We start from the raw sequence: 71,713 nt of genomic DNA on the forward strand, positions 1-71,713 counted from the left end.
TGAGCAAACAGTCATCCCCTCTCGGTAAATCCGCCTGTTACACAAGCGCCAGCTCTGGGACACTGTCAGTATATGCAGCCAACCCCCTGATGTGCTGGGCAGCCGCGCCACATACCCTTTACCTCCTTCATGACACTGTTGGAGCTGGAGATGCTGGAGGTAAGCCAGGCTGGGTTCTTTTTTCTCCCTTTGTTAACAGATGGGGAAACTGAGGCCCAGAGCAGTGGTTAAAGTAATGCAGAGCTAGGAATGAAACCTGAGACTTGGGGAAGGGTGGGTGATGTGTTCAAGGCGCTTTCCTTCCTTCCTCCCTCCCTCCCTCCCTCCCTCCCTCCCTCCCACTTTCCTTTCTTTTTTTTCTTTTTTTAAAATTTTTTTGGTTGCATCGTGTCTTTGTCGCTGTGTGCGGGCTTTCTCTAGTTGTGGCAAGTGGGGGCTACTCTTCATTGCAGTGTGCGGGCTTCTCATTGCGGTGGCTTCTCTTGTGGTGGAACATGGGCCATAGAGCGTGTGGGCTTCAGTAGTTGCGGCTCACGGGCTCTAAAGCACAGGCTCAGTAGTTGTGGTGCACAGGCCCTAGAGCATGGGCTTCAGCAGTTGCAGCACATGGGCTCAGTTGTTGTAACACACAGGCTCTAGGGTGCGTGGACTTCAGTAGTTGTGGTATGCGGGCTCTAGAGCACAGGCACAGTACTCATGGCACACGGGCTTAGTTGCTCCGCAGGCATGTGGGATCTTCCGGGACCAGGGATTGAACCCGTGTCCCCTACATTGGCAGGTGGATTCTTAACCACTGCGCCACCAGGGAAGTCCCCCTCCTTCCTTCCTTTTACCAAACATCATTCATTCAGTGTCTATTTGAAGAATTTTGTAGAGGAAAAGTATCACCTGGCCAAACAGCAGAGTGTACAGGCAAGGTGAGGCTAGCTGGCCTGCCTCCATCCTCAAAGCTTCTCAAGAATCCATTTCCTGGTTCTCCAACTTGTAAGCTTCAGAAACTTGTCTGGATCTCTGTCCCAGGGCTAGATGGATCAAAGAATGCTTATTCATTCAGTCAATGCTCACAAGAGACGGATGTAAAGACTGGAAGGGAGAGGCACATGTTCTGGCCATCCAGCATCTGAATTTGGAGAATTCCCTTCCTTAAGAGGTAGAGCTCACTCTGCAGAGTTAAAACTCTGAGTTAAATCCCATAACCTGATTTTTGAGCCTTCTTTGCAACCAGGGCTTGGGCACATGATCTGGGCTCTGCTGATCAGATGTTCCCACCCAGATTTTGGATCGGAAGCTAGTGATGGGACACAAAAATTCTACCTATCAATGGGTGGCGGCAGTGGTGGGAGTGGCAATTACATCATTTCCAGAGGCGGCGGCAGCAACGTGCATTGCCTACATCTGTGGTGATGTCATGGCATCTTCCCTGGACCAGTTCTACAGTACGATTTTTAAGCCTTGTTCCTGGTAGCACAGCCAACTGGTCAAGTTCTCTAGCCATCCTGCTGATTCCATGGGCTCCCCAATATTTTAAAAATAAATTCCATCTTTCTTAAATCATCCAGAGTCATTTTTGATTGCTTGCAACTGAAAATCTAGACTAATATGTGGCCTGGAAGACAACGTTTGAGGTCCCCTGGGAGGTGAGGTAGACATTCCTCGCAGGGAGGCATCCTCTTCCTCTGGTAACCTGTGTGGAAATGGTGGGAGTCTCTTCGCCAACAGGCACAGACTCCTGTGCTGGGAGTTTCAGGCATTATGGCGGCTGGCGAGACAGACATCCGGGACCTAAATGTAAGGCAGGTTCAGAATGGACTCAGTGATTGGACACGAGATATGAAATGATCAGTTAACAATTTACACTTTCATGGAATTCCTTTTCCCTGAAGGGAGATTTGAAAACTTTAATCCTCAGATAAGAGGTCCAGAGCCCCAGAAGTGAAGGCAGCCATAGCAAGGTGTTGAGAATTTACCCTCCTCTGCTCTCATCCGACTTGCTTGCCAAGCTCTTCTAACAGAAAGAGAGAAAAGGGCCCAAGGTTGGCAAAGAGATAAATCCTGTGAACAGGGCAACTGTTCTCACATGCATTCACTACCTCATTTGATCATCACACACCTCCACGAAGCAGGGAGGCTAGTTATCATTCCCATTTGTCGATCAGGGAGCTGAGACTCAGAGGGGCTAAGCCATTTGACAGGGATACCAGCCATCTGACTAAACCCTACATCCTTTCTCAAGTGACACTGTTAGGGTGGTGGGCAGGAAGGGTGTCTAGAGATACTACCTCAGAGGGGTGAGGTCAGCCCTGCTCATCTTTGGCATCCTCGTTTCTCTGGCAGTGCCACCATCACCCCCTTCCCCTTTCTGGTCCCCCATCTTGCTTCATGCTGCCTCCGTGCCCCAGTGCTTCCACTGCCATGCCGTGCTTGAGCCTGCTGCCAGAGCTGTGCCCAAAGATGCAGCCCTCTCCCTCCTCCCATAAAACTCACACCTTCTTACTCCAAACCTAGCTCTCATTCTGCAACACCCAAGAAAAATATTGGTCTAAAGAAGCCTGAAAAGAGACAGGTGTTTGCTGGCGAGAGTTCTAGGTGGGAAGTGGAAAGCTGAGTCATGCCTTGGCCCCCCCAGAGACTTGTGAGGATGTAGGAAATGCCACTGTTTTAAAACAGGTCTGCCGGTGCTGTGGTGCTCCTTAGTTTCTTGATCGTGTGCTAGTGACAAGTTTGTTCAGTTTGTGAAAATTTATTGAGCTGTGGTCTGATGATCTGTGTACTTCTCTATATGTCAATAAACATCAATAAAAACTTAAAAATCATTTTAAGACAAGATATTTAGATAAGGGTATTTTAATAAATGCTTACCAAGGTGATCCACCTTGGGATAAAGTAATACAAATACTTAAGACTTAAGAAAACTGATAAATGAGGATAACTGGGCACTATACAAAAGGTATTTCTTGCCTTAAAAATGAGGATTAACGATAGAATTTCCTAAGTATTTAAATTAAATCCTATTGAGACATAAAACGCCTTCAGTGTCATGGTGACAGTTGAGTCATGCCTGCATTTTAAAGACTATTTACTCCCTCTTCATTTGTTTTCTCAGCTTTCCTACGTACAGATCAGTGAATCAAAGCAAAGGTCTTTAAATCATTTTGAATTGGCAAGGAGGCTCCAGTAGTCTCGGAAAGGCAGTTTCAATATTTGGTCCATGACCCATGGGCAGTACCTGATGACTTCTTGAGTCTCCTTCCAGTTCCAGGAGGCCACATGGGGTAGAAAGAACTGTGTATTTTAAAAAACAAAACAAAACAAACAAAAAAATGGAAATAAAATTCTATAAAAGTCAAGTAATGCCCCAGGAATAAAAAGGGGCTCAAAGAAAAATATATACACACATACGAATAAGGAATTTCTCTTCTGGCTCTTGGCTTTCCCCTCCTTCCTACCACAAAATTGCCTAAGGGTCAGGACGCTGAACAAAATTTGACCTAAGCAAAGGCGGAACTAAATCAGGCTAGATCAAATTCTAGGTAAGAATTTCTGACCCGTGTTCTACCCTGAGGCTGCTTGCGCTAATGGTATCCATGACATACTGAAAAAGTAGAAATGGTCTTAGGGCCAATGTAATGTAATAATTTGTATTTGTCTTATTGTGATCATGTACCCTGGATTTTTCTGGACAATCTGGATTTTAAGTAACTGGTCACTTTGTTTTCTTAACCGGATTTTTCATTTAATAAATATCCATTCATTCATTCAACAAAACTACTTGCCAATGGTGCTGAGCTAATTGGATATCTGTATGGGAAAAAATAAATCTTGACCCCAGACTGCACAAAAAATTAATTTGAGATGAATCATAGACCTAAATGTGAAAGTTAAGGCAACCAAGTTCCTAGAAGGAAATGAAGGAGAGGACCTCTATGGCCTTAGGCTGGGCAAAGATTTCTTAAATAGGACATTAAAAGCACTAGTCATAAAAGATAAGATTAATAAATCAGATGTCATTAAAATTAAGAATTTCTGTTTATCAAAAGATAACATCAAGAGAATGAAAAGAAAACCACAGACTGGGAGAAGGTATTTGTAATATGTATATTGGACAAAGGACTCATCCATTATGTGTAAAGAATTCTCACAGATCATTAAGACAGAAAACCCCCGAGACATAGGCAAAAGACTTGAACATGTATTTCACTAAAAGGGTATCAAAATGGCCAAAAAGCATATGAAAAGTTGCTCGACATCATTATCAGAGAAATGTAAATATAAATCACAATGAAATATACAACCCCATTTTTAAATTGAAAAGACTGACAATATCAACCCTGGCAAACATGTGAAGCAACCAGAAATCTCACGTCACTGGAATATAAATTGTTATGCCACTTTGGAAAAATGTTTCGCACTATACTTAAAGCTTAATATGTGTGTACTCTATGAGCCAGCGATTCCAATCCTTGGGTATAAACACAACATAAATGGATGTATTTCCACCAAAAGACATATATAAGAATGTTTGTAGGTCAGAGGGTAAAAAGGTTCAGAATAAGCTCTGGGGATCTAATGTACAGCATGGTGACTATAGTTAATAATACTGTATTATATACTTGAGATTTGATCTTAATCATTCTCACCGTACCCCACCCCCATCCCCAAACACACACACACACAAAAGTTAATTATGTAAGGTGATGGATATGTTAATTAGCTTGGCTGTTAATTAGCTTCACAAGGTACATGTATATCAAAACAACATGTAGTACACTTTAAATATATACAATTTTTGTTAAGTATACCTCAATAAAGCTGGTAAAAAGGATTGTTTGTAGCAGCTTCATTCATGATAGGCAAAAACCTGATGCAACTCAAACATCCACCAGTGGAATGAGTACACAAACTATTGAATATTTACATAATGAAATAATACACAGCAATGGAAAAGAATGAACCATGTTATATGCAACAACATGGATGAATTTCATAGACACACTGTTGAGTGAAAGAAGCTAGACACAAAAATGCACATACTATGTAATTCATCCACAATGAGTTCAAACATTGGTGATAGAGGTGAGAAGAGTGGTTACCTTTGTGGGACACTGGATGGGAAAGGGCATGAGGAAGCTGGAGATGTTCTATGTCTTGATCTGGGTGGCAGCTACATGGGGATACACATACGTAGGAATTCATTGTTCTGTACACAAAGCACTTTACCGAATTTGTACCTCAAAACCAAAAAGTTTAAAAAGAAATTAGACCATCTATCCTGATCCCTACAAGCATTCACACTGATATCCTATCTCATTAATATTCCAGGGGACCTCCCTCTCCCCAGGGAAGGCACGTACTTGAGAACGCTATCCTGGCAGACATTGAGAACTACATTTATTTCAGGCAGAGATGGAAGGGGCTGGGTAGAGAAATACTTCATCTAGGAAGTAATCTTTCCTCCCACACCTAACAGAAGATCACTACAAGCTCAATAAACGTTTATTGATAAATAATAACTACAATTTGATATAAATAACAGTCACCACACACTTTATATCAGGCACTGCACTAATAGCTTTCCATTTTCTTATTTATTACTTATATAACCCTACAAAGCTGTTCCATTTTTAGTCCCACCGTACAGGTGAGGAAACAGAGACTTATGGAGGGTTGGTTAAGTTACTTGCCCAGGGCCTTACAGATAGTTAGGTGGTGAATGTAGATTCCAACCCAGGTTAATCTGAATTTAGAACCAGGGCTCGAAACCATTTGCTATGGAGTGACTGGACGGTGTCCAAGCCCCGCCTGCATGTTGTATAACAAACACAACTGAGCTCTGTGACATTCCGAGTCGGGCTGAAGCTGTCACGGTTGCCAGGCTTGGCGATGGATTCCTCACAGCTCTTAGTCCCACTAACTGCACACAGGTGGTAACTACGCCGGAGAACCAACTGTGCGTGCCCTTTCCCCAATGACCTCCAGCCAATTTGCTTGGGGAATCAGGAAGGCTCGACCAGCTCAGAAACCAAAAGTTCTTTCCGACTTCAAAACACACGTCGGAGGTGGGCTTGGAGGTTTTACTCCCCACTCCTGGAGAGAGAACTAAAGCGAAAATCCCCAGAGAAGCAAAAGAAAAACAGGCCTGCGCGGGAGCGGAATAGAGACGGGAAAAACTTGGGTAGGGTGTGGGGGGTGGTGAAGTTATGTGATAAGAATGGCAGAAAAGAGCGTAGTGGAAAGCAGAAAGGAAGGGAGTCCCAGCAGCTCCAAAGTTAAGGGGGTGTCGACGCAGCCCCTCTCTATTGCGCCTGCGTAGTGCTACTCCCTTTGGCACCCCGGCCCCTTCTAGCCGCCGAAGATTTACTCGTCTCTCGGCAACCATTCACCCGAGGAGCCAATCAGAGGGCACCTTTCGCCCTGCCCTCGCCGTCAGCGCCCAGGCGGAAGGATCCCTTGGGCGACGGCTCCGCCCCGCCCCGCCCCGCCCCTCGCTCCCCCGGGAGGGCAGGCTAAGGGGCGGGGGTTGGGGCGGTTGTGGCGGGCGGGGGCGTGGTCAGGCCGTTTAAGAACGGAGGGGGCGGCGGCAGGACGGTTCACTCTGTGCCGCTGCCTGGGGGCTGTAGTGACCGCGCCGCTCCTGTTGGGGGCTGCCCACGCCAAGGACCTGCCTCTGTGGTCTCCTCCGCCGCCGCCCGGGTGAGTCCACGGCCCCCTCCTCTAAAGGTGCGAGGATGCGCGGTTCCGGAGAGCCGCGAGTTCTGCCCTCGGGGTGGGGGGGGAGGGTTGGGAAATCTGCCCCGGCCGAGAGGAGCTCCAGTCTTCTCCAAGCCTGGTGGGGGCACGGCGGCCAGAGGGGAGGTGCGGACAGGTGCCGGGCCCCTGTGCTCCCTTCCCCTCCAGACCCCACGACGTCACCCCAGCCCCCTAAACAGCCCGCCCCCGAGGGCCAGGCGAGACGCTCCGAGAGGGAGCTACAACTTTCCAGAGACTTCGGCCGGGGCTGGCAAACTTCAGCGAGTTCCTGCTCCGCGCATCGCGCAGGCTGCGCTTTGGCCGGGCGCGGGCCGGGCGGCCGAAGAGTGTGTGATGAGGGCCTTCAGCACCTTCCCCGGGTCCGACGGCGCCCGCCCCACCCCTGCCTTGCTTGCGGTCTCTCGGGCTCGCCCCGGCGCTCTCGCGGGCGCGCACACCTCGGCCGGTCGGCCGGGCGCGAATTCGACGGCGGCGGTTTCGGAAGGCGCAGTTGGAGACGCAGCGGTCAGGGGCTGCATCTGGCAGGGGAGGGGAGGGTTGGTCCCCAGGCTCGGAACCTGGGCCGGTGTTTTAAGGAGAGGGCGGAGATCCCTAACTTTTCCTGCACTCGCCCTAGACTGGGGACCCCGAGAGCCGCAAACTGATCCAAGCGAGTGACTCGTGCGCTGCGCTCCTCTCGGAAACTTCTCGGGAATTCTGCGTCTGTGACCCGGTTCCTCCCCTCTGAGGAGTGAAACTTGCTTAACCTGTAGTCTGAAAGCCACGGCCGTTAAGTGGACTCGGCTAGCGGGGCCGCGGGCGGCTTAGAGGCACGGTGCCCGGGAGGTGTCGCAGTCCAGATCGCGGCGGTGGGAGGGAGTCGGAGGAGTGGGACGAACCCGACGACTACAGGTTGGTAGCCTGTACACCTAAACGCAGAACGCCTGCCGGAGAAAACAAAACGACGCTACCTTGAGGGAAGGGAGGACTTCCGGGGAAATGCCTGGCGAGTTTCTCTGGAGAACGCGAGTTGAGCCGGGCTCACTAGAACCGACTGTTAGGGCTGGACCCCGCGGGAAGGATCAGCTCGGTCCGCTTCCGCTCCCCCACCTCCCCCAGCCTTTTTTTTTTTTTTTTTTTTTTTTTTGGTCCGGAGGAAGACTTCTGCAGGGCTGACTAAATCTTTGTCTTAAGTAGGGACCTGCTGCCTTTTAACGTTTGTTTATCTGTTATGGAGTTATAACATGCAAACCGTGGACTATCCAAGTGCACTTATTACAGTAAGCGTTTATAAAGACTTCGTAATCATTTGTATTGTGACAGTTGGTATTCAGGATATTTGGTAGGTGGGTTGGGAGCCTGAACCTCCCCAGGAAATAAAGTGAAGATTATTAAATCCTCCTGAAGTAGACTTCTGGCTTGGCCCAGCTGCCCTGCAGGGGGGATGTGAGTGGCCATTGTTGGCTACACTAACCTTTCAACATGAGTAACTTGGCAGGGAAGCAAGCCAGGCAGCAAGCCAGGCAGCCGTCAGGGTGGTAGGAGCGCTTACCAGGAACTGTGCCTTCTTAAACCCCCAGAGGTGTTTTTGAGGGAGTGAGACCCGAACTGGAGACCCTGAGACCCTGCTATCAAAGGGGTTGGGGTGGGGACTAGAGAACGCTGACTTTTCTCTTCCCTTTCAAGGAAGCTCTGAGCTGGACCAGCAGGGGTTCTGCCCTTTGACATTCTTGTTTGCGAAGGTGGAGAGCTTAGTATCTCTGGAGTCAAGCTTTTACTTGAGATAACTGAAACCCTGTGTCTTAAGGTATACCCACATCTTTAGAGTCCATTTATTCTCAGTAAAGAGTTTTTAGAAAGCAGATTTTGGTATATTATATATAATTTTTCAGGTAGCTCTGGGTGAATTTAACCTCAAAGTTAAAAAAAAAACTCTTTTCTCTGCCAGAAGGCCTCTAAATTGTTACCCCAAACAAAGGTCTCTAATTTCATAAGTTAGTGTGTGTCCATAGAGCGAACAGCAGCATTTTTTATGTTGAATTTCTTCCACAATACCCGCCTTGTATCCAGAGATTAAGTTGGGGTAACTGAAGGAAAGGACTGGCGTTTGGCCTGTTTGTCAGAATGACCGTGATTTGGTTGAGCACCTATGGCTCTGCCTACTAATGTGCTCAGCTTGCCTGTGCGTACAAGTAGCCACCGAAATCACATCCTGAGTTGCAGAACCTCCCCTGCCCCACCTCTCAGTGCCGCACTGAGCCTGCGTTCCCCAGTGTTCAAGGCCAGGCCAGATTGTGCACGTCATGCACTGCCCATCAGAAAAGAGAAGTCCTCACACTTCTGAGAGTCCAAGGAACTGCCCAGCAGTAAAGATAACTTAGAGTGGACTGTAGCGTCCTTGTTCTCCCAGTGCCAGAAACTGGGCACATTCGATACAAAATTAGAAAATGCCATTATTTTTTCAACTGCTCAACTAAGTAGTACCCTGTCTTCATTTTCATCTTTGATATGTTGTGTGCATGGTGTCAGTCACTAAAGAATGATAAGCCAAGAGCAGCGAACGGACGTGGTAAACCCTTTTTGTGTTGCCGAGCAAACATCTTATGGATGCCGGGGACTAGTTTCATGAGTTAAGTTAAACTTGTGATGTTGTGTTTGGGTTTCTCCGTCTCACACGGGGCTCTGGGGTGTATCTGTTGTTGTTGTTATTGCGGGGGCGACGGGGCGGGGTTTAAGGGGAAGCAATGCAAAGTCTGAGGTGTTACTTGGGATAAAACATTACTCTGGTTAGATAAGGTCCATTGCTTTTATGTGTTGTCACTGAGGTAAACAAGGCAATATAGAAAAATGCTTTCTGCCATCTTGGTGTTTTGACTGTAACATGTTAAATAAATGGGCATAAGCAGTATTATGATGAAGCAGACACCTCTATGTTTAAAGAAATATTCATGTGTTTAAAGCCACTTGGGTACAGCAGTAGTGCTGATCTCTTGTGATGCTTCTGGAACTTCTGGTTTCAAACGTTTTTATCCTTTCACTACGTGCATTAATAAGGAAGCTTAGGGCCTCCCTGGTGGCGCAGTGGTGGAGAGCCCGCCTGCCGATGCAGGGGACGCGGGTTCGCGCCCCGGTCTGGGAGGATCCCACATGCCGCGGAGCGACTGGGCCCGTGAGCCATGGCCGCTGAGCCTGCGCGTCCGGAGCCTGTGCTCCACAGTGGGAGAGGCCACAACAGTGAGAGGCCCGCGTACCGCAAAAAAAAAAAAAAAAAAAAGGAAGCTTATGTTTGGAATTTAAATGGTTTAGAGGAAGCATCTTTGTGTAGCCCAACTGTGTAAGGAAGCCTTATGAATTGTTTAGAATTAATAGATTTTGTACAGCTGGGCCCTGTAGCCTGTTCTAGAACTGTTTGCAGAACCTCTTGGAACAATAGGGAAAAACTAATGTGAAGAAATAATTGCTGATGTTAAGCAACTCTCTGTGTAGGATGTTGTTTAGTCTCAGAGCCTTTGGGAGTCTTGGTCACCCAGCTGTGTAAAGTGTTTATTTCTTGGATAACAGTGACTGAGTCCGTAAGTGGTTAAGTGCTTCCTAGGTAGTAGTTTGTGCCAGGTGCCAAGCAGGCCAAGGGAATGGTATGTGAAAAGCCCTGTGGAAATGCTCTGGATGCAAGAGGAGCTGGGTCCACCTCAGAATGTCCTTGAGGCACTTGGGTTTTGCCGGTTTGTTTCAGCCACTGGCATGTGAGCCCCAGGAAGGCAGGGGTCTATGCTCATTGCTGAATGCTCAGTGCAGGACCTGGCACTCAGAAGGTGTGCCTGTTAACTGGATCCAGTGCTCTGCTGGCATCCGACTGCCATTCCTCTCAGAGAGGGAAGCACACTTCAGGAGATGGCGTCCTGATGGGCCAAGGTGCTGGCACACATTTTGGGATCGCAAGCTCCGGGCCCAGAATGCTGAGTGGCTTCGGGGCCTTTTTAAAAAACGGAGGCCTTGGGTGTAGGTTTGGAGCGAGGAGCAGTGAGGACTAATTGGCCGACAGCTGAAACCCCTCAGGCTGAGCTCCAGACCCGCCCCCTTCAAGCCCTTCCCCCTGCCCATCCACCCCAGCACAGCCTCGCAGCGCGCACTCAGCCTCTCTCTCTCCACATTCACTTGGGTGCTCGTTCTGCTGAGTCTTTCTCTTTTTAACTTTTTTTTCTCGCTGCCATCGCTGACCTGGTTTAGGGCTGCAGACAGCAGCTCCATGAGAGTGCTAGCCCAGCGCCTCTCCCTGCCTCTGGCCAGCTCTCCGTCCCGGCACCTCCAACAAACACCTTAAGAACTCATGGGAACTGCCCCTCCCTCTAGAAGATGCGCTCCTTTGAGGACGTGTACCTTTCTGACCTTCTGTTCTTTCCTGACCTCCCTTCCTAATTGACCTGCCTTGCCTCATGGAATACACACTCAAATATTTGAGCAAGTGAATGCTCCTTCTTCCTCACCAAACTTTATTTTAATCCAGCTTTAGACCCTTCTCAGAGGCGTCTGATCTTACCCCATCTGGGGATCCCCTTATCCCACACCTCTTCTCATCAGTACTTCTTTACAGTTCTACCTTGTACCTTATTTTCTAGTTTTTTTCAAACCTTATCTTAAATTGGATGAGCATAAAAAGTTCCATATCTGTCTCTCTATTTGCTCCCTGTAAACACATTTTGAGACGAAAATTATCCATGAATCTTGAACTCTCTCACCCTCTCATGTTGTCATAAGCTCCTCCCACCTTGCATAGCCCTTACTAGGATGGGAGAAGGGGTAAGCCTCTACTTCACCTGGCTGGCTACCCCTTATCCTCCAGACACACCCTGTTTATCCCTGACCTGTGATGGCTGAGGAGGTGGGCATCAGGACCACCGCAGCTGGCTGACTCTGTGTGGGCTTGGCCAGTCCTGGGAAGGTTGCTGACCCACATGCAGAGATGAAGTGGGCGTGAACTGGGCACCTGCTGTGTGTCCAGGTGCCGGCCCTGGGGGTGTTGGGTGGGGCACTGGCGCTGCTGCTATCTCCTTTGCCCAGACCCTTTGTTGTGTTCATCCTTACCCCCTCCCTGCTTCTGAGGCTGCTTTAGTTGTGAGGACACCTGGGTTCTGGCCCTGGAAGCGCCACTGCCTCTTTAGGTTCTACCTCTTCAGTGTCTTCACTGTAAGAAGGACAGTACAAATATGAGTCCCAATTAAGTTTCTAGTAGTCACATTAAAAAGTAAAAATAAGCTGGTGAACGTAATTCTGTTTAACCCATCATGTCAAATACTATCTTTTCAATTTGTAATCAATATAAAAATATTAATGAGTTATTTTACATTTTTTCCCCTCGTACGGAATCCTCAAAATCCAGTGTGTATTTTACGTTCACAGCACATCTCAATTTGGACTTGTCCCATTTCAAGCGCCCAACAACTTGTGGATACATTATTGGGTGGCACAGATCTAGACCATCTGCAAAAATGTTTCACTGTCAAATCCTGATTCTCCTCACGTGGGAGGCAAGAGTTAATAACATGAGGTTTTGGAGGAAGAGTGTGAGCTAGGATCTATAGGATCTAAGCTCTGCAGGGGCAGAGATCTTGGTCTCTTGCTTCCCGATAGACCGTAAGCTCCTAGAACAGTGCTTGGAATGTTGTAGGTACTCAGATATCTGAAAGAACGAAAGGAAGCTCAATCATTGTGGCCCACTTGCTGATAGTCATTCACTGTGTGAGTCAGACCTGACACTGAAACACAGGATTTTGAGTCCTAGTCCAGTGCTTGTTCTCTTGTTTTTCTATATAGTTTCTTAGAGAATAATCATAAGGTAATAATAGAATTTTGAAGAACTGAAGATAAAATCTTCTGAGATTGGCAGGGGACCAGGACTCTAACAGTTTATCAACAATTAAGATTTGAAAATGGTAGAGAAAATAACTTTCATGTAAAAGGTGCCTACAAGATGCCTGATAACAGCAGCACGTGACTCGGTAAATGCTAATTTGATGATAAGCATCCCAGTGAGCCACATGCATGGCTTGTATGGCTCACACAGGTGAAGACACCAAAGACAAGGTGGTTGGGCCGCCTCTTGTGCAGTTGGTGCAGAAATAGCTACCACTCCATGGTCTTGCTCCTTCACTTTAATCCTACCCCTCCACTCCTTCCCCCCCTCCCCTGCCCTCCTACCCAAATTTCCGTTCTTAGCAGTATTTATGATGATGTCAGAAGGACCACTGAGCCTGGTGATGCTCACTTGGGCTGCCACCGTGCTCAGTACCTGGAGGTCAGGTACCTGCTATGCGAAAGTTAACTCTGCAGGGAAGGATCTGTGCAAAACTAAAACTGGGGTGGATCTGTATGTGTAATTAGCATCCTCATTGAAATGGAGGCAGCTCATGCTTAGGTATCGGTAAAGGGGGGGTATATGTCCAACGTAAGAGAAATGCTACATTGGAGCAACTGAGAGTGCTTGTCCCTTTCCTGATAAGGCCCACGGGATGCTGCTGGTGATGAGATGGGGCTTTTAGCTGACTGAGGTCCTCATTTTGGACAACTAGCAACAGTTCAAAGCTCTGAACTAGAAAGTTAGATGGTAAATTAGTTTGTGGACACAGCCCTTGATAAAACCTGGGGGCTGTCAGTCCTTAAACCCTATGGATTGTATGTAAACTTGTTCATCTTTACAGTAAAGTCTCCTAGGAATTGTCCTATTTTTCTCAGCCTAGTCAGTCTCTAAAACTGTAGGGCCGGCTCTGGGGATCTCTTTAAATGAGTTCAGACTAGTAACATCTCTGCTTTAGAAAGAGGCATTTGGTAGGAGGGAGGGAGGTACCCAGGAGCAACAAGGATTATTTCCAGTTCAAGTTGAGTACGTAGCACTCAATCATGCTGACACCTTGGAAAAATCAAGGCTTCTGTGCCTCTCTCCCATCCAGAGATATCTGTGTTCTGACCTTGTTAATACTTACATTTGCAACGATTCAGGGTATTCCTTTAAGCACTTGAACTTCTGTGGTGTCCCTGTTACAACATCCGGGACAGTGTTTTTATTCTGTCTCATGCTGTTTTGCTGCCACAGCATGAGTTCTTCCAGCGTTATCTCTCCAGCCACACTTACTTAAGCGTCCTATTTTGAAAGACAGGAAAGAGCTTTCTGTTTGGAGTTGTCTCAGGGCGGGTGTCTGTGGACGGGGCCCAGGCATTGATAACCGTGAAGACTGTATGTTGGCATCAGTGGGGAGGGAGCGCTGTGAGGGCCCTCCCACTGGGAAAGCCTGGGCAGAGCAAGGGGGCACTGGCCTCTCTTCCCGCTTCTGCTTCCGTCCGGGACACACTTTGCCTTTGGCTCAGGCAGCATCCCTATTGCCGTGGGAATTGAACCAAATTTTTAGACTCTAGTACACATCAGCGCTGAATGGCTAGGAGGATGCTGATAACCCTGAGAAAATAGGTTGAGGCCTCTGGCTGAATGTGCTGGAGCTGAGTGAGAAAAGACCACGTGCGGGGTTTGTTGTGTCACTGACGGAGAGCAGTTTTCCCCAGGTGCAGCTTTGTGGCGTGGGGCACTTATATCTTTGGACTGAGGTAGAGTGTGTTTGTGGGTGTTTGAGTGAGCAGCTGTAAGCATAACTTCTTGTAAAAAGTTAACAAAGAATACATTTTCTTGTCCTTTTAATAAGCAAGGCATTACTTTATCTGGTTCTGTTGCTTTGGGCTGTCTACTAATCGAAATTCTTATTCAGGTACATGAACCACAGGTGTGCGTCTCAGTTATCTGTGACTTTGCAGCGTGTTTGGGGGCAGTGGGAGAGTCTCCAGAATGTGGCCTCCTCCCGGGTGGTGGGCCGGGGGCCCTGCCGAGGGGCTGGCAGCTGGCAGACAAAAGGCTTCCTCAGGCTTCCCTCTGGTCCTAGATGACTTTGACCTTCACCTCCCTAGGAATTCAAGGAGTAAGGGAGGATTTCTCTGCAGAAGGCTGAATCCCTGTTGACCCTGGGTTTTCTCCTTTTTGCCCCCTTATCTGCTGCTGCATATATCAAGTCCATGGTCATCCCAAGTCCCTGGCTCTCTCTCGAGGGTGAAAGGATCTCAAGGGTCAGACTGCACACAGGTGGGAAAAGGGGCAGGTGTCCAGTCTTAGGTTCAACGTGCAGGCCTTCGTCAGTCTGTTCCAGGCTGTTTCTGTTTCAAGTCAGTTCCAACTCTTCTTCCTGTGCCAGCCCTTGGGGTCCTGATCACTTCTTGCCAATCTACCTACCTTGTCTCTGCAGCTCCAGTTGGGTTATTTGTTCTTGGATCTGATAAAGTTACCCTCTTGTCTGCAGGGAGTGTCTTGTTCTGTTGCTTCATCCGCAGATTCACAATCCTGATCTTCCAGTCACCAGAGTGACTCCCAGCAGCTGTTCCTTTATTCTGTGAGCAGGGCATGTGCCTTAGTTGCAGATCCAGACCAGGATCAGCCCATTCCTAAAAGCTCTCTCCTGTGCTATTATTTTTTCCTCTTAATGCTTGCCCAGTAAACTGACTGTCCCAGCTCCTTCCACTCCTGGCTTCTCTTTCCCTTCAGGGCTTGCTTTCTCTGAAATCACCACTGCCTCCCAACCTGGCTGGTATCCTGGAGCTTCCTCAGAAATGAGGACCCTAGGCCTTCATCTTTCAGCCATTGTTCCTTTACAACAAACATTCACATGACTATACTTAATTATGTTCATTCTGGTGGCTCCCATCAGGCTGGATACACCCCCAAATCCATGATGGTTTTGAGGGAGAGAGTTTCTGTACTGACAGTTGTTAGTTACTTTCATTCTAAATGCTTCTGCCTTGCTTTCGGCACTTGCCGTCTGGCCTTACTCCATGCAGGGGGCCTTAACACTTCTAGCCAACTTCTTTCCCACCCTCTGATAACAAAGCTTCATACCTTTCTTCTCTTTTTCCTTCTTATTGCTATCTCCTTCCTACAACTACCTGAACAACCAGCTTACCTTCAAAGCCCTGCCCTCACCCCAACACGGATACCAAAGCTGTCTGCCACCTAGGAAGCCTCCTAAGTCCCATTTCGGCCACTTCCCAGCAGTGCGTCCTTGGACAGTTAACAGTGTGTGTATCCTCTTTGTTCTCCAGTTTCCCCACCTATGAAAGTAGGGAAATGGTATCTCCCTTCCAGGATTGTTGTAGGAATCGGATGGGTTGATCCTGCTGAACTTACAGCGCTGTTTCACTGCCCGTTTGGGACACTGTCAAATAGTTTGGTGGCTCATAGGGCAACTGGCCGAACATCTAGTCATATTTGCTGTCCTCTGGCTGTGGCCGCCTCTACAGGAGGAGCCTGCACTCAAGCAGGCAGTAAAGGCTGGTTGACTGAAGCTTTGCTGTCTTCAGCGTGTACAGTGGGGATAAGGGCCGATGGGAAGATAAGGCATCGCAGTTGTGTAGTTGGCAGAAGGTAGCTCCTGTTTTTGGATAAGACCGGTACAGTTTCTGTTTTAGAAAAGATCACTTTGGTAGCAGTAAGCCCTGGTCATCCCAGTGTACGTGTGGGTTTGTAGCTTAAGAGCTTATTGCCTTCTCCCCACCTGCCGCCCACCAGTGGCAGAACTTGACCTTGGTGGAAGTTGTTTCCAGTTCCAAGAGTCAGAACATTAGGTCCAGAGCTGAGGATCTGGGGTCAATTTGCTTAATCTTTCCTGATCCTTATTCTTCGTGTAAAAGGGACAGAGTGCGTGTGGGGATGACTGGGAGTGGACGTGACGTGGCTTGTGCTCAGTACTCTTTTGTCCGCTTGCCCACACACCTCTACACCTTCATTGTATAGGAGAAAGAGAAACAGGCCCAGAGCTGTGGTTTCCATTCCCTCAGCTAGATGAGGGAAGAGGTGGGATGGGATGTTACGACGAGTGTTGCCATCTGCTTTCACTTCTGCTTAAATTCTCTAAGCTTTTATAGGCAAGGAAGTAGTTTCTTTTTGCTTAAAGTGCCCTCAGTTGTACACGGAGGAGAAGAGTTTGTGTGGAAGATCGCAGCCACGGGCACATGGGTCCCCCCTGGGCCAGGAGCCAGGGACGGCAGGGGTCTTTGTGCCCCATACACACCTCCCTTGGAGTCTGTCACCAGTCTTAGTCCACCGCGCATGGCTGGGTCTCTGACCCCGAGCTGGAAAGGGTCACTAGGAAGATCCAGGCCGTTGGGGTAACATCCGGTTAACAGCACGTTGTCATCAAAGGAATGCTGTAACGTGTTTGTGTTCTTAAGCCCACAGCAGGGTCAGGGGAAGAGGGTGCTGCTCAGTTGTCTGTGGGCTAGATGGGCTGCCATAGCTGAGAGCGCCTCTTTCACACTGCAGCATTTCCATGAAACCTTCTGGAGCTTCCATGTCAGATGTCACAGACCTAAGCTTAAATATATACTGTCTTTAACTTCACGGATGTACATCTCCATACATGCCAAGGAGAGTCTGGGCATTTCTATAACTAAGGCCAGGCACAAACAAATCAGTGCTGATTTGACCCAAGCCCTCGACCATAAGGCCTAGACGTATTACAAGTGTGCTTAGCGTTCATCTCCAACCTGTCCATCTGCCTGTCCTCTTGCCTACCCGGAGTTCCCTCATGCTTTCGTAGCCTCTGTCACTCTTGTTTCTGGGATCTAGATATGGCAGGGAGCAGGACTAGAAATAACTTTTTTTTTTTTTTTTCTTTTCAATGAGGGCTCAAACTGGTATTCAGATCAACCTGCCTTGAGTGTGCCAGGCAGTGGGAAACAAAGGTAAGTTAGTGTGCTCAGGGAGCTTGGTTTACTCTTTGGGCTTAGTTTGTCTTGCCTTTCACCTTTTGCTGCCATCTCTACAAACTTGTTTTCCACTAATGTGTGTATTTTATCCTTCTGCTGCAGCCAGATGCTAAAAGAAAAGGGAATTCAAGGGAGCCTAAGATAGTCATTCATCACAAGTCAAACTTTTTAGAAGATTAAGTAGCTTAAACTGAGCAGGCAGTTGGTCATCCTCACTTGTAAAAAGGTGTCTGAATTTTCAAATCAGTGAGAAATCATGGTTCCCACCTTTCCCGGTTTCTAGTGCAAAATACAATGCATCTGCTTCTCAGACAAGTAAAGGGAAATCAAACACTTTACTTTGAATTTACCAGGCTGCAAATTAATTTTTTTCTAGTTACTATTTCGTTAATTCTGCTAATTAGAATTTGCCTTTAACCAGGGCCTTTCATGAATTGAGACTGTGTGTTTCACGTGATTCTTTTTTTTTTTTTTTTTTTTTTTTTTTTTGCTGTATGCGGACCTCTCACTGTTGTGGCCTCTCCCGTTGCGGAGCACAGGCTCCGGACACGCAGGCTCAGCGGCCATGGCTCACAGGCCCAGCCGCTCCGCAGCATGTGGGATCTTCCCGGACCGGGGCACGAACCCGTGTTCCCTGCATCGGCAGGCGAACTCTCAATCACTACGCCACCAGGGAAGCCCTCACATGGTTCTTTTATACAGGGATTATATCAATGTTGATCTCAAGTGGTTAATTAAAACTAAAACCGTTACACTAAGCTCTGGTGTGTTATCTAAGCACTAAGGGCCTATGACTTGGACTTATTCTGGTAATACCACGTTTGTCTGAGTAACCTGTAAATGTACTTTTGATATTTGAAATTGTTTGGATGGGTGAGGAAAAACAAAGGATTCATTTCTAATAGGCATCGATAACTTATTTTGGGCTCTTCTAATAAGCTAAACAACAAATATAACTCAGCCTAAATTTGAGCCTTCAGTAGCTTCAAGAGCTGCTCCAGATTTAAGTCACAGTAAATTGGGAGAATTAAAAACTATATCATGGACTTGGCACATGTTCTGCACTGTGCTTTTATATAGACTACTTTTTTCTAAGAGTTAACTCCATTATTCATATATGTGTCAGAAGTTGTTGACATGGAAGATGCCAACTATAGGCATCTTAGGTTCCTGAGAAAGTGTTTACTGCATTTATTAAGGTTCTTGCAACTGTAGCCAGTAACCAACAGCACCGTGAGGATAGCTGTAATATGTCTGAAATGAGAAATAGTAATTCTTGTAAAACTACAGAAAACATTTTTGGATACTAAACATAGAATGACACTAGATGAGATGACATCCATTGTTTTGAAAGTTTTGGGGTTTTTTTGGATAAACAATGGACATCATCTTTTAAACACCGCAGAAGTAGAAAATTGACTAAAAGCCATTCCAGATAAACACTGTCCTTCCTCCTCTGCCTGCCCCTCTAGAGATCAGTTTTTAGGCTTGGAGGGGAAGCTCCTAAGTGTATTCGGTTTGGGCACATGGATACAGGGATGGTGGGGAGGGCTAGGAGGAAAGGAATTGAAGGAATTAAACAAGGTAGCAGATTAGAAGGCTCAAAGGGGAGAGATTTTGGAATATGGCTCATAAGATTTTAACTTTTTTCAACTAATACATATGTAGGTTCCAAATTCAAAAGAGATAAAATAAGTTTTCTTTGTACCCTGTACCCCAGCCTAGAAGTGGTATTTGGTGTAAGCTGAACTACTTGTATATCCTTCCAGAGATTTTTGATTGTGTAAGCATAGACTTGTGCTTTTACACATACAGTTTCACACTTGCTTTTTTATTAATCAATCTTGATAAGCATTTCATATTCATACAGATAGAGCAGCCACCATTCTTTTGGACAACTGCAGGCATTTGTATCCTGTTGTATACATGCATCAAGTCATTTAACTTTCTTTACCAATCACTATTTGTAGCTTTATAAATAATTCTTCAATGAATATCCTTGCGCATACTTGCATGTATACTCACAGGATAAAATCCAAAGTGGACTTCCTAGAAGTAGAATTGCTATGCCAAAGAGTATGTCCACTTAAAATTGACAGTCCCATGTTGTTCTTCAGAGGGAACCCACGGGCAGTGTACCAGAAGTGTCTGCTTCTTGGTCTTTGCCAATCTGATAGGTAAAAATGACACATTGAAGTCTAAATTTGCCCATCCCTTAAGGTAAGTTTGAATATGTTAAGTGTCTGAGCCACTGTTCATGTCCTTTGCCCCTTCTTTTATGTTGGGGTTCTAGTATTTCTGATGTGTAGGAGCTCCTTATTCATTAAGGAAATGACTGCTTTGTCTAATGTTACAAGTATCTTCCTGGTTTTGTCTTCTCACGTCTTTATGGTGTTTTCACCAGGTAGATGTTTTAATTTTTATATAGGCAAATGTATCAATTTTTTGTGACTTCTATGTGATTTTAGAAAGGAATACCTCTTCTATATAAATTTACATAAGTTTCATGTTTTTCTGGTATTGTTAGGGTTTCATCCTTTTACACTTAAGTCTTTGATTCATCCGTCTAGATCTTAGATTGGCACAAGCTAAGGAGCCATCCTTGCTTATTTTAAAAATCTAGATAACTATCCAGGTGTCTCAAAAATTCCCCTTTACTATTTTGAATGCCTCCTTTTTATACACTAAATCCCCTTATGTACTAGATTTTCATTCTAGATTTTAAAAATTCTGTTTCATCTATTTGTCTGCCTTTTTCTGCCAATATCATTGCTGTTATCAGTTATTGTAGCTTCATAATATCTCTTACCAGGCTAGTAGACATCATTCCAATTTTTAATAACTTTTCTGGCTATTCCTGCCCCTCTTCCCATTAGAACCTTACAAATTTTCAGTCTACAATAGATTCTAACTTTGAATCTACTACAATTTCAGAGATTTTAAAATATGTGAAAATTTTCATGCATATGTACTACACCTCCCACCCTCCACCCCCGCCCCAAGAATGAGTGATAGCTTTCCTCAGATTCTCTCTGGTCGTAGATGTCCCGCTTCTAGTGTTAAGAGCCACTGTTCTAGAGGTGGGAGTAGTCCTGACTTTGGATGACTTCTTTTTTTAACAAGTCCTTAAAAAAAGGCACGAGTCAAAAGTGATTCCTACATCTATTCTCCTCTACAACATTATTGAGTTTCTTCCTAGAGATTTTCTTAAAATTAATTGTTCCCTTCTTTTCCAAGTACTGATTGAATTGCAGCTCCTCTATTGCTGTGACTTCTTATGCCCATATCAGAAACCCGAGCCTTGGAAGCACACTAACAGCTGATGCACAGGGTAAAGCAAGTTGTATTTTTATAGGTAAATCAACACAGCTGGCAGAAATCTATGTCACTGAATCATAGTTTAGCGGTGTTTCCAACCAAAGCTGGAGCCATACCTTTCTGCACTCATTTGCACTTAACTGTGTGATGCCCTACACAGTTGGCACAAGTGTAGTGTGTGCTACGCTCATCATTAAAGGGGCCACAAAGAACCAAGTGTACATAGAGCACATTAAAATGAGGTCTCTACGGTCCCAAATCTGACTTGAAACCAAAGGCCAGCCACAGTAAACATCAAATATTTCATCACAAGTTTTGCTTGGTATCCTTAACTTAGAAGTGCTTTGGTAGGATCATCTAGATAGCCTAGGGCTTTCTAACGCTGTCCAAACAGGTTTGAAGAAAAACGTTTACCTTCCCTTTGGCAAGTATTCTTCAGTAGCAAGCAGAAGAGTGCCCATCCCCCACTGGCCTTCCTGGAGCCTGCTTTAATCATGTGATCTACTTTCCCATGGCCAACTAAGCAAATTCAGTCCCTTAACCTACATACTAAAGGGAGCCTGTGATCTGGCTTGAGAAGAGGCACATGATGGCCAGACTGGACAACTTGTCAGGTCTCGGCTGCCTTCTGCCCCTCAAACCCAGCTGAGAGCTCTTGTTGCCTTTCTGTCAGCTGTGTCCCCGCCCCATAAATGAACTCCTCTGTGGCCTTCCTGTTCGCCCCAATCAACTGACACGTCTTCTACCTTCATATTACATTTTCTTTCACTGACACACTGCCTCATATTGAGACATTGTGTTCTCACCCTCCTCCTTGATGGCCAGCTCCTGGAAAGCTCGTCTTGGTGTGTCCAATGGTGCCCCCAGCATGGATCAACAACCATCCCATTGGTCTGAGCTCTATAGATAAGGTGAGGGTCCCTGGCACCAGTGCAAGACTAAAAACCCAAGTTGGAACCCCAGGACTATGCATGCTGGACGTGCTTTTAAAGGCAGCCGCTTCCAAACAATGAAACTGCAGGTCATTGGGATGGATTCTGTGTGTCTAGCAAGTCAGAAAAGTGAAGGGTGTGGCAAAACTTTCTGTTTGCAGTGAAGTCTGAGGGCAGCACCTCAGCCTTTTACATTCATCTAGCTAATAATATGTGACCCATGTGGATCCACAGCACCTGGACTTTCTAATGTATCCGTTTTTGTTATTACATATTAGCATTTCTAGGGAATCTGTTGTTTCATTTTCTGAACAATATAACTTAGTTGAAAATTACTTTGGTACCCTTGTGGTTCTAGCCGGTGATGTGCTGAGAAGCATGTTTTTCTCCTAGTACTGAGTGCTAACTTTGTTCTCCTTGGGTAGACTGAAGGGATTCGTTTTCAAAATACAGTTGAAAAATCACACTGCCCTGAGGAGGTTTTCCACATCCTGTGTGGGGCCGCCTTGCTGGGCAGAGCGATTCCACTGCTTGGCTGACCTAACCCTTTGTTACTCAGGAATTTTGTCATTCAGACACCTCCTTGGTCCTACCCTGGATAACAGGATTGTTTGTTACGGGGCAGACAGCTCCCGTAAGTGAAAAGGATATCGGCGTATTTGATTCTAGCAGGACTAAGCCCAGGGTTGAGAATCCACCTATTCACGAAGAGAAGGAAGCTTCTCTTGTGGATCCTGTGTCCTGTGTGGGCATTGTCCCGAGGTATCAACCAGCTCAGGATGTAGTTAGGGAGCCCAAAGCAGGAGGTGATTTCCATGGAAAACAAGGAAAATTAGCAAAACCTGTAGACCCTCTACTGAATAATGTTGTGCTTAGGTTACTCGGTCTAGTAAGTTTGTCTGCTTACCTTCACACACAGGCTCCACCCCCGACCCTACCCTCACGCAGACAAAACGGGCAAAACAAACAAACCCCACAGAAAACAAAAGTCCGAAGTTGTTAGATTTGGTGTAGGGTAAGTTTATGTGTATATTGTCCTTACTCCATGCAGGCACTGTTCTTAACGTGTTTAAGCTCATTTAATCCTCAACAGCAGCACCCGGCGGTAGGTGCTCTTTGCCACTTTGCAGTAAGGAAGATGTTCAGAGAGAAACTAGCATCATCTCAGAGTCCCTGGAGCTGCTTTGCCACATAGAAGTGAATCCTAACTCTGTTTCTCTTCCCTCCCTTTCAGTTTCCCCGGCACGAACATCCCCCAAGATGGCAGAGGAGAGCAGCAGTACCAGCGACTGCGTGTCCTTCAGCGTGCTCACCTGGGACCAGGTGAGCCGGCTGCATGAGGTCCTGACCGAGGTCGTACCCATCCACGGACGAGGCAACTTCCCCACCTTGGAGATCACGCTGAAGGACATCGTGCAGACGGTCCGCGGCCGGCTGGAGGAGGCGGGCATCAAAGTGCAGGACGTCCGGCTGAACGGCTCTGCGGCCGGCCACGTCTTGGTCAAAGACAACGGGTTGGGTTGCAAAGACCTGGACCTCATCTTTCACGTGGCTCTGCCCACAGAGGCCGAGTTTCAACTGGTCAGGGATGTGGTTCTGTGCTCCCTCCTGAACTTCCTGCCGGAGGGCGTGAACAAGCTCAAGATCAGCCCAGTCACTCTGAAGGAGGCGTACGTCCAGAAGCTGGTGAAGGTGTGCACGGACACTGACCGCTGGAGCCTGATCTCCCTCTCCAACAAGAACGGGCGGAACGTGGAGCTGAAGTTTGTGGATTCCATCCGGCGTCAGTTCGAGTTCAGTGTGGACTCTTTCCAGATCATCCTGGACTCCCTGCTCTTCTTCTATGACTGCTCCAGCCACCCCCTCTCCGAGCACCTGCACCCCACTGTCATCGGGGAGAGCGTGTACGGGGACTTCGAGGAAGCCTTGGACCACCTGCAGAACAGACTCATCGCCACCAAGAACCCCGAGGAGATCCGGGGCGGGGGGCTGCTCAAGTACAGCAACCTCCTGGTGCGGGACTTCAGGCCCACCGACCAGGACGAGATCAAGACCCTGGAGCGCTACATGTGTTCCCGGTTCTTCATCGACTTCCCCGACATCCTCGAGCAGCAGAGGAAGCTGGAGACCTACCTGCAGAACCACTTCGCCGAGGAAGAGAGGAGCAAGTACGACTACCTCATGACCCTGCGCAGGGTGGTGAACGAGAGCACCGTGTGCCTCATGGGCCACGAGCGCAGGCAGACCCTGAACCTCATCTCCCTGCTGGCCCTGCGCGTGCTGGCCGAGCAGAACATCATCCCCAATGCCACCACCGTCACCTGTTACTACCAGCCCGCGCCGTACGTCAGTGACGGCAACTTCAACAATTACTACGTGGCCCACCCTCCGGTCACCTACAGCCAGCCCTACCCCACCTGGCTGCCCTGTAACTAACCTTGAGACCCGAGGGTTTCCACAGGGGGAACCCCCGTAGGGCGAGGGCTCTCAGGTAGGGGAGCCTTCTTCTAGATGTAGGTGTTTGGCTTTTAAAGAGGAACTCAGCTCTGATTCTGCTTTTTTTTTTTTTTTTTTTCTTTGTGTGCCCATTGGAATGGGTCTCCAGTATATCATGAGCCAACCCTAAAGGGACCTGTTATTCCAGTGCCACTTTGGAAAATGCTATAGGAACTATGACCTATCCACATCTTTCCAAGACAGACACTAACATGCCGTGTTCCAAACATCAGCACAGGGACGTCTGAGCTCCGTGCGGTCGCTGAGACTGGGAAACACGTGGGCAGTGTAGAAGTCTCCAGCTGCTGGGCTTCTCACTGGAGCCTAGGGTAGGGGATGTCGGCCCTCACTTGGAATTCTCAGCACTTACATGAAAGTTGTGCCGATGGTCTATTTGCTTCTGTCAATTTTAGTCCCGCAGAAAATGGTAAACATGAGGGTGCTCTTGTGGCTTAATTTTTGTTCAAGGGACTAAATTGCTTATGTTTATTCTCTGTCAGCAGAGCTGAGGATTTCTCTCCTCAATAAACCAAAGCCGATAGCTGGAGAATTACAATCTGGTTGGAAGTGGTTTATGGTTTAGATGCTGTGCTATCACGAAGAATGGTGAGATATTGCTGAGAAAAAAAAAAAAAGACCTTTTCTTGAAATGTAACTTGAAAACAAAATAAACTGTGCAACATAATGTTCAGTAGAATTGTGGTGGGGGATTGTAAATAGGAAACGTGAATGTTCAATTTTTCTTTTCTTTAAAGTGAGGAATTCTTATTGAATGACACTTTTTTGTTTCCCTCATCAGCTCATCACTTTTGTTTTGCTCTTCCCAAGACTAAGGATTGTGCCGAGTCTAGAGTCATTGCCGTAACTGATGTGAGGGTCTTCCCATGTTTTAATCGGAAACCCATTTTGGTCACATTCCAAGTATGACTGGCTGTTTTTTCTGGAGTACCTTGGCTGATTTCTGTTTTTGTTTTTTCAAAAATAGTGGTTTCCTTCTCCAGGCTTTTTGGACAGCAAACAAATCCAGGGATTTCAGTAGATCCGAGTGACCTGTGGAATGGTCTGCGCCTGCGGGCAGAGTTCTCTGGTTTAAAATTGCTTTAGATTCGCACCTGCTGTCCCTGTGCTGCGTGTGAGGTGGGCGCTCCTTCCATCAGTGGGGCCTCGTGTGTGTCCGAGCCCCCAAGGCATCCTCAAGAGGATTCCTTCTGGTGTATTTGGGAAGAATTGAGAGAATGAAGAAGAATAATCTTCCTTACTCTGGTAGATTGACCATACTTGTTTATACTCTGCACTTTAGAAGGCAAACAGTGTTAATCTCTAGTCTGAAGCAAGCTTAGCAAATGGGAGAGTTCTAGGCTACTGTTGCTTTCCCAGTAGGGTAAGGGACTTTGTGTTTCAAAGCTTTTTGTGGGATCTCTTAGAAAGCATCACTTTAGGGTATCAAGGGCAAAGAAACTCCATATTGCCAGCCAGCTTAGTTTCTTGAGTGATTTAATTAAATCCATGCTCCTGATTTTTACTTTCTCCTGTGGCCATAAAAATCCCAAGCCCTGAGTGATTGCTTTCTCTTTGCTTGAAGCAATGAAGTTACCTTAATGCTTAGTAGAAAAGGAGTGGTGTACCTTTTCCTGAAGATTACATTTTCAGGGTTTTTTCTGGAATACGTTGTCTTGGTCCTCTTGAAAGCAGATCGGGCATGACTGAAACCCGAGGCTTAGTTGGTATCCATGTTGTGGACTAGTTGAATAAAAGTCACTTCTTAGTGTAACCAGCTTCTATTTCCCTGTGAACCAGTAGTTATATTTGAATTCACTGGCTTTGAGTCAAGGCTGGTTCTACATTGAGGTGGGTCCTGGGGTGCTTCAGTGTTAAAAAGGGCAGTGAAGAGTGAGCCCCAACTTTAAAAACTCTGTGGTCATCCATGACCTTAAAAGGCTGCCATTGTGATCAAATGGCAACATGTTTGCACAAAGATGACAGATCTGTTTAACCAAAGCTCTGAAATATGACAAAGCCGCCAGCATAAGCACTTGCTCACAGAAGTCAGCATTGCTTCTACGAGAAGGCTTGTGGATCAGGGTAACGAGGGTCCGGATGAAGATGGGATCAGAGCTGCATCAAGTACTTAAATTTCCCGTTTGTCCTTGGAGTTCTTTCTGCTTGATATCTTTTTTCCTATCTAGTACTAGTCCTCCTTTAAGGATGAAGGGAGGCACGGAAGTTGCTAGAAATCCCCAGCCCCCCAGTTATTTACCACCATTGCACGATGGCCATCTCGATAGACTCCCTTCACCTGAAGTTCTTAGTCAGCCCAGCTGTTCTGAAGTTTGAGAGTAGACCTGTGTTCTAGAACCATCAGGGTAAAAAGCTGCACTCACCCAAAGCTGCACTTTTAAATACCACCCTGGTCTAGTGGTGTCTCCATCTGCTCTATGAGCCTCTTGCTTGCCTGCCTCGGAACAGGTAACCTTGAATTTCAGGTGTCTGGAAATTCTAGCTGGAACCTGCCTTTTGTGCTGCTCACACAAGCATCAGGTACTCTGAACTTGTACTGAGTCCAGTGGTTCCCCTTCTTTGTGTGTTGAGTAATATGAAACTTGGCAGTGGCAAAGGGCACTAAAGTTCAAGTGCAAGTTCTAATATAAATGTAAGCAGCCTCATTTGCTTCAGGACTCTTAGCCGTTTTCTGATGCTTTCTGCAGGCATGCAGTTTGTTACCCCAGCCTGCTTCTTGGAATCAGGCTGAGCAGCTGTGAGATGAAAGCTGTACCTTTTCCCCCATGTGTTGGCAGAAGAGGACACACTACATCCCCGGCCTCGAGCTTCACCTCGCCTTTACATCTTACCTTGGCAGTGAGACACCATTCCTCACTCAATAACTTCAACTCTGAAACTAAACTACATCACTGACACCTTCAAATCAGGGTTCCTGCTGACTGCACGTGGGAGGTGGCACGGCTCACAGCTGGGAGGACCTCGCAGGTGGGGAGAGGCGGGTAGGAAAGATGCTGGGTTCCTGGTGTGTGGCAACAGATGTGGTTTGGCATTCAAGGGTTTGTTTTTTTTTTCCCCCAGTTTGATATTTTTCCCCCCTGGAGATTTGAGTCACAGAGAACTGTGTGTGAACGTGTGTTTTGTGGTGATGCAATAATAATGAAATTGCTAAAGCCCCGAATCTGCTTGTCCTTCAGCCTCTCTGCTAGCACTAGCCCCTTACCTTCATGGTAGATTAGGATTTTAACCTAGTACTGCTTTGTTAACTTTGGAAAATGGTGCCACTCAAAAGCAACTTCCTAACTTTAGGAATACCTCCTTTTTAGTTAACTTTCTGGTACCAGTGCCTTGTTTTAGGATGCAGCTAGACTCTGAGCTCAAATGTCCTCTTCCAGAGAATAAATGATAGTTATCTAGTTGTGAGCAGAGACCCTAATGCTCCTTGGGGCCATTGCTTCCCGGGTATCTGATGAGCTCCACACTAGGGAAGAACCCTTGGGGTAGATTCTGTGAGGTGAAAGAACATCCAGTTGCCAAGGTTAGATTCGATTTTTAATCTGGCAGAGACCAGAATGTCACAGCTGACTTTGGAACATACTCCAGTTCGGCCAGTTCCATTCAGAGGACCAAGGGAGGGGTGTGTGGCAGGGGATGTATTTAAAAAGACCTGGCAAGTTTTCAGGATTATTTGTGGAGACTTCCAAAGTGAGGATCAGGAAAGAAAATGCTTTCTTCTGAGTTCAAGTTCTAAATCTTGTTTACCTATCACTTAAAGAATAGTTTAAGTGGAAGCAAAAGAAAATGCTTGGAGTTTTGCCTGGGCTAGTGAGGGGTGGTGCAAATTGTCATGTGTGTTTGCATAGGAAGGTGAGAAGACCATCCGCTAAAGAGGAAGTCATTAAATAATACGGATCTGTGGGTGTTTTAAAACTCAAGCAATCTGGTCTTTTTTTTTTTTTTTTTTTCATGAATTTAAAATCACTGCTTTAGGAAAATTAGGTTTTTATCCATTAATTTCCAACTTACTATAGATGAAAAGATACAAATTAGACTAAATTGGAAGCTTTTTTGTTATCGTATACTTGCATAGCCTTTCAAATGTTAATTTCCTAGGATATGTGAGGTTTCCTCTTTGGTGTAATGGCCGCTGACCTTCTTATGGGATGCAGGTGAAATCACTTGTCAATGCAAAATGTGTTAGAACTTGATGAAATAAAGCTTTGAGTTTGAGAAATAAAGATATATTTAAAAAGACCATGTCAGTTCTGCTCATCTCTTTATGTCTCTTCAATGGTGAACTTATTTTAGGTTTCAGGAAACACGTTGCACAATGGTAAGCGGTTATCAACATTATCAGCCTTGGATACTTGTCTGAAAGATGGTGCTTTTCTCTGTGTGGTTACCTTGGGGGCTGCAATTCCCTTAATATTTGGATTTAAACTGAGTTTTGTTATCGACCACAGCATCTCGGCTAACGTTTACATTAGGTGGTGTGGTCTTGAAATCCACCTTCTCTGGCACCTTGTTTGATTCAGTGCTAAAGCCTAGTTTCTCTTGAGCTTGACCTTGGCCCCAGACCTATTTCAATAAGAGAACCAAAATAACCTCAACTATACTGTATACAACTGCTATCATGGTGTCTTCACATTGGAAAAGAAGTATAGAAGTGATCAAGTGATGCCTGAGTGGTTGTCTTGTCTTTAAATGTGTAAAATCCTTCATCCCCTTGTCTTCAAGCTGCTTGTTGCTGCTCCTTCTTAGACCTTCTGGTCTGAGGATGAGGATTACCTGTGGTCCAGTATGCGGAGTCCTTCCAGATCACTGCTTTGGCGTGTTTATCTGATGGCACTGTCTCTGAAGCCCTGAGTCCCAGCCTGCACCACCTCTGTTGCTTCCTCACCCCGCCCTTCATCCTGGCGCTGTCAACATCCGAATCAGTGGCCTCTTCAGCCTTACGTTGACTACCTCCGTTCTGGCCACATAACTCACACTGGCTATATTTTGTGTGGATCTAGAGCTGCTCCTGAAGTTTGGAGCAGCTCCCTCCATGGCCACAAGAATTAGGATCCATCAGAGAACAATTTTACAATCTTTTATGTTTGCCTACAAGCCAATGCCAGGATCCTTTTCCTCCTCGTTTGTACTGCATGTTCCTTCTGAAATGTTTGACTCTGCCTGTTTTGGTGTGGCCTTCACCTCTTGCCTGGGTTATTTCATGAGTCAGATCATGTGTCTCCCCTCCATTTTTCTCGACTCACCCGAGGGCTCTTTCTAAAACAGACTTGCCTGTGCTCCTCCCAGACATTAAAACCTGCTTAAGGCTCTGCTGTGCAAGGGCAGATGTCAGACTTAAACCCATGAGGAGTCCTTTGCAGGCAGCTCCAGCCTTATACCCCCCCTGCTAAGCAGCCCTCCTTCCAGTCCCAGGGCACACAGGTCCTTCTGTGCAGCGAGTCCCTAAAGTCAGCCGGGCTGTCGCACCTACCCTGCTTCCCAGGCCACCTTCCCCGCTTCTGTTTCGACTCCTGTACTTACTGTGTTGCATCAGCTCTTCACCTAGATTGTGAACACCTGCTTGTTTCGTTTCCCCCAGCCTGCCTCCCACACAACTGTCAGAGATTGAACTTGTGCAAATGTTGAACTTGGTGTTTTTGCCCGTAGAGAACTTGGACTGGGGCCACTAGCAACCAGGAGGCTGAATCCTGGTTACTAACATGGGTGTGTTATCATGCCTCATTCTCGTGCTGGGAAACATTTTAGTCCAGGCATTGTCCAGACCAATATTTACAGAGCAACTGATGTGGGCAGTGGTGGTGCTCAGTTCCCCAGAATGAGTAGTTATCTCCTGGATGCTGGAACACTGTTGACCGCAAGCTCTTGACCTCCTGAACAAGGTCAGTACTTAACGGCTGCAAGCTTCACACTCTGTTGTATCCTCCCTAACTCCCCACCCACCTAATACCACCCCCCCCCACCCAGACTTTCCCTTCTGGTGTTTTAGTAGAACTCCTGAATCACCTCCGAGGGTTAATTCCTTGGCATTGGAATACTGCTCCCATCGCCACCCAGGATTTCCAGGAGCACACTTTCAATTAGTGGGGCATTTTTTTCTCCTTCACCGTCTAAGGAGTGACTTAGGTGGGAGAGTCACATACATGTAATTTGGAATTAACATCTGCTGGAAGATGCTAAGAACATTAACAGGACCTGAGAGGGTTTATGAAACAACCTCTGGGAGAAGCACAGGCCAAAGCTTCAGTGTGACACACCCTCTACTGCCTTACCTGGGGTGGAGCTTCATCCTCTCCAGAGACCTTCAGCTCCTTGTGCACCTCATGGCAGGTGGAGTCGAGAGGCGGGTCAAAGTGGGACATAGAAAGGAGCTGGGAGGCACTATGGTGGGTGTCTGGTATCCCACACCTCCCAGAAGCTGAGGGGGAATTGATGAGGTCAAGCGACTTCCTGCCCCCAGTGACAGCACCAGAGCTGGGCCCACAGGGCTGGCTTCTTGCCTCCCGGTCCCGGGCTTTCTCCTGTACACGGGGCTGTGTCCCTCTCCCGAGGGTGAATGCTCTCTAGTAGAATGTGCCGGGCTGGCAGATGAACCACATGTCTCTCGGCTGCTTGAGTGGCCTCCCTCTCTTGAGCAGGTTTCTGTGAGTGCCGCCAAAAAGCCAGGGAAGCTGGGCCACGGCGGGAGGCTCGGCTTCATGCCTGGGAAGGTGATTCCTCACCTAGCTCAGAGCAAGCCCGCCGACCTGTTCCGTCCAAAGCTGCATCACAGATTTGTTTCATCAGAGTCACCACTCAAGCTGCCTTTTACTGTAGGAAGTTTCTTACAAGTGGTCCTAGGGGAAGGCATGAGAAGCAAGTGTCACCTGCCTTCTTTTAGGTGATTACCTGGGAAGGAGGGGTCCGAAGCTGGACTGTGTGTGTGCGTGTGTGTGTGTGTGTGTGTGTGAGAGAGAGAGAGAGAGACAGAGAGAGACAGAGAGAGACAGAGAGGGAGAGTGAGTCAGCTTGTGGATCTCAGAGACCTGGGAGATGGGGAGCACTGTTCCCATTTTACAGACAAGGGACCGGAAGCTCCCAGCACCCCAAGGTTTCATATCTTAGGAGAGGCAGAGCCTGTGCACAGCGGCCATCTCCAAGGCCCCAGTCTTCCCAGTCTTATGCCCCCAAAGGCACTCAGTAAACCATAAATCACCGGACAGTATTAGTTGTTATGCCAGCCTCTCGGGGCCCAAGGGCCGAAGAGGTGTTGAGTTGCTTGGTAATAGATCCGCTTCCACTGGTGCAGGAAAGGAATTCCTTGGGCAGGCCAGCAGCTTTTCTCAGACAACCCTCCCTTTGTGAATCAGGTGGGGAATGGTGAGGGGTACCTACTGCAGGCTCACTGACATGTTCCAGGAACATCACCAAACGCCATGTCCTGTGCTGTGTTAGCATTGACTCTCCCGACAGCTCGGAGATAGGACGATCCCGTTTACAGAGGAAACCAGAACGTTGTACAGCCGGCAGAGCCAGGACTAGGCTATGGGGCATCTAACTTTGGGGCTCAAGCTTTCAGCCCTTCTACGATATGCTGTTTTGCCTTCAACCTGTATTTTACAAGGGAGCACATGGAGGAGGTACAGAGAACAGGTATCCCGCCCTCCAACAAGAGCATTTGGAGAGTGATGGGCACACGTCCCAAGTCTGTGGTTAGTAAGTGGTATTAAATGGAGGCCAAAGAGACCAACTAAACTGATTAGCTCAAAACAAAAATTAAGTCAACTGACTAAGCTGAAATAAGGTGCCTCTATTGCATTGGGGCTGGCTTATAATTTAACATCAGAATTAAAATGGAAACAGCATCTTTTTTCCCTTAAACAAGAAAAAAGTTACATGATACAGGAATATGTAAACTACCTGCGAGCTGGAGCAGAGGGTATGGGGGTGCGGGAGGACTGTGCGGAGGTCAGGAAGCCAGCTTGCCCACAGCCATGGCATAACGAAACCCACGAGGGAGGGGACTCAGAAAACGAATAGCAAAACCCGAAGCAGTTCCCCGAGGCAAACACCTGTCGATTTTCATGCACTAAATATAGTGGTAGTTGGGTCACCTTATCCCTAAATAAACACTAGCTAGACAAAGACTTTTTAGAAAAGAATCTTGCCATTGGCTCAGGCAAGCTGGAGGCTGGGAGAAGCAGCCTCCTGGCAGCCTCTGACTCCTCGGCCGCCCCTGCTACTTCAGATTCCCTCTGTGCTTCTGCTCTTCTCTTAGGTTGGCTGCATGTACCTGATTATCCTTGTGCCTTTTGTCCCTTCCCCCAAGGTGAGGGATCGGTTTCCTTGGCCTTCTCATGATCAGCACGGGGTGGGAGAAACCCTCCGTCTCTCCAGCGCAGGCCCACGGGCAGCTCTCCAGCAGAGGCTTATTTTCCATCCCACTTCAGATACTACTGAAAGGAACATGGTTCTTCCCTCGCTTTTGCCTTTTGAAATTTGGCTGCTGCTGAATTGGGCGCAACCCCTATGTCAGGAAACGTCAAACCAGAGGCTTGCTGTGTGCGTTGTGCTTCCAGCCTCTTGCCCGAGCGCCAGGCCCGTACCCAGCAGGGTACAAGGGACCCGAGGTGAGGAACAACCCAGAAAGGCAGAAGGGCCAGAGCTCCCAACCCAGCACGCCTCCCCTCCTCCCCGCACGCTCTCATAAACCGCTTGCAGCCCAACTTTCCTCGAGATGATGTAAATGAAGATGGTACACACTTTGGGGTTGCTGAGAATCAGAAAAGCAAGTATTTGATACAAAGCCCCAAGCCCAATACAAGATGCTCAGAGATGGTATGTCTTCCTTGCTATCCTCTGCCTTCCAGGGGCTTATAATCTGCTTGGGGAGCGGAGAGAGACTATGTGAAAGCACTAACACGTGTGCCACAGATTCTTCAGCTCTGTTGGATATCAGGAAGTAAATAGTAACACTAGCTACAATTTATTGAAACCTACAAGGCCAATTAAGGGTGTCACCTATACTATCGATAATGCTTATGACAGCTCTGCCAGGTAAGTGAGGATAGTCTCTCCCCCCATCCCACCTCCCGCTTAGCTGATGAGGAACCAAGACTCAGAGAGGTTAAGCAACATGTCCCAGCCCACACAGCCGCAGAGGGGTTGATCAGCCTGGGCTGAACAGTTTCATACCTGGAGCCAAGATGGTGTGGGCCATGACCAGCTGTTGGTCTGAGGCCTGGGGTGCCAGCCAGTACTCTGTCCTGGCAGACCACCTCATTGCCCATTGACCCATGGATGGCAATATCATCATAATTCCTACTAGATAATCAATGAGCCTCACTTCTGACCTGTTGCCAACTCACACAGTTCCCCGGAACTTCAGACCTACTTCCCCCACCCCTGTGCTGGGCGGTCAGCAGAGAATGAAAGATACTGTTCTGGACGACCACAGTGAACTCGCTGTACAATGAAGTCATTTTGTTCTTTCACTGAACCACTTCCCTGTACCAGGAATTAGAACCTACATGCTGAAAAAGCCCAGAAACCTCCTGCTCCAGTGTGGCAGGCTCTTTTGTAACTGTGTGACCTACTGGTTTTGCTGGGATGTGCACATTTCTAATAATGGTGATGATAAACAAAGAGGACTTTGCATGGCAGGGGCGTTTCCTCTCTCCAAAGCTGCTGTTTCAGATGTTCCTCCACTGCCCGAGCCCCAGAGCCAGCCCCCTCGTCCCCCACCAGGGCCTGCTCCCCCCTGACCGGGGACCCAGCAGCTCAGAAAAATGGCAAAAACGGTACTGGAGGAAGCTGGGGCTTTCCCTGCCTGAAATTTCACATGAATGCTTTAACCCACCCCGCTCGATTGTGTTCTCTCTCTGCCAGACAAGGGCCTTCCCCCCAGGGAGCAGTCAGTGGCTTCCAGCAGGGTCAGCAGTCAGGGCCTGTGGAAAAGGGCAGGTGGAGGGGGACACTGCACAGCCACGTGGGTTCAGCTGGGGTGAGTTTCTGATCCGGCCATCGTGGAAGCCAATTGGATAAATATCTTATAGGGGACAGTATAAGGATTTTTCTAGCTCAGGGGTCAGCAGTCTTTTACTGTAAAGAAGCATTTAGCAATAATTTAGGTTTTGTGGACCATACGGTTTCTGTCACAATTATTCTGCTCTGCTGTTTTTATCACAAAAACAGCCAGAGATAATATGTAAATTAACCGTGTTCCAATATAACTTTATTTCCGGACACTGGAATTTGAACCTCATATAATTTTCATGTATCGTGAAATACCATTATTTTTATTTTCCCCAACCATTTAAAATGTAAAATGTGTTCTTACTCGCCAGCTGTAAGCAAACAGGCAGCAGGACAGATGCGGCCACTGACTGTAGTTTGCCGGCTCTTATTCTAGATGAGAAGCTGCAACACAGAAAAACACTTCTCTTTTTTGTCCCCCCTCCAACCATATCCCTCAACCGGGTGGAACTGCAGACTGCCAGTCCTGTCACCCACGTGTCACATTCTCCTTGTGAGCTCCCTGCTCAGGGTCTCGTTGTGGTGGCCCGCTGTACCTGCCAGTGTAAGTTTCTGTCACCACAACTCTGAACTTGAGCCCAGAGATTCTAGCCACGTGGACATCACTGCCCTCCGGCCCCAGATGGTCCTCTTGGCCCACCTTCCACCATACCTCTCGCTCAGCGGGGGAAGCCCCTCTCCCCATGTGGGTCACAATTTCTTCCAGGTTCCCAGAAAGGCTGGACTCTCTCCCTCGGTTCTTCCTAGAGCCCTCAAATATTACAACTCCTATTAGGCAGGCTGGTTCTACTCCTTACAATTCCTCTCAGAGACCTTGGGACGCTTTGCTTGGGACTTTCAAGTTGTACCCCTCAGCGTTGAGTCAAATGAATCCTTCCTGCCCACATCCCCCAGAATCCTGAGACACTCGCCTAAGGCTAAAGTGAGCCCTTTGTTCTGGCATCCTGGGGGGTGACTCCCAGACTCCAGAGACCTTTACCACTTCTCTCGGGGGTCCCTGGGGCTGCTTGAAAGTGTAGTAGCTAACTGTACCCCCAGGCTGGGCATCCAGCAGGGTCCGTCCCACCTGGCTCAGACCTCCCTGCCCCAGGAGCTCAGCCTGCACTTTTGCAGCAGGCACGTGCGTTGTCAGAGATTTGGAGAAACAATGGCCTGACATACAAAATGCTCAAGAAAGATGGAGGTTCCAAACGGGAAAACTATTGACCTTCTCCCTGATGAGTTCAGAAGGGGATGGGGAAGGCGCTAATGCCATCAGCGACTCTACGGGTCATTCAGGTGTTCAAGGGACAGAGTGATGGAGGGGCCATGATGAGAGACCGGGGCTCAACCCTGCTAAGAATAAGTCAAGAGGGCTCAAAGACGTGAAGAGAGTATCTGAAAGACACTGGGCTTCGCTAAGAAGAAAGTGGAGGGCACACGCCTCGGGAAGGAGAGAATGGAGCGGATGATGCTATGCAGCCAGCCCACACGCTCTGTTCCTCCTGGGCATCTGTCTTTTCCCATTCAAGAGGGAACAGGCAGTGAGAGTGAGAAGCGGGTGGGGGCTGAGGAGATGGATGGACTTTGCACTGCCGTTTCCCAACTCTGTGTCCTTTGGTCAGTTTTTTAACCTCTTTGTTTCCTTGGCTATAAAAATGGGGATGCTTACCTGCTATGGTTAGTATAAAGATTAAAGGAGCTAAAGTTAGTGAAGACCCTAGCAGTAAATAGATAGTTAATAAATGATAGCCTGTGTGCGTAGGCATGTCTATTTTGTGTTTAAACAGGGCGATTCTTCAGTAAAGTTGAGGCTTTCATTTTGGTCCTCAGATTATCTGATAAAATCACCTGGAGTGCTAGTTAAAAATTCAGGTTCCCCAGATCCCATCCCAAGATTCTGATTCAGTAGGTCTGGCTTAGGGGCTGGGAATCATCCCCAGATAATTCCCACGTGCTTGGAGTTTGGACACCACAGCATTAAAGGTTGAGGAGGAGATGTACCACAGGAGCTGGGATGTCCAGAGGGTCCTTAGGAGCTGGAAAAACGGGGGCCCAGTCCCCGAAGATGACATCCCAGGGCGCAGAAAACACTTGAAAATGGGATCACATGTCACAGTTCTCAACAAGAAAAAAAGGCAACCAGAAACATCAAACCAATAATCTAGATGTCCACACCCTCAGAATTAGTTTGAATTTTTAAACGGTTGCCCACAGAGATTCAATAAGAGAGACAAATCTGCCTTTTTCTTAGGCTTCCAGATCAAATGCAAAAAGACTGATTTGTTTTTGTGGTTTTAGTTGACTATTGTTAATACATTGCATTTTAACTTCAGATTCTGAAAAAAAAAAATCATTGTTCCTGGGGAGGAACTGTGTACTGAATGGTAATAAAATTAAGGGGATTTATGATTTGCAGAACAAAACTGAGTCCAAGAATTGAAATCCACTCAGAGGGTGGTGGTAAGAGGTTTTCGCTTCCCATGATAAAATCCCCCCTTTTTTTTAAATAAATTAATTTTATTTATTTATTTATTTGGCTGCATTGGGTCTTTGTTGCTGTGCATGGGCTTTCTCTAGTTGTTTAGTTTTCAAGTGTTTTCTGCGCCCTGGGATGTCATCTTCGGGGACTCTCGAGTTGTGGAGAGTGGGGGCTACTCTGTTGTGGTGCGTGGGCTTCTCATTGCAGTGACTTCTCTTGCTGAGAGCACGAGCTCTAGGCGCGTGGGTTTCAGTAGTTGTGGTATGAGGGCTCAGTAGTTGTGGTGCACGGGCTTAGTTGCTCTGCGGCATGTGGGATCTTCCAGGACCAGGGATCGAACCCGTGTCCCCTGCATTGGCAGGCAGATTCTTAACCATTGCGCCATCAGGGAAGTCCCAAAATCCCTGGTCTTGAAGGTTTAACTCTGCAAGGAGAATGTTCCCGTGGGCAGAGCAAGTGACCAGCAGCTCTTCCCACCCCTCTGGAGCCTTCACTCTAGTGGCCTGGGGAGCTGCCCCCACCCCTGCCCCTGCATGGGCACCACCAACACCCTTGGTTCCCTGGAGCCAGCTGAGACAGTCTGGATGTTTTAAAACATCTTACTACATTTTAAAAGAGAACAAAAAGAAAATAAATATAGAAAGAGCAAGGAGTATAACCATAGGACAAGGTGAAGAGCATTGCTTCTGGTGCTCCCTGAGGTCAACTGGTCCTCGGGGCTCCAGCCCACACCATCCCTGGCTGGCCAGTCCTGTGCTTCAGCTCCTAGGGGCTGGCTCCCAGTCTCAGCCTTCACTGGTGGGACCCACAGTTACTGTCACTGCTACTCCAAGGCCACATCCTTGATCTCTTGACACTTCCTGGGTCCAGACTACAGAATCCAGGGACAGATTCCCTGCTGCTCTTTACCGAGGATCTTCTCTTCTGATTATGACATCTTCTGAGCTGAGAGAGTTTCCAGAGAAAACCTCACTGTGCAGGTGAGACACAGCCTGCCTCTTTCCTGTGCACCTCTAGCTGTGGCATCCATAAATCAGGACCTATCACTTCTGGTAACCTCACTGGTCCCTGGTAGACTGCATTTCCCAACTCTTTTCAGTGGGAAGCCCTGTTCCAATCAAGTGAGCCTGTTCTCAAAAGCCTTCACTTGTTTCTCTTTGCCTGTAGAAAGGCTCCAGATCCTTCCCTGTTGGTCTCGAATCACCTTCAGGTCTCTCTCCCACCCCCACCCCCATCCCCACGCCCTCCACTCAAGCTTCCCCACTGGTGAGAAGGGAAGACAGGCTGGTGAAGCCTTCACTATCTATACAATACTCACCAGTTCCCCACTGGTCCCATCGAACCTGGTGTGAGAGCTGGCAGGACACTGGCCTGGAGGCCAGGTGCCCATGTCCTAATCTGGCTTGTGAGGCCATGTTTCTTCAGGTCAGGCACTGGGCCTCGCTAGGCCGCAGTTTCTTCATCTGCAAAATGCAGTATTGGACTAGCCCATCCACAGAGGCCTTAGCCCACAGGTCTAAGCTGAGCCTGATGCCACAGTGACCTTGTGACTCAGAAAAGCTGTGAAGGACTCGCGTGCTCAGAGGAGGCCTGACATGATGTAGGGCCCTTGCTCATGTTGGTCACAGAAGTGCCCTTGGGACCTTTCTTTGAGCTCAGCCTTCTCATGAGGAAGAAATGGGTCAACTCTACTTAGTAGATGCTTGAGGAGTGCTTACCCCGTGCCAGGCTTAGTGCTGGGCACTGGAGATCCAAGGACAGATGAGAAGCAGTCCCTGCCCATGAGGAGCTTGTGGACTCCTGGGAAACACTGTATAAAAGCACACAAGAGTCACACTGTGGATCATACTAAAATGGAGGGGTACAGTGTTAGGGTCTCATTAGAAGGAATGACTGGGGAAAGCCCTCCAACCTTGGAGCTGGGTCTTACAGGATGAATCAGTTGTCTACACGTGCCCTGGGGACCAGGGAGGCATTGGGGAACCATTGAAAGTTTTTGAGCTGGTGAGTGACACCATCGGATTTGCGTTTGAGAAAGATCACTGTGGTCACTGTGTAGCAGATGGAGGGGCAGAGGTGAGACTGGAAATGAGGAGAGCCACGGGGAGCTCAGCAGTGGTCCAGGTGACACATGATGAGGGGGTGTTGATGTGAACTTGGACACAGAACAATTACAGAGACCTTTACAAATGTAAGCATCATCAAAAATAGCTTTATAGAATTTGTTCTGTGGACGCATGGGCATGTGGCATACTTGTTTATGTTAATCAGTCATTGTATTTTATCCCCTGGAATGTTCTCACTTGTCTCCATTCTCCCCAAATCAGCTGTCTTCTCTCCCTCACCCAACACCGCCCCCCACCAAAGCTCATGACTCCCTCTCAGCCCCACTTCAAGCATAATCAGTCTCCTAGCAAAAGCCAAAGAAAGTGTCTAAGTCACTCTTTCTCAGGCATGTGCTTTTTGGATTATGGGGAGGGCAGTTCTTTGTTGAGGGACTATCCCATGCACTGCAGGACACTTTGTGTCCTGGCCTTTGGGGAACTAGATGGCTGTAGCAGCCCCTAGTAATTATGACAGCCAATGTCCCCCTATACTTCCAATCTCCCCTTAGGGGGACAATACTTGCCTGATGACTGTTCATGCTGCCACACATAGTCCTGTCTCCCAGACAGCTGCTGTATACAGGTGTGTCCCTTGTCTGCCATTCCCTGAAAGATTGGCTTCCGGAGACAGCATTAATCATCCCAGCCCCTCCAATCAGGTCAGCTAAGAGGGCACAGTTCCCACCCAACCTGCTTGCATGCCTGAAATATCTTTATTCTACCCTCATATTTCGTTGAATTTAGCTGGACATAAACTTCTAGGCTACAAGTCATATTCCTTTAGAATGTTGAGGCATTTTTTTCATTGCTTTTTGCCTTCTAGTATTGCTGTTGAGAAGTCTGATGCCACACTAGCCCCTTATCCTTTGTATGTGACCTGTTCCCATTACCTGCCCTATTAGGGTCTTCTCTTCAGAGGTTCTGAAATTCAGTGATAAAGTGCCGTGTGTGTGTGTGTGTGTGTGTGTGAATTTACATTCACTATGCAGGGTACTCCATGGGTCATTTTATTTTATTTTTATTTTTATTTTTTTTTTGCGGTACGCGGGCCTCTCACTGTTGTGGCCTCTCCCGTTGCGGAGCACAGGCTCCGGACACGCAGGCTCAACGGCCATGGCTCACTGGCCCAGCCGTTCCGCGGCATGTGGGATCTTCCCGGACCGGGGCATGAACCCGTGTCCCCTGCATCGGCAGGGGGACTCTCAACCACTGCGCCACCAGGGAAGCCCACCATGGGTCATTTTAATTTGAAAGTCATGTCCTTCAGTTATGGGAAATTTTTACTTTATTATTTCTTTTAAAAATTTTTCCTCATTTTCTCCTCCTGGATTTTGATTATTCAGATGTTGGACCTTCTGGTCTAATTCTCTAATGTTACTGTTCCCCTCTGGTTTTCAATCAAATTCTCTGTCTCTCTGTCTCAATATATATCTATATCTATATATTTTCCTTAACTTTCTGAGTGGTATCCTGAATATCCTGAGCATACTTTCTAAATTTTCTGTTGAATTAAAAATTTTTGCTATCAAGTTTTTAACTTTCAAAGGTTCTTTTTTAATACTCTTTTTTTTTTTTAGCTTTCTACTCTATTTCACTGATGCAATAGCTTCTCTTATCACCCCAAGAATAGTATTTATACATTTTGCTGATATTTTCTCATGCTTCTTTTCTCTCTTTTCTCCAAGTTCCTTTTCATGTGTTTACATATTTTACCCCATCTTTCATTTAGAGACTTTCTTCAGAAGGTAGAAAACCCTTGGCTGTTCATTTTTATTTGGGAATGAGTCACTTTAATATTAATTAGAAGCTCTAGTCAGTGCACGAGGCATACTTATAGTTTCCAGCCTTCTCTGTAGAGGGATGGGCAAATACTCAGCCATGTTTTGTTGGGAGACCCCCAATGTGGATGTTTGTAGGTATTTTCTCTTGAGCTGGCCAGTTTTCCCCAAGAGGAATCTTTTAGCCAAACATGTATCTGGAGACACAAGCCCGACTTACAGTCAAGTGTGTGGACTTTCACTTAATCTTCACTTTCAGAATAGTGTCTCAACCATCCCTTAGCTAGTGTTGATATCCCCCAATCCAGAGCCTTTTCAATTCAACTCTGCAGAGTAAACCTCCCATCTTCTACCAATGTCTAATCTGCTCTTGTTTCCATCCAGAGTGTTTTTCATTTCATACATTATAGTTGTCATCTCTGGAAGTTCAATTTGGGTCTTTTTATATCTTCCACTTCTTTACTTACATATTCAATCTTTCATCTTTTTGAAAATATGGAATAGAGTTATCATAACATTTTTGTACTTTATGTAGATTTTTTCTAATTAAAAGACTTTAGGACTTCCCTGGTGACACAATTGTTAAGATTCCACCTGCCAATGCAGGGGACATGGGTTCGAGCCCTGGTTTGGGAAGATCCCACATGATGTGGAGCAACTAAGTCTGTGCACCACAACTACTGAGCCTGCACTCTAGAGCCCACGAGCCACAACTACTGAACCCACGTGCTACAACTACTGGAGCCCACGCGCCTAGAGACCGTGCTCTGCAGCAAGAGAAGCCACCGTAATGAGAAGCCCGAGCACTGCAATGAAGAGTAGTCCCTGCTCGCCACAACTAGAGAAAGCCTGCTTGCAGCAATGAAGACCCAATGCAGCCAAAAATAAATAAATAAATAACTATTTTTTAAAAAAAGACTTTTTAACAGCAGTTTTAGATTTATAGAAAAAATCAAGCAGAAGGTCCAAAGAGTTTCTGTACATCCCCTCTCTCTCTCTCTCTCTTCCCTGCCCTCCCCCACTCATAGTTTCCCTATTATTAGCATCTTGCCTTAGTGTGGCACATTTTTTACAATTGATGAGTCAATATTGACAGATTATTACTTATTATTATTATTATTATTAACTAAAGTTCATAGTTTACATTAGGGTTCACTCTTTGTGTTATACATTCTGTGGGTTTTGACAAATGAGTTGCAGGATCATATGGTAAGAGTATGTTCAGCTTTGTAATAAACTGCCAAACTGTCTTCTAGAGTGGCTGTACCATTTTGCATTGTTACCAGCAATGAATGAGAGTTCCTATTGCTCCACATCCTCATTAGATTTTGGCTTTGTCAGTCTTTCAGATTTTAGCCATTCTAATAGTATAATAACTTTTTAAATGTTCTTGTCTACTAATCCTATCATCTATGTCAGTTCTCCACCTAATGCCCCATAATGTCCCGTGGCTGGTGAGAGAAGGAACAGTTCCTGGATCTGTGGAACACCGGGGGTTGTTTCTTCTAGTCCTTTAGGGTGGTTCTTTCTCCAACCCCGAGTAGTTTTCTCTACATGTATGTGATGGTCAAGGCTCAGCTGAAGGTGTGTAGGAGACCCTCTGCAGATCTCTGGAGCTCCCTCCCTATGCAGTTCCCTCCTCTCTGGTCCTCTGCCCTGCACTCTCCCAGATTCCCAGTTCCATTTCCAAAACTCAGCTCCCCTTGACTTCCTCCTCCCTATCTCAGAAAACTGTAAACTCTCTCTAGCCAGTGAGCTGATCCAATCAGAGGGCTCAATTCCTTGGTTTCCCATCTCTCAGGAATCACTACCTTTCACTGCCTGACACCCAATGTCTTTCATTCATTTTGTCTGGTTTCAAGTTTTTTCAGGCAAAATGGTAAGAATGGCTAGAAGTGAAAGCCTAAAGATTTCTTTTGAATTGAACCAATTATTAATTTTAAAAAAATCTTAATTCCTGCCATGTTCAGCATAGGTAGAATCCACAGAAGTGGTCAGGAGAGAAATAAAATCCACCAAGCACAACTCTTTAGCTTGTGGTCGGGTTCAGCTTTGATGGAGCCACCCGGGAGGCCCATGTCATCCACCCACCTCTTCCCCAAGAATGGGACCTGCAGCGATAGGAGCCAGTGAATCAGCAGTGGAGGCTGTGCCTGATTTCACCCAAAGGCCAGAAGGCCAGTCTCTCTCTTTGCAAAGTATAGCAAAGAGATGGGGGTGGGGAGCAATGAAACTATCAGAGAAAGAGATTGTAACAGCAATGCTGTTTTGCTGATTAAAAAGCTTCCTCTAACTGGTTGTTGTTCAATCTCTTTTAGACACTGGAGGGAGGGGTATTGCTTATTAGGGAATCTATTTTGGCAATTTGAGAAAGATCAAACAAACCCAGTGACTCCCTGGTCCTTTATCTCTCACCTCAAGTGGCCTTAGGGTGCCGCACCTCTGGGTTATCCTGTCCCCCAGGCGATGGGAGTGCTGGGCCAGCCGGTTTCTCACATACCCAGAGATTAGCCCTTGAGTGCCAGCATTTCAAAAAATTTACCTCCTTGACTGAACTATTTCTAAAACTCACTGCATACTTTTCTGCCTTAGTAAGAGTAATAAAATGACAATACCAATAATAATAATAGCACAATGAGTTTGGCAGAGTTTTAAGTGCTTTACATACATTAATTAACATAATCCTCACAACAACCCTGTGAGGTATATACAAGTGTTATCACCATTTTGTAGTTGAGGAAACATACACAGGAGATTCAGTATTTGTCTGAGGCACACAGATCATCAAGCACAGTTGTATCTGTTCTTGGCAACTCAGCGATATTGCCAGGATCATCTCATATTGGACTGTAGCCATGAATGTAGACACACATATAGAAGGTCTAGAAGTTTGAGAACTGACCTGGGGTCCCCCAAATGAGGTTCCTAGGGGGCTCAGTGAGGACCCTGGGCATTGGTGGCATTTGCTCTACATGGGGCCCTGCAGAGAAACAAGCCATGGGGGTGTCCCTAGGAAATGAAGGTCAGGGGGTCATAATGGGGATGGGGGAGGGGGAACTGGGAACAGTATTGTGGGGGAAGAGTGGAGAGGCGTTGGGAGATATTGAGGCCCACAGATGGCGGCCACGGTGGGCTCGCCCCGTGCATGCAGCAGCGTGATGGCTGTTGATACTTCGGTGGATTGGATGGGGGTCATCAGACCTGGGTTCACCTGTATTGACTCACTAATCCTGATAGCTACCAAACCTCTCCATGGACTAGTTCCTGCATCAATAAAATGAGAAAAAATACTTAACATGTAGGGAGGATTGACTTGGATTGACCCAGATATGTACCTAAAGCACTTAATAGAATGCCTGGAATGTAGTAATAACTCAGTAAATGGTCTTAGCTATTTTTAATAATGAAGTTCTGGAGTGAGTCCGAGATGAACAGTTGCCTTTGGTTACATAATACATCCTGTCCATGACTTTGAATGTAGCCTTGGAGCCACAATGGGCAAGTTTCTCTGGAGGAAGCTTGTTCTCTGAATGGCAAGTGGCTGGGCTGATGCTCTGTCCGGCAAGCTTCCAGCCCATGTTGCTACCCTCCTGGGCAGGCTTCTGAGCACAGCCCCTTCCATTCTGGCTCCCTGGGCCTCGGCTCTGGGTAGTCATATGACTGGTTCTCACTGTGCTCAGCTCGCTCTAGCAGGGATCAGGCAGCCTGCAAGGTTAAGGACTCCTATGTCAGCAGCTCTAGAAGCCGGCAGGTCAGAGGGGAGGCCAGAGGTCTTATGCTGGAGGCTCCTGGAGGCCTAGCAGCAAACAAGTCTAGACAGAGACATTAGACCTGGCAGCACGTGGCTTAGCCCCATGGAATCCAGACTGTAGTGGCTGGAACTGGTCTGCAACTCCCTTCTCCTGTGGCCCAGCTGTGCACCCTGCCCAGTGTGGACTGGGGGACTCCACCTCCTAGAAACCCCACCTTCCCTGAAGAAGACCACTGGGTGAGCCAGTATTGCTGAAATTGGCCCACCGACCCCAAGGAAGCAGCCTTTTCCTCAGCACAGAAGTTAGGGAGAGTGTAGCTGGAAGGGGTGAGGTGGGGAGCCAGGGAGCAGGACCTGGGACCTCAGGGCCCAGGGTCCAGAGGGAAGCCTGAGGAAATTTTCTTAGTGAATAATCTGGAAGGGAGTTTTTTTTTAAAAAAAAAAAGAAAAGTAATTTTAGTATTTCTAAATAGTATGTCTATTACTGAAGGGAGAACTGATACCCCAGGGATTTTCTACATTTTTCTTTTGACATCAAAACCCATTTTTAAAATGAAATCCCTTGTGGATGCCCAATATGTAAAGCAGCTGGACGAGGGCAGCTGTGCTGCAGCTGATCTGGGGCTTAGAGTCCTGCTCGGGTGCTGACCACTCCCTCAGGAGCCCTGACTCACCTCCACAGAGCCCCCCAAGGACAACACTTTGAAACGCCTATAAAATAAGAGGAAGATGAACTGAGGCACCACCAGAAGAAGCAGAGTCCCATAATAGCCCATGTCCCACTGTACCTCCAACGCCACAGCTCAAAGTTTCAACTCTCAGAAAAATGACCTGCTCCACCTATGAACACCCACTGATTCTGGACTGGTGCATCCAAATAAATGAGCTTTTTCAAAAGTAATGTTTGAGGGTTTCCCTGGTGGTGCAGTGGTTGAGAGTACACCTGCCGATGCAGGGGACACGGGTTCGTGCCCCGGTCCGGGAAGATCCCACATGCCGTGGAGCAGCTGGGCCCGTGAGCCACGGCCGCTGAGCCTGCGCGTCTGGAGCCTGCGCTCCGCAACGGGAGAGGCCACAACAGTGAGAGGCCCGCGTAACACACACACACACACAAAAAAGTAATGTTTGAATCAATGAGACGAGAAGATGTAGACCTCGCTTTTCCTTATTTGTATAACTACCACCCAGTTTAACCAATAAAACCTTGCTGGTCCCTCAGAAGTCCCGCCAGAGCCCTGCATTACCTCACTCTCCCTGCTCCCCAAGGGTGCTGCTCTACTGACCTTTGTGACACTTGTTTTTCCTTTTCCTTATAGTTTTATCATGTGTGTATGTACCCCTAGGTGCCGTCATTTAGTTTTGCCTGCTTTTGAACTTGATAGAAGTGAATTTATAATTTCATTCTTTTAGAACGTGTTTCGTTCATTCAATAGGATGTTTGTACGATTCAACTATGTTAGTGAATAGAATTTTTTCTTTGCAGGGGATTTTGACCATGTCATTTTCATGTCTTTGGACAAGTCATTTACGTTTTTTGAGCCTCAGCTGCCTCATCACACACTATGGTTCAGAAATGGTTCAAGAGCTTCCTCCAAATTCCTGTCTTATTGGAGAAGAGATAAGATAAATATAACACAGGGGTCATAAATCACTAATGGGATGAAAGAAAAGAGACGTAAACAAGTTTCTATGAGGAAAAACCACCTCTTCATTGCACAGAGAAGTGAACATATCTTTGGGAGCAAGGTGATTTCAAAAGGAGAGAGAGATCTTCCCATATAATTGGAAATTTTATTTTTAAAATTCCAGAAGTGACTTTCTCACTTCAGCAAGTCAGGAGGACACCTAATAACAGATCCTAAGTGGACAACCCTGATGGATAATAACACCTCATCTTCTACCACATTCCTTTTTTATTATTAAGTTGCCATATAAAAACCGTGAAAATTACATATAGAAATCACAAACACAATTTGTTGTGTCACTTGAATTTTGTAGAATGGGAACTTGGCTGTAATGACCACCTTTTACCCACCATATTCTGTCTACCCCAGCCTGAATGCTCCAACCTTTTCTGTTGAGCATGACCCCGATACCTCCCATCAGTACCCCCCACCCATACCTCCTTTTCCCCATGCATTCAGTCCGGGCGATCGTAAGCCACTTCTAGTTGTCACAGACCTTTGTTGGATTTGGTGGGAAACCATCATGAACACACAGAACACCCAGACTGCCCCCAGACCACATCGTGTGGTCCAGCAGCTCCCTGATGTCCCCACTGAACTCTCCCAGGGTTAACTCGCAATCACTGGAACCCAATGTAATTTTATCGTGTATAGATTGTAATAGAATCCCAACAGTTTTTCTGCTGTGTTTGGAGAACGTTTTGGGCAAGAGGAGGTTGGGGGCTACGTGCACTGGTCTCACATAGACCCGTTTTATTGAAGCCAGCATAGACATGACAAATTACAACTTTTTTTCTAGAGCAGCACTGTCTAATAGACCGTTTTGTAATGATGGATATGTCCTCTATCTGCTCTGGGCAATATGGTAGCCGTTTAACACTTGATTAGTCACTTAGCACAGTAGCCACTTAGCAGCTGTGATTAAGGAGCTGTATTCTTAATTAATTTTCATTTAAATAGCCACATGTGGCTAGTGGTTCTCCTATTGGACAGTGCGGTAATAGAGCATGCCTCTCCTGTATCATCTCTCCTGGGCACTTATTGAACTTCCATGTTTTCAATGCAAACAAAACAAGTGCCTCTCAGTCTCCACTGGCATTTGTCTCATCTCCATTTACTTCTGCAGCCTGGCTTCTGCTCCGCCAGTGCACAGAAATCTCAGAGATAAGGCCATACATGCTCTCAGTATTGCCAAATCAGTGACCTGACACCGTGATTCTCTTCTCTCTTACCCCCTACCTTCGTTCCTTCATGCAGTATGCTTTTACTGAATGCCTATGTGCTGACATTTTGGGTGATGATAAGAAAAAGGACATGGTCTCAGTTCCCATGTTCCATGTTATGGTCTGTGGTGCTCATTTTATAAATGGGTGACATTCAAATTAATTGGACCACAACTCAGAAATATGTTTTACCTTGCAACCTAGTACACATATATGTATGTAGATATATTCATAACAAAAGTTTCAGGGAAAGATTTTTACCTAAATAACATGCACCAACAGCATATAATCATACAAGGCACAGTATTAATTATAGACTTAACTGAAAATTTACAGGAGGAGGTAGTTGTATCATAGCAAATATATATCCAAATAATATCCGGGACACCCAGTTAAATCTGAATTTCAGATAAACATGCTCCAAATATTTTTTTCTAAACCTTTCAACCCTAACAGCAATGCTGACAACTTCAAATTGAACATCAGATGTTCTATCCTTGGCCTTTCCCCAACTGGGGGTATCTGGTGGCCTGTGTCACCTCTGTGGTCCCCAGCTGCCACATCCCATGGGCTCCCATGCTCTCCACTGTTCCCTGCCTCCACCCTTTGCTCTACTGCAGGTCAGATTACATATCCCAAACCATCCTGGCTCTGAGCGCAACAAAAAGGCCCTTCATTCGTCCAGATCTGCTCTCCTGTGAAGGTAGTTCTCCCCGCTTACATAAATATCATATGATAGCACTCTTAAAGTGGGCCACTATGGTGACAGCAAGGCCTTGTCTTCTACTCAAGGTGGCTACAGACTCCCTCGCTGGCTGTGGTGTTCGTGGGGGAGGAGGTATGCTGCGCTGAACTATGCATGCATTCGGCACATGTTTATTGCATCCCTATGACTTCAGAGGCCCTGGGTGTACAATGATAAATGAGATGGGGGGCGCTATGTGGTGCACAGGCAGCCACAGGACATGGGTGGAGGGATAGATAGCAAGCCGTGAAATCCCACAGCAGGGGTCCATTTCAGAGGGTTTCACGGAGGAGGTGTCATTTCAGTTAGTCCAGGGATACGTGGGAGATCACAGGTCAAGAAAAGGGGCAGATATCCTAGGCAGAGAAAGCATGGATGCAGGAAATGATAGAAAAGTAGGTATGGGGGACGATGTGCAGGAGAGGCCAGTGAGATGGGCTGGTCCCGTGGGCTTGGCGCACCTTTGTTGGGTGTACACCCTGCTTTCAGCAGAAGGAGCTCACCTCCATTTGTTCAAACAGGCGAAGAGTCTGTAAATGTATTCATTTCCTATTGCCGTGTGCTAAACTGTCGCCAATTTAACACCTTAAGACAACACACATTATTATCTCACAGTTTCCGAGGGTGGGCAATCAGAGCACAGCTCACTTGGGTGCTTCGTCTCAGGGCATCTGACAGGGTGGCAGTCCAGTCAGGGTGGCCAGGGCTGGTGTCTCATCTGGGGCTGGACTGGGGAGGAAGCCACTTCCAAGCTCACAGTGCTGGTAGAATTCAGTTTCTTGCAGGGTATCGGACTGAGGGCAGTCGAGAGGCAGGTATAGAACTAGGAGAACCAGGAGAGTGTGATGTCCCAGGAGTCAAGGCGGGGGAGAGGGGGCAGTTGGCAGCGTCAGAGGTTGGCATGGATTAGATAATGGACATAGCACATCACTGTGACTGCAGCGGGAGGTACAGGGACCAGAGGGGGACAAAGCCCTATTGTACGGGGCTGAACAGCAAATGGGAGGTAAGGGCCACCAAGTGCAGATGCTGTCTTTAAAGAAAAGGCAGTGAGGCTTAGTAGGCAAGAGCATGGGCTTGGAGTGCCGGCTCCACAGCTCACCAGCTGGGTGGCCTCCAGGCAAACTGCAACCTCTCTGAGCCTTGTTTCTCCAAGGCTACCCAGGCCCAGAAGAACAAGGGTAATAGCAGCCACCTCATAAGGGTGTCGTGAGACTTAAGTGAACTGCGGCAATAACAGCACATCGAGAAGCAGCTCAGAGCCTAACTTTCAGTTTCTGCCCCTGCTACCATCAGCCTATTCCCCCAGAATCTCCTTTTAAAAGCATCTTGCTCCCCAGCCCAAATGTTCTCCCTGGATGTAGGATAACATTCAAAACCCCCGTGTGGGTTGGCTTCTTTTTGTCTCCCCACCCCCACTGAGCGCCTCTCACACCCTCGAACATTCGAAGCTCCTTCAAACCTCAGGGCCCGTCCATGTGGGGTCTCTGCTGCCTGGGACACCCCTCCCACCCACCATCACCTGGCTGTCTCCTCTCCATCCACCCTTCAGGTAAGTGATCACTTCTTTACTCTCACCCTCTGGGGCGGTCCTGTCTCAAAAGACAGAGCTGTACATTCGTGCCTTTGCTCTGAGGTCAGAAACAGGGCTAGGAAGGGAAAATGACCTAAATGACTCTCCAGGTGTCCAGCTATTTGCATCTTCACAGTCTAAGAGGCTAAGAAAAACTAGGTTTCGCCACTAGAAACTTGATGGCGTGCAGGTGCAGCTTTCAAGAGAACCGGAGAGTGGTGACGTGTGTAGATGCTGCAGGCACACGATGCCTAAATGGGCTCACCCAGGAGCTCATTTAACCCCCAAGGCAATTCTGTATGGGAGTGTTTACAGATGACTGAACTGTAAACATGCAAAGGGACTTGTCCCTGGGCTTGCAGCTGTGATGGGCAGGTGTGGGCTCCGACTGGGCCCCAGCGGGCCCTGATTCCAAAGCCACATTCTCTGCCACCCGTACCAGTCTGCCTCCTGCCTTTGGCTCTGGGCCCCCTGCTGCTGGGGGCTCCACTTCCAGGCTACTGGTGCTCACCTCCCTCAAACACGGCCTTCAGGACACCTGGCCCGTGCTGAGAGAGGCTGGGAAGATGGAGAGTTTTCTAGAAACTACAGGAAGCACAGCCTGCGACGGCTGATGGGATGCTCCAGCTGCAGGTCCCGGCCCAGCACTCTTTTCGGATGGGGCAGAGGTCTCTGGAGGAAAGCAAAACGTGAGTCAGAGGACAAAGACAAACAGGTCCCATCTGCATATTAGCTGCCTGGGCATCACAGTGATCGTGTGGTGACTAATTCTCGAAAGCTGACAAACTAAAATCTTTTTGAATAATGCCCAGTTGACAATTTCATTAGCCCGAAGACACACCTCCCCTCCCCACACACCTCCCCTCCCCACACACACTTGCTTGGGCTGTGGGATTGAAGCGCAGAAGGTAGGCCTCTTCGAGCCCAGTGTTTCCCAAAGCACCTTGATGTCAAGAATCATCTCGGGTATTTGTTTCAACGACAAATTCCAACCTGGATCCCACGCCAGACCTCCAGAGCCAGAACCCTTAAGGGAGGGGCCAGGGAAGCTGGACGTTTTACAAGGTTTCCAAGAGATTTTTTTATCACCTGGAGAGTTTGGAAACCATCTGGACAAACCCCTTCATTTTACAAGCCAAGTTCTAGCCATCTAGGGAGGCCCTGTGGCTGCCCAAAGACACGAAGCAACTTTTTAGCAGGGTGAGCCATGAACCCCCAGCTCTGGGTCCTGCCACGTGCAGGAGGAAGGCTGGAAAGAAATCACAGTTCTCGAGCACCCGCCACAGATTGAGGTCTGGGCTGGACAATTCAGCAGTAAAAGCAAAGACCTCCTGATGCCGGGGTCTCTGCTGGGTGCTTGCCTGCGTGTGCTGTTGTTCAGTCCTACGGCAGTGCCCTGCTCGACCCGTGGCCTCCTTGTGTAAGGGATGAGGAAGCAGGCACACAAGGGCCAAGTGTTTGCCAGGAACCCAGAGTTATAAGAGGCAGAGTGACGATTCCAGCCTGGGGCTGGGAGAACTCAGCACCATATTGGCTCTCAGAGTCACTTTATCCGTCTTATTTCATCTAATTCTCACAAAAACCTTGTGAGGTAAGCAGTTTCTCTTTGAAAGGTGAAGAAGTTGAAGGTCAGGACGGTGAGGCAAGCTGCTTAAGGTTCAAGCAGCAGTAAACCACGACAGCAGGATCCAGCACAGCTCTGTCTTACACCAAAGCCCACACAATTCTCAGCCCACCAGGGTTGCAGAAGCTCCTCCTGGGGCTCAGACCACCTCTCCTGACAGCCCCTCCCACATTGCCTCCACTGCACCTTCACCTTCTCCTGGGGGGGTCTCTGTCACCACCCCCTCTCTCACCCCCGTGCTGCCTGTTCCTCCAGTTCTGCTGGTCCGTGAATCCTCTTCTGATCCCCATCTGCTCTGAGGTCCTAGAGCAATGCTCAGCACACTTCCTGCAGAGGGCTGGATAGTGGACAGTTAAGGCGTTGCCAACACTGCTGCAACAACGCAACTCTGCAGGTGCGGTGTGGAAGGAGCCACAGACGGTGCGTGAATGGATGAGCGAGGTTCCATATCATTCGATCCTGTGGGCTGGAGTTTGCCCACCCCTGTTCTGGAAGAGTGCTGGGGCTCCATGTGGGGGCAGCTTCACATTTGTTTCTGCTTGGTATGGAGAGAAAACGTGTCTGCGTGAGAAGAGCCCCCCTGTGTCTGGCCATCGAGAGCCTCATGCCTGAAAAGTGAGGAGAGTGTGGAGGCGTCAAGGTCTGTCGCTTGCTCCCTCATTCATTCATTCATTCACTCATAGAAGGTTTTTGTAACACCTGCCATGTGGTGTAGACATTGCACTGAGTCTTGGCAAGACAGGCAGATAAGTCCCTGCCCTCCCAGGACATATAGCCAGTGGAACCCGGGGCTCCCCTCATGTGAGGAATGATGGCCAGGAGGGTAAAGCAGGGACACGATGGCCAGGGAAGACTTCCCAGAAGGAAAAACATTTAAGCTGAGACCTGAAGTATGGCTGGGAATTACCCAGCTGAGGGCAGGGTCTAACCAGGGTGAAATCGACACAGGGAAAGACAGCTCAAGTGACAGGCTTCTAAGGCCATTTGCGGAGAGTGTGTGCACTGCTGAGTTGACCTTTTGGAGGATATGATTCTTTTAGACAGCAGGAGCATCTGAGTTTCCCACAGGCAGATGGACCTGACTGTTTTTTGATCCTGTTCCATGATACAAATGGTGCAGTCTCCATACTGGGAGAAAGACAGGGTGTAGCTGATGTTTTGTGTGAGTTGGTGAGTTGACACAGATGTGGACACAACCATGCAAAATTTCCATTTGTTTCTTCAGTTTAACCCCTGACCTGAATCTCTCCCACCATTCCAAAAAAATCCAGATCACAGACTCTGACAGGTAGAATGTTATTTCTAAGGCAAATGCTTAAAAACTTGATATTTGTGAAGTAATCATTATTCAAAATATAGAATGATTTACTGCCTTTTTGCAAAAAAGTTGAAAAACCTTGCCTAGTAATTCCTTGTTCCCTGGGTCCAAAAGATTTAACTTAGTTTTTTAAGGAATCTGAAAGAAATGCCAACCATATAAGTAAGTTAAACTGATATTTGATTCAGACACTGATCTTATTTTTCTTTTTTAATATGCGTTCCAGAACTTGTGTAGTCTTGTTTGTGTCTGTGTTGTTGACTCGGCTCTGAGCACAGGAGCTGTTGGATGGTATTTATCACTTTATGTGGATAGCCTCTTTCCCAAGCAGGACTGTCACTGCTGCCAAACAGAAGCTGTGTGCCCCAGGCAGGGGCTTACCGCAGGTTTGGGAATGATGACAAAGATAATAAAAAGTGTTTGGGGGACTGCTGACAGCACAGCACAAGTGAAGAGAATGCAGCACCTGGTCTCCTCCTTGTAGCCATGCTCCAGGATCCTTGCTGGTCATGCAAGATCCCCTGGAAGGATGCTCTTGGCAAGCGTCCCCCCAGGCTGCTGGCTGTTGACATTGCCCCTCAGCCCTGAAACGCACACCCCAGGAACTGCAGAGACTGCTGAGGGCATGGTGTTCCGAGCACAGTGTCGCAGGAAGCTGAGCTTTACCAGTGAGTAGAGTGGCTGAAAGTCAGTCCCCGGAGCAGCTTGGTGCGGAGTCTCCAAACAATCTCACATCCAGCAGCTTTCAGGACGGTCACTGAAACCTGGCCATTTCTAGTGTGATGGTGGGAGAGGGTGGTCACCGCGGCAAGGGGGGCGGGGGCTGCTGGTATGGGGACGGGGAGGGTCACAGCCTGCAGCCTAGAATGACAGGGACCTCAGAGGAAGGACTCAGGGTCCTGATGTGAGAAGAAGCCGAACCCGAGAGTGGGGAATGTGGTGGCGGGGGGCGCTGGATCGGAACCTCAGTGTCTCCTGTGCTCCTGTGGGCATGATTATTTCCTGAGCTGAAAAGCATCTCATTCTCATCACTGGACAACAAGGCGCCCGAGTCAGTGAGGCAGGCAGGAAGGGGCCCCTCAGCCCCCAGGTGTTTGCTTTTCTCCCAGTTACAGGTTTCTAGTGTTCAGGAGCTTTTGTTCATGCCTTCTTTACCAAACTTAGTACAGAAGCCCGGCCAGAGCACCCAACCACGATCAGGACGGCAGACAGGTTCCATCCTGAGTGTCAGTTCTGGTTCCGTGTAGTGGCTGTCGGGACGGCTTTGCTGAGACAGTCCTGAGGCTGCTCCTGGTCCCGAAGGAAAGAGGCTGTGATGGGTGATCGATGACTGCCGCGGGGTGCCATAGCCTCACCACCTCTACAACTCAGTTGTGTTTGTCTGCTCCCTAGACTCACGTGTGCAGGGCTGTGGGGCTTCATTCATGTTGAATTAAATTGAATGCACCTAGCACTTCTCTCCTCTTGAGTGGCTAGTACATCCACACTTCCTCTGATGGCTCTGCAGGTTAAAAGGGACAATTGCCCATTAGTTATCCCAGGAAACCTTGTTGTTTGGGCAAAGCAGGAAGGAAGGAGGGGGTAAAGGTCTTCATATATTCAGCAGCCGATGGTTGAGCTTCCACTGTGGGCTGAGCAACGTGCCACGGGCTGAGGATGCTCGGCTTGCACCAGAGCTGGGGGCAGAATTGAGGCCGCCTCTCTGCCAAGACGCCTCCCTGCTCAGGAGACTCGGAGAACTTCTGCTACAGGTCAGAAGCCTGCTTCCTTGTGGCTGAGGGGTTGCGCGAGAACGTCCTCAGCCAGAGGCCCTCTGGCTCAGCCCTTTGCAGAAATCTTTACCCCAGTCTGCCAGTCCCGACAGGTGGCCCTTCTTCCCACTCTTGATTCCCTCTGGGGATGCTGGCAGCCTCAACCGGGACGGTAAGCTCTTCTCTTCACGCCTGCGTACACTGGCAGAGGACTTGAAGCACTTTCTAAAAATAAGCTGCTTGCCCCTGGGTCCCACTGGGTTCTTGCAGTTCCAGAAGAAGCAGATAAAGAATGCCGGTCTTCTGGCTTGAAATATACCAGCCTGTCTCCTCTCCCTTCAGCCAGCCAGGCCCTCCCTAAGCGTGCTGGGCAGGTCTGGTTTTCCTGGCCTCAACACATGTATGCAACCCCTAGATAAGAATTTCCAGAGAACCTGACCATCAAGAGTTTAATTACTGCTCACTTGAGTAAGTCATGATGTATGTTTCCTTGCAGTTGGTTACTAAGAACTCAGAAGTTGCCACTTTGTGCACTTTTAACGATTAAATAAATAGTACGAAACCTCAGAAAAAGTTAAAATTGCAAGTCACATCCATCTTTGAAGGCCATCTTATAAACAAAAGCAGGAGCTCTTTTTGGTTTTGTTTTGTTTTCTGTGCTTTGAAAAATGAAATAAATGAATTGTTTACCTGTGGAAACATGCTTCCTGGTCTGTTCATACACGTGCTGATGCTCACGTCCATGCCTGAGCAGACACACACGCTCACATACACACATCAACCACACACACACACCCTCAGCTTCTCTTCTGGTTTCTGATCTTCTGCCATGATTGGTTTGTAAAGATTTGAATATCCCACAACATGTGGGTCAGAAATACGCAAGTATTAGCTGCTACTTCTCATTAACATATTTTTGTTTTTCCAGACCTCCTCCCATTACGTCAAGTATATGTCATGAGTACTCTCAGTTACAAATTCACAGGGATCCAAAAGCTTCCCCACGTGTGTGTCCCCTCTTTGTAGTTTTGAAGGCAGTGTGATGTGGCAGACAGAACACCACCTTTATCTAGACATGGGTGATGAGCTGTACGACCTTGGGCAAAGACTTGATCTCTGGAGACTAGGTTTCCTGATTAATGAAAACAGTGGGTATGAGGATACCTGCTTCACAGTGTGGTGTTTAGGATTAAATTAGATGATGTGTATAAAACCAATGGCACTTACCTAGCCTGGAGGGTAGTCAGGAAAGGGTAATTGATAGGAGAATTCCATCTATCGTGAGTAAGAAGGAGCCTTAGAGCTCACGGCTAATCCCCACCAGAGCTACTCTGGTCCCCTTAGCACCCCACCCTGAGCACCAGCACCAAGTCTCAGCCAATAGCAAACCCTCAGGGAAGGATTGTAAGACCCAGTTGGATTGAAATTCCTGGTTGTGCAGCCCTAGGAACTTACTTCTGCAGGAGGGAGCCCATTATTGTCAGACATGTGAAGTACTTGGAAAGCACTTCTGGAGAGATTGGACCAGAGCAGCCCAGGGATGGGTTGGGCGAGGGGCGGCTGTCTTGGGAGGAAAATGACCTGCAGATCCACTGTGGATGCCTTGTGTTTGTGCCCAGGACCAGGAAGGGGCCATGATGCATCCACTGCTATCCCTCACTTGCTGCATGTGTTGCCAACAACCTCTTTGCAGGTGCATATTGAGGTCACAGGATGTACTCTCCATTTCCCCTGGATGCTATGAACTGGGCACTACTGTGGATCAAAGCTAAAGGCTCCGCCTCTTCATGTTGCTTCTGGGCAGCAACTATACAGATTCAAATGTGAACTTCAAGTACACACATTTCTAGAAATCTAGTATCAGAAGTCTCAGATCTCAACTACTCATGCGAATGGGCATTAGTGTCTGGTTTATGGTGACTTTATGTTGCTATCTGATGGCCTACTGGAAACCTGCTTACTCTGTGTGGGAGAAGGAAGAAGAAATGATACTTCGGTGTTGTCTGAGAAACTATGGCTGGGACTTCTCCCCATAAGAACACACATGAGTCATCTCAGAGAGCCTGTTTTAGCACAAGGCAGTCATAAGGAGGCCATGTGATATGGGAAAGTTACGGAGCTTGGGTTCTAATCCAGGTTCATCTTTGAAATGGCTGTGGGATCTTAGGGAAATCACTTCTCTGAGTCCTGTTTCCCTCACATGTAATGTGAGGGGGGAGATAGAATGTTATCTAAGATTTTTTTCAGCTCTGACATTTTGTAATCATAGTGCAAACACGAAACTCACAGATCTGCAGGACCTTTATCTGTCTATATCTTCATCATCTTCCTGCAGAGCCTAGGACATTCTGCTAACAGGACTCACTGTCTCCTGCTAGGCCAGTCCTTTCTCAGTGGTCCTTAGGTCACTGGCTACCTGAGTGGTCCTTCTGAAATACACAACTGCTGTCTTTTCCCCCTATTTAAAAATTTCCATTGGGAACCATTCACTGCTTTTCCTCTTGTCCACAGGTTGCATGTTTCTGTTTCTTCACATGTCTAGTGATTTTCTATCATGCACTAGACTTTGTGATTGATCCTTTGTAGGGAGCCTGGATTTTCTGATCTTCCTTGAAAGGGTACTGAGTTTTGTTCTCTGAACAAAAAGAGACAGTGAGCCCCACTCCCCCGGGCTTGTGTTTGACAGGCAGGGCGCCAGCAGCGTTACAGCCTTGCCCCATCCCTTGGAGTCTTGCCTCCTGTGCATTTGCTCTCTTCATCTGTCTCTCTGTGTGTCTCACAAATTCATTAAGTTTTATTGTGGAGAATCCAAGAAACAAAAATGCTCAGTAGTTTACTCAATTTTTTTTTTTTTTTTTTTTTTTGCGGTACATGGGCCTCTCACTGTTTTGGCCTCTCCTGTTGCAGAGCACAGGCTCTGGATGCGCAGGCTCAGTGGCCATGGCTCACGGGCCCAGCCGCTCCGCGGCATGTGGGATCTTCCCAGACCGGGGCACGAACCCACGTTCCCTGCATCGGCAGGCAGATTCCCAACCACTGCGCCACCAGGGAAGCCCAGTTTACTCAATTTATAACAAATATTTCTGGTAGAAAAAAATCTAAGCAAAATCAAAGCGATAATGGCAAAAATTATACTTGGTAAAATTGTTTTTTAACTGAAAAATAAATAAAAAATTAAAAATCCTGGACCATCTGGAGACTGTGAGCCCTTAGAAGGTAAAAATACACTTCCACCCACCTTGACACTGGTTCTGGATCCCCAGGATCCAGTAGAGTTTTTGGTTCAACACATATTTGTTGAATATGGAACACGTTTGTATGAAGTCCTTGTCTGGGCGCTAGAAGGAGAGAGAGATGCACAAAGGTGAAGAGACCCCGCCACTGCCTCAGGGAGTGTGCTGTCTGGAAGCAGATGGCGGAGTAAGTAAGAGAAAGAGCAATGGTGAGGCCACGACAGCCACCAGCCACTGTGCCTGGTGGGGGAGGAGCGCAGGACCAGCTGAGAAGATCTATGATTTCTTTCTTAAAAATACAGTGGATATTCCCCCTGCATTATAACATGAAAATGGAAAAAATTCAGAAAAAAGGAAGAAAACCACCCATATTTCAATCATGTAATAATAGCCTTTATTTTCAGGATTTTTAATTCTTTTATTTTTCAGGATGTTCATTTTTTTTTTCTGTGTAAGTTATGGAGCTTTTTAAAAAAACTTCTTGTTTTGAAATAATTATAAATTCATGGGAGGTTGAAAAAATAGAACAGAGAGGTCCCAAATACCCTTCAACTAGTTTCTCCCAATAATAATATCTTACATAAATATAATATAATATCAAACTCAGGAAATTGGCATTGGTACAATCCACAGACCTGATTCGGATTTCATCAGTTTCACGTGTTATGGTTATTTTGTTAACATAGGTTTGTACGTGTAGTCTAAATTTTATTTTTTCAATTAACTTGATCTCACGGGGCTTTTAAAAAAATATTATTGCATAGTCTTCATAGCCATCATTTATAATGTCTGTATAATGAACATCCACCCACTACGTATAGCAGATTGCCAAATTCTTCCTCCTCTTTTGAAGCTTACATTGCCCCCAGTTTCGCTCTTATGAATAGCACCATTCTATATTTTGTATTCTTTTTGTACTATATACACACTTTCTTATTTCTTATTCTTCCTTCTTGGATACATTTCCTAGAGAATGGAGGCAGGGAGATATAGGGTGATAAATGCTTAAGGGACTACATAATACTTTTGTCTTAAGACAGGAAAGATTTAAATATATTTTGGGTTGGGGTCTGATCAAGTAGAGAGGGAGCAGCTGAAGATAGAGGAGGGAGGGTCTGATGACCACACAGAGTACAGGAGAATTTGGGGGGGGTGGTAGGTTAATTTTATCAAGGCCCCAATTCTTCTTTTTCTTTTTTTTAAAATCGTCTACATCCCTATTGATTTTTTAAAATTAATTAATTTATTTATTTTTGGCTGCACTGGGTCTTTGTTGCTGCACACGGGCTTTCTCTAGTTGCGGCGAGCGGGGCTACTCTTCGTTGCGGTGCGCAGGCTTTTCATTGAGGTAGCTTCTCTTGTTGGAAGCATGGACTCTAGGTGCACGGGCTTCAGTAGTTGTGGCACTTGGGCTCAGTAGTTGTGGCACTTGGGCTCAGTAGTTGTGGCTCACGGGCTCTAGAGCACGGGCTCTAGAGCGTGGGCTCAGTAGCTGTGGCGCACAGGCTTAGTTGCTCCGCGGCATGTGGGATCTTCCCGGACCAGGGCTCGAACCTGTGTCCCCTGCATTGGCAGGTGGATTCTTAACCACTGCACCACCAGGGAAGCCCCCAAGGCCCGCATTCTTTACCCAACCTGTATCCAGGCCCTTTGCCATGTAACTCTGGAGTTCCTCCCCTTAGAGCACAGTGTCCCCTGCTCCATGTGGCAAACTTTGGCCTGTAGAATGAGGCAGAAGTGACAGGGTGCCAGCCCTGAGCCCAGGCTCCGAGGGGCCTTGAGTGTGTCACTGAGGTATTCTGGTTGTTTGTTAACTCACAATTTTGTAACAAGACCTAACTGATAAAGGGCCCCCAGAATAGAGGTAGAGGGAAAGAAGGGAAAGAGGGTTCACGTCCAGGGAAGTCCAGATATTCCAGAAAGAGCTGCATGAATTTGGTGCTGTGCTTCACAAAACCCATTTCTCTTCTGCTTCAGGTGCTGGGTAAGCAGAGGTTGATGACACATCCCGAATGAACCACTTGACTTTATATACAGAATTCAATTCTTAAAGGTTCCCGTCTCAGCTGTCAGGGCTGAGAAGTCACAAGAAAAGAGAAGCTAGACTTTTGTTTGAGGAAGCATGAGACAGGCTACTCTAAAGACCACGGACAGTAATGCAGGCTGTGCCCTGAGTGGGGGACTGACCATGACAGTGTGAGGTGCACATGAGAACCATGAAGCCTGTACATGAATAGAGAAGAGACCCCACTCCCCACCCCCTTCTTTCAAACTCAAGAACAAATCTGCAAGGTCAAAGTGCAGCTTACATCTGGGGTAGGAAGAAGAGTTTCAGTGACAAGCATGAGGGGGAAAAGAGCGCACAGAACTAGATACAGAATGTCCTCAGCATCAAAAAACCAAGTGGTTTCTTTACTGAGGCCCTTGAGATGCAATAAAAACTAATTATTCACCCACAGAGAAAGTTGGTTTAATTCTGGTTAGCTTAGTGCCACCAAGAGCTGAGCGTCCCTTAGGTAACCTGTTGGGAGAAAGTGAACAGAAAGGCGCTTCTCCTTACAGAATGGCTTTCCTCTCTGTATGGTGGAGTCATTCTTCATCTTCACACTCTGGGGGCGAGGATTCCCATGTTTAAAAACTCCAAGGTCAGAGCCACAGAGGAAGCCACGTTAGGAAAGGGTCCCTGGCAGGGCGGGCATGGGCAAGTCTTCCTTGAGTTCGTGTGAGTCAGAGAGTCCAGGAGCTGGAAGGACCTGAGGGTTAATGCAGGTGACCCTTTCCTGTCACATATGAGGAAAAGGAGGCCCAGAGAGGTGAAGAGACCAGCCCAAGGTCACACAGCTCATGCACAACACAGCTGGAATGAAACCCAGGGATTTTTACTTCTCTTCCTTTCTCCTTTTTGTTCCCATCAAACCCCAGGAGCAGGATGGGTGGTTGTTATAATATTGGGCGGGGGGGAAGGGCTTTAAATCAGTGGCCAGGGCAAACCCCTCCTTTTGGGAAACTGCTTGTGCGAGCGGCCTCCTGCAGCACCACCTGCCCAGTGCAGCTGCCCTGCTCCGGCTGCCTCTTCCCAGAAGGCCTCGGGTGCTCTGGTTGTGTCTCGGACCTCCCTGACGGGGGACAGTCAGAGGCTGGTCACATCCTGCCTGTGTCCTCCCCAGACCGTGGTTAGGATTCAGTAGGTGCAGAGTTGCACGTTGCAATCCCCTAACAGCAGTTGCACACAGGGTTTGGGCCTATTTTTGGATCAGGATCGACTGGGTTTAAGCTCATAGAATGCCATCAGAAGAGATGCCTTTCTATCATGACCGCGAGCAGAGTGGGTGGGGGAGGGGCGAAGACAGTGGCCCCCAGACGCACTCCTGAGCGCAGAAAGTCAGCGAGCCCAGCTCTGCCGTGTCTCTATGCAGCTGTACAGCTTTGGGCGGCTCCCTCCCCGCCCTGGGCCTTGGGTTCCCCATCTGTGACGTAAGGCGGGGGGCACTGTATGGTCACTGAAGCCCCTTCCAGCTCGGCCAGTCTTCCAGCCTTGAGCCATATTGAGACTCAGAGCAACCAGCCAGAGCTGAGCGCTCTGCAGACACTTCCTCTTGCTCTACCCTGCCCTGCATCCGCTTCCTCTCCTGGCATTTTCTATTTTCTTCTCCGTCTGGCTTGTTTGCCTCTGTTTCCCAGCCTCCCCTAGGAAACTGTCTTTGCCCGAAGCACATTGACCCACAGGGTGCCTGGCTGCCTCTCGGCTCTGGGCCACAGTCTCCCGAGGCCACAGAAAAACCGGGGTGAATGAAAACCTCCCTGTCAAAGTCTTGGGCGGCTGCCAGGCAGACGGGAAGGGCAGGGGCTGGCCCTGTCCCCAGGGTCACAGTGTCATGACCCTCTCCTTCATAGCTGTCCTCCTCCACCATCCCTGGGGGCAGGAGAAAACCCTGGATGTAGCTGCCTCGGAGCAGGGGGAAGCGGGACAGGAGGGCTGATCCCAGGAAGGGGAAGAGCGGCTCTTCACCCGAGAGGTCTGGAGACTGAGCAGGAAGCCCAGAGGACAGAGAGAGGACAGGACGAGGCGGTCAGCAGGCCGGAGGGCAGCGCCGCTCAGATCCCTTTCCCCAGGAGGATCGCGGATACACACTCCTGAGTGTGGGCACCTCACAGGAGTGGCCTGCCCCAAACAAGGAATCGTCGTGGCCCCACCCCCCACCCATTTTACCTTATCTATCTATCTATCTATCTAGTTAGTTAGTTAGTTATGGCTGCATTGGGTCTTTGTTGCTGCGCGCGGGCTTTCACTACTTGCAGTGAGCAGGGGCTACTCTTCGTTGCGGTGCGCGGGATTCTCATTGCAGTGGCTTCTCTTGTTGCGGAGCTCGGGCTCTAGGCGCGAGGGCTTAAGTAGTTGTGACACGCGGGCTCTAGAGCACAGGCTCAGTAGTTGTGGCACACGGGCTTAGTTGCTCCGCGGCATGTGGGATCCTCCAGGACCAGGGCTCGAACCTGTGTCCCCTGCGTTGGCAGGTGGATTCTTAACCACTGCGCCACCAGGGAAGTCCCGCATTTTACCTTAAAAAGCACCTGGCACATGATAGATGTTCAGTAAATGTTTACTGAATTAATCTGAACTCTGCACGCTACTGGATCATCTGTGTGATCCTCTGATTTTGGAGCCAAACATGCTCCATGGCGATCCAGGGCTTCCAGCAGCCCTGCTTATGGCTCATGCCCTGCCAGGAACACGGCTAGGCTGAAAGCCTCTGGGCGCACTATCAGATACCTGAGCTACCACCTTGCCCTGTTCACCGGGTTCCAGAGGGCCTGGAATAAGTTTGTTCTCCTTCCCGGGCCTCAGTTTCCCATGTGTGAGATGGATGCAGAGACAAGGGTCAGAGGGTCCCAGCCAAGCTCTGGGATGTCAGCTGCTGACTGTGTTATCCACCTGGAGTGTCTGGGAGAACGTGGTGAAGTGAGCATTGGGGAGATGCTGGGGAGAGAAACCAAACCTCTTTAGGGGCAAAGCTCATTGTGCTCAAGGGAACAGGAATGAGAGAGGGCTCAATACTTTGTGCCACTTCTGACCATCTCCTGAGTATTCCATCCTTATGTGTCTGGCTATGAACAGAGGCTTAGAAAACAAGTTTCTCTGCACTGCGATTCATGTGTTATCTGCATTGAAAAAAAATAAAACCAAAGTCTGCATCGTGCTTTTCGGATGTGTCAATTTATTTGTTCACTCCTTCATTCAAAAAACCCTCACTGAGCACTGCAGTGTGACAGGTGGTGGGGCAGATCAGGAGATACCCAGTGAAGTGAGCAGAAAATCATGCCACAGGGTCAAAAGGGCATGGTGATGGCATGAGCAAAGTGTTTGGGGCGGTTGGCAATGGGACTCACTACCTGTCCCTCTGGTACACACGCTGCGTCCTATGCTCATCACCATTTCCCTAAAGAGTGTTCAGGTCTGTGGAGGAGGACACTGAGGCCCAGTGAGGGTAAGTGACTTGCCCAAGGTCACACAACCCATATCTTCTGACCCCAAATCTAGGGCTGCCTCCATTACCCCACAGCCAAAGATAGAATGTCATGAGTTGCCTCCCTGTAGGGTTCCTTTAGTGAATCACTTTCACTTTGCTAAGCCTCTTTTATTCCCACTTAAAATAATAATAATAAAAGTAGTTGCTTACCTACTTTCTGTATAAAGCTGAGTGGTCTCATGGGCTTGTATTATCCTTTAAGAAAATGAAATATTTGAAGATTTTCACCCTTGGTCCTACACTGAGGTGGACAATCATTTCCATCACTCCACAAAGAGCCACGGACTTTGGCCATTCAGGAATAGACATTTGCCCATGTTAGTAAGCTGTCAGGATCATCCTGACCACTACAGGGTTCTTTCTCAGACTCCCAGATATCACATTTGCTTTGCTTCCCTTTTGGTCTTTCAGAAATAAGATGCTTCCCCTCAAAACAGAAAGCTGGGTCACATAAAACAAGGCAGAGACAGAGGCTGGTTAGACCCTTTACCCTCTTCGGGATTCTTGAGAGCAGGTGGACACACTCAAATTGAACCCTGGCTTTGCTGTGTGACTCTGGCCCAGTCACTTAACCACTCTGAGCTCCATGAGTTTGTCTGTCTTACAAATATATCAATGGCACAACTCACAAAAGGGTGCCAGGATTTACAAAGCAGTTTGTAAACAATGACCTCCTTTATGAATGGAGGGTGCATATCAGGCTTTTCTGGGGTGTGTGGGCAAGGTGGCATGACTATTAGAAAGAGATTGGACTTTGGAGTTAGAAGATCCAATTTCAAACCCTAAATGTGCCTCTTTTTTTTTTTTTTGCGGTACGTGGGCCTCTCACTGTTGTGGCCTCTCCCGTTGCAGAGCACAGGCTCTGGACGCGCAGGCTCAGCAGTCATGGCTTATGGGCCTAGCCATTCCGCGGCATGTGGGATCTTCCCGGACTGGGGCACGAACCCGTGTCCCCTGCATCGGCAGGTGGACTCTCAACCACTGCGCCACCAGGGAAGCCCTCAATGTGCCTCTTAAAAGCTGAGTGACCTTGAGCCAGTCTCCAACAGCCCTGAAACTCAGCAGCAAAGCCGGGAAAGCTCACCTCACCGCAGGGTTGTTAGGAGAGCCAGAGAGGCTGAGGCACTGCCCACCAGGTGTTCTGGGACCAATGGACATTGGTCAATGTCACAACCAAGGTTGGTTTCCCCTTCGGCAGCTGCAGTTCTTCAAGGGGCAACGATCTTGTGAGCTACAGGCCATAAGATCCTGCCCAGACAAGGAAGGGAAGCTAGCAATCCCTCCCTGCCTTGGCCTCTCTCCTGGGCTCTGTCCACAGGCCACATTCCCCTGGCTAGGCTTCTGTGCTTTCAAATGCCTCTCACAGGGGCCTGACCCCTACCTGCTGCAGAGGGACCCATCCCGCCGTCTAGTCTGGGGACAGGCCTCCTGCTTCACCTTCTCTCAGAAATGCAGGGGCTGTTGGCTGGCATTGGCACCCACACCAGGACCCCTCTTTTCCACATCACACAGCTCCTCCAACCAGGTGTGGTTCTCTGGTTTTGGGTCTCTTCCACCAGGCGGGCTCATCCCAGGTGGAGTCACCGGGAAACAGCCTGGTTCCTGACCCACTTGGAGGTCCTATGGGGGAAGGCCAGCCTGGGCTGCTCTTTGAGCTGAAGTGCTCAGGCGGACTCTGTTCTGCCCTCGGGGCTCGCCAGCCCACAAGGACCGATTCACCTGCTGGAAAGTAGCCGGCTCTCTCCAGGTGGCCAGCAAGGGTGTGGCAACTTCACAAATAAGGAAAACCAGGATAAGAGGCAATGTTTGCCCCTGTGAAACAAGTTTGTGATAGTTTTGTGATAATCCTGATTAGGCTGCTCCCAAACCATTGTTTCATCCACAGCAGCTCTCCTCCATTTTTTCTAGAAATCAAAGGCCAGGACTATTCGCCTTCGCTTTGAAGTATTACGTCTGTTTGCTTATTTGATTCAGACAGATTGAGAACCATATAACTCTGCTTTTCATGTAAAATTTTCCTCCTTTAAGCCACAGCTCCATAGGGAACAAATGTCTATGGAATAAAAGAGTATATATACAGTAAATATTGGCTAAATAGAAAATATGTGTTCGGATTAGAAGGCAAGATATATAATCAGTGTCAGTAATTATTGACTATAAGCCACCTGTTAACATGACCTGAGGTGGTAAATGCCGGGTCAATACTACTTGTTTCTGGAAATTCCAACATCAGGTCTTCTAGGAGAAGGACATTTTCCATATGGTGTGCCTTTCTTAAAAATATTTAACCTATTAAAATTGCATAATCATAATTAATGATTTTCTTGCATATATTTCAAAAATATTTTTTGGAGAAGATCTAGAAGCATTTCACATAATACCACATAGAATACAGTTGATAAAAGCTGCCTAAAAGAGTACAAACAAATGGGCCTCCCTGGTGGCGCAGTGGTTGAGGGTCCGCCTGCCGATGCAGGGGACATGGGTTCATGCTCTGGTCTGGGAAGATCCCACATGCCACGGAGCGGCTGGGCCCGTGAGCCATGGCCGCTGAGCCTGCGCGTCCGGAGCCTGTGCTCCGCAGCGGGAGAGGCCACAACAGTGAGAGGCCCGCGTACTGCAAAAAAAAAAAAAAAAAAAAAAAGAGTACAAACAAAGACAGATTCTGTGGTTCCCAGGTACCAGGGCATAGATCCAGCCTATCACAGGCCAGCAGGATAAAGTCCAGAATATTCAGCCCCCTCCCAGCTCTTGCAGACTTGAGCTCTGAGGTTCTACAACCCTGTTGAAGATGTCCTCTTCCAATGAGGGGCATAAAAAAGCCAATAAGCAATCAGTTCAGATAGTTTCCCACACCTAGTGTCTCTCCCTATAATTCAAAGGTACGCTCAACTTTTTCTCCTTCCTCACATTTTCATCTGAGCAGGCATCAGAAGCCATGCCTTCCTTCAGTCACTCCATTTGAGAGCTGGACCAGACCCACGAGGCCATCAGCCCATCTTGTACCCCAGCACCATGGACAGACTCCGATTGAATACTTCAGGGATGAGGAATGCACCATTTGGGGCAACATTTATTTTCCATCACTCAACTAATTGGTCCTTACAGTGAGCTGAAATTGGCCTCCTGGAGATTTTACCATTGGTTTCAGTTCCTTCCTGGGAAGCCACACAGCGTTTGCCTTCTTTCACAGGACTGCCTTTCAAATATATGAGAACAATTCTCCAGACAAAACATACCAGTTCCTTCAACTTTGGCAACACAGTGGCTATTAATAATTTGGAAGCTTTGGACCCTACTCCAGAATCCCATGAAAACTGTGGATCGTCTTCCCAGAAAACCGTGCACACACAAGTCTGCATACACTGCTCCCCCCTTGTGAGCCCACCCACGGATCCCTTCAGAGCCCATGGACGCAAGGTAGGAAGCTTGCACTGGCATTCCAAAGCCAGATGCCACCAGAGGTGGAAGGGAGCTCACAGGTAAAGACTCTGAGGTTCTCGATGTACCTGGCTTGCTGGACCAGACAGAGACACAGGGAGACAGACAGAGAGAAAGCACGTACTAGGAGCAGGGAGGCAAGGATCAGAGCAGGAGTGGGCTTGGGCATGGGTGGCCCTGGGGTACCCTGCTGCTCCTTCCATACACGGACACGTAGCACATTCGGTGGGTTCCCGAGGGCCACACTGGGGGTGCTGCTCAGTCTCTGATAAGCCCAGGGGCTGATCTGACTCTCCGGGGAGAAGCACACATTCATGGAGGGTTGTCAAGGTAACCAGACACAGAACCAGTGCCCATTGCCTCTCTGATGTGAGCTGGCCTCTTGACCCTTCAGCATCCTGGTTGCCCTCCAGGGATGTGAACCATTTTGGCAGTGACCTCATAGAATGTGATTTTATCTTTAAACATCTGTAGAGTTTTCAATTTAAACATTTTTCATTCCTGTTTTCCAAAATGTCCTAAATGTGACTCTGGCACCATCCCTTCTTGACACGCTTCCCCTGCCCCAGACCCCCTCATCCCCAGTGGGGAGGCAGCCCCTCTCCTCTGCTCCTGTAGCATCCAGGCACCCTCTGTCTCAGTCCCACATCACCACGTGTTAACAGGATCTGACAGCTCATTGCTGGCAGGGCCTGGGTGCTACTCATCTCTGTCTCTCTGGAGCCCAGATGGCAAATGATCTGGTCAGGTGATTGTCCGGCTGTGCCAAACTGTGCTGTGAGGAGCTGGGAAGAAGGAGATGGCTTGGGGACCATGGGTGCGACTCCAGCTAGCTCCCCACCCCCCTCCACTGCCTCTCTTCCATTTTAGTAAGAGCACCTCTGCTTGTTCTTGCTCAAGTATTGGGTTTCCAAGCGAGATTTCACTTTTTTTTTTTTTTTTTTTTTTTTGCGGTACGCGGGCCTCTCACTGCTGTGGCCTCTCCCATTGCGGAGCACAGGCTCTGGACGCGCAGGCTCAGCGGCCATGGCTCACGGGCCCAGCCGCTCCACGGCATGTGGGATCTTCCCAGACCGGGGCACGAACTCGTGTCCCCTGCATCGTCAGGCGGACTCTCAACCACTGGCCACCAGGGAAGCCCGAGATTTCACTTTGAAAAGAGGTTCCTCAGCTTTAAAACAAAAGGTTTGTGACTCTCCAATCTAGTCCGGTTCCTCAGGTTATATGTATCTCACATATTCAGGACAACGGAAAGGAGATAAATTTAACATCTGAATGCCAACCTGCTTCCCTTCTCCTTCCCTAGTCCTTGTCTTATGTTTAACACTCTCTGCCCCCAGCCCTTCCCTCTCAGAAAAGGATCGAATACTTGTTGTAGATTAACAATGTTTGAATTAAGAGTTAATACAGGTAAAGTGCTTAAAAGCACTGTATAAGTGTGCACAATTATTATTACTTTTAACTCTAGAAATTAAGAGAACTAAGAATTTTTTGAAGGTACTGAGAATATTTTACTATATATTTGAATACTCATACAGCACACGTATTTCCACAACAGTGTCAGGAAACACCACACATTTCAATAACATTTCATACTTCTGACTACAGACAGTGGGGCAGATAGATGTACAGCAGGAAGCTGTACTTAAGCCAACTAAGATTCATCTTGGTTAAATACATTTTCTGACAGCTAGTGTGACGTCACAGCATCCAAAATGGAAATTCATTTCACAGGTACTCTAATAATATCCAATCCATGGATACTAAGGAACTTCCCTCAAATACTTACAAACTTCTATATCTAAAAGAAATATGCATTCTTAGAGATATTTTACAAAGAAAGATGTCTAAAGTATTTTCCCTCTTAGTCAGTATCCCTCTAAAATTTATTGTGGTAGGTGGGTATCATAATATAGAAGATAGCCAGTTACAACAGAATTAAATAGATGCTATTTCAACAACCAGAGAAATCTGATTATAGTGTGGGTATTAGGAGAAAGCAAAGAAGTACTGTTCTTTCTGTTAGGTGTGATATTGACATTATGGTCATGTGAGAACATACATATATTTAAGAGAAGCACACTGAAATATGTAGCAGTGAGTTGCAATAATTTCTAGAATTAAAAAAATAATTCAGAGAAAAAGAGAGAAGGGATATCGCAGTAAAATCTTACTAATTGTTAAACCTGAGTGATAGAAATATGAAGGTTTATTGTTGTACTCTGTTCACTTTTGTGTGAGTTAAAAAGTTTACATAATAAAGCATTTTTTTACAGAAATATAAAATAAAATAAAAATGTTTGTCCTCTGTTCAAGGAGCTTCATCAGTGAGGAAAAATTGGAAGATGTTTCTAAGAACAGGAAATCTTTATGGCCAGAGCTCTCCACCTTTATTCTCTTAAATCAAAACCAAATCAACAAGCATTTGTGTGTGAGGGTTCTAGGTGACTCCAAGATGCGTCCTGGTATCTTACAGTTAAGCTGGGAAGTTAATACCTGAACATATGGAATTGTAAGTGTCCTGAAGGCAGGGCCAGCTACAAAACTTCCCTGTACGTTGTGCAACTGAAAACAGCGCTTGTGGTGGGAAGAACAAAGGCTCTGGGTCCCAACATCTGGATTTTGGTCCCTGGTGTCCGCTTTATAACTGTGTTTTCAGGTACATTATTAACCTCTGTGACTTGGGTTCTTTTTCCCAGAGTTCTTTATTCCGATTATAAAATAAGATAATATATGTGAACATCTTTTATAAACTATAAAGACTTATTTTAAAATGCTGACTATTATTGATCTTACCAGTGGCAGAGGGAAACTTCTCCTGGAGAGATGGGGCCCCAGGGATTTCAGAAATATTCTTTGCCAGGTGACATTGGCCCTATTCCCAGCCTTGAAAAGAAGGAGGTTCTCCTATTTCTAACCCCAGGTCTGGGGAATCGCTGGTCTGAGGGATCTGCATACGCCAGGCATGCTGATGGGGAAGGATAGTCCAAGCAAGTGTGGGACAGCTTGGCCTCTTCCCAGGAAGGGCTTGCCATGCTCTGGTGCTTAATTGCCCTGAACCCCTACTAATGGACTCACTGGAGAGTGACCAATGGCTTAATTGGAAGAGGGCGCTGGGGGCCAGCAGCAGCCAGACAGGTCAGGTCTGTCTGTTGGGCAGTTCTGTGCAGTCGAAGGCCGTTTCCCACTGGGACACCTTCTCGTCCCCCAGCAGCCCCTGACCCTCCAGCTTGGCGGAGCAGCCAAGAGGGATGCCGGGTAAGAGGAAGATTACTAAGCAGCCTGAATTTAGAAGCAGGAGCCGACATGCTAAAGAAGCTGCAGACCGGAGCCCATTCCTTCTGATCTCAAGTCCCAAAGTCCTCCCATGGCATCAGTGACCTCTACCTCTTCCAGAGAGGACACATCCTAACTTCACACTGCAGCCTTCCCGTCCCGTCTTCCCTGACTGAGTGCCGTGGATGTCTCACCCAGGCTTAAGTTCGATCACATCGTAACGTAAGTTACAAGAAAGGAAGATTCACAGCCTACCTGTGCTGACTTAATTTTTATAATGTTACTTAAATATGTATATATATAAAACTAGATATCAACCACTAAATTATACAACCCTAAAACTAAATGTACAGATTGAATATCATCAAAAGAATACAACAAATAAACTTCAACTTGCCTAATGGAATGCAATAAGGATTTTGCCAAAAGCTGATTGCTTGGTGGGATGACAACCGTGGTTCAGGTTCTTTGGGATCTGGCTTGCCCTAAACTGCATACAGCTGCTCTATTGGAATAACTGCAAAACCTCGGTGTGATGGTATCCCATGGTCTTCACCCAGAACAAACACATTATTTCCATAATGCACCTGTCTCTGATCTTTCCTGGTTTATTTATGCCAATTAAAGTGCTGCTGCATATTGCTAAATGTCAAGGACAGCCTCCAAGTGCTCAGTTGTAAGTGTAATCAGGGGATTCAGAATATGCTTACACTTTAACTTACACTTTAAATGAAAACAACGTATGTAAATGTTCCCCATGCAAAGCTCGTGGATCCCCTGGAATACGTCCGCTGGTAGCTGTTTGGTCCTGGGACTTTGAAGAAAGAAAAACAAGCCCTTGGTGAGATGGTGGATGGGGACGATGCTCCACACTGCCCCCTCGTGGTGGGTTCTTCTCCACACCTTGCCAAGAGTCCTCACCTTCCCAGCACCTTTCTTTTTTTTTTGAATTTTATTTTATTTATTTTTTTATACAGCAGGTTCTTATTAGTTTTCCATTTTATACATATTAGTGTATATATGTCAATCCCAGTCTCCCAATTCATCACACCACCACCCCTCTCTGCCACTTTCCCCCCTTGATGTCCAAACGTTTGTTCTCTACATCTGTGTCTCTATTTCTGCCCTGCAAACTGGTTTAACTGTACCATTTTTCTAGGTTCCACATATATGCGTTAATATATGATATTTGTTTTTCTCTTTCTGACTTACTTCACTCTGTATGATAGTCTCTAAATCCATCCACATCTCTACAAATGACCCAATTTCATTCCTTTTTATGGCTGAGTAATATTCCATTGTGCATATGTACCACATCTTCTTTATCCATTCATCTGTCGATGGGCATTTAGGCTGCTTCCATGATCTGGCTATTGTAAATAGTGTTGCAATGAACATTGGGGTGCATGTGTCTTTTTGAATTATGGTTTTCTCTGGGTATATGCCCAGTAGTGGGATTGCTGGGTCATATGGTAATTCTATTTTTAGTTTTTTAAGGAACCTCCATACTGTTCTCCATAGTGGCTGTATCAATTTACATTCCCACCAACAGTGCAAGAGGGTTCCCTTTTCTCCAAACCCTCTCCAGCATTTGTTGTTTGTAGATTTTCTGATGATGCCCATTCTAACCAGTGTGAGGTGATACCTCATTGTAGTTTTGATTTGCATTTCTCTAATAATTAGTGATGTTGAGCAGCTTTTCATGTGCTTCTTGGCCATCTGCATGTCTTCTTTGGAGAAATGTCTATTTAGGTCTTCTGCCCATTTTGGATTGGGTTGTTTGTTTTTTTAACATTGAGCTGCATGAGTTGTTTATATATTTTGGAGATTAATCCTTTGTCCATTGATTTGTTTGCAAATATTTTCTCCCATTCTGAGGGTTGTCTTTTCATCTTCTTGTAGTTTCCTTTGCTTTGCAAAAGCTTTTAAGTA

The 71,713-nt window shown here is 47.4% G+C and overlaps 1 protein-coding gene across 1 annotated transcript; it reads left to right on the forward strand.

The window, feature by feature from the left end:
* The first annotated feature begins 6,629 nt into the window (after nucleotides 1-6,629).
* Nucleotides 6,630-28,522, forward strand: TENT5C (terminal nucleotidyltransferase 5C). Its single transcript, XM_082614959.1, has 2 exons — nucleotides 6,630-6,690; nucleotides 23,005-28,522. Exon 2 carries the CDS (start codon nucleotides 23,031-23,033, stop codon nucleotides 24,204-24,206), a length of 1,176 nt encoding a protein of 391 aa, XP_082471085.1. The 5' UTR covers nucleotides 6,630-6,690; nucleotides 23,005-23,030; the 3' UTR covers nucleotides 24,207-28,522.
* Nucleotides 28,523-71,713: the final 43,191 nt, after the last annotated feature.

The sequence above is a fragment of the Mesoplodon mirus genome, assembly GCF_964341445.2.
Source record: "Mesoplodon mirus genome assembly, chromosome: 3".
Lineage (NCBI taxonomy): Eukaryota > Metazoa > Chordata > Mammalia > Artiodactyla > Ziphiidae > Mesoplodon > Mesoplodon mirus.

Coding starts and splice junctions, on each gene's coding strand:
- TENT5C (XM_082614959.1), top strand. CDS start 23,031: ATGGCAGAGGAGAGCAGCAGTACCAGCGACTGCGTGTCCTTCAGCGTG.